Source organism: Rhinoderma darwinii, chromosome 11 (genome assembly GCF_050947455.1).
Source record: "Rhinoderma darwinii isolate aRhiDar2 chromosome 11, aRhiDar2.hap1, whole genome shotgun sequence".
Lineage (NCBI taxonomy): Eukaryota > Metazoa > Chordata > Amphibia > Anura > Rhinodermatidae > Rhinoderma > Rhinoderma darwinii.
The window spans coordinates 46491893-46552840 of NC_134697.1; the positions used below are offsets into that span (position 1 = coordinate 46491893).

General features: G+C 42.8%; 1 long non-coding RNA gene across 1 annotated transcript; it reads right to left on the minus strand.

The window, feature by feature from the left end:
- Window positions 1–21479: 21479 nt before the first annotated feature.
- Window positions 21480–60547, minus strand: LOC142663824 (uncharacterized). Its single transcript, XR_012851149.1, has 3 exons — window positions 60467–60547; window positions 37021–37068; window positions 21480–21645 (listed from the first exon to the last, which is right to left on the minus strand). It is a non-coding gene; the product is annotated as an uncharacterized LOC142663824 (long non-coding RNA).
- Window positions 60548–60948: the final 401 nt, after the last annotated feature.

The following is a 60948-nucleotide window of genomic DNA, read 5'->3' on the forward strand; positions in this document are numbered from 1 at the left end:
GGCAGTAACTGTTTCTGCACCCGGGACAGTGACTACCGATCTCAATATACATGTATCTGTAAAAAAAAATATAAGTTCATACTTACCGAGAACTCCCTGCGTCTGTCTCCAGTCCGGCCTCCCAGGATGACGTTTCAGTGTAAGTGACGGCTGCAGCCAATCACAGGCCAAGCACAGGCTGCAGCGGTCACATGGACTGGAGCGTCATCCAGGGAGGTCGGGCCGGATGCCGAAAGAGGGACGCGTCACCAAGACAACGGGCGGTAAGTATGAATTTCTTTGACTTTCACTAGGGAAAGTGCTGTCCCTTCTCTCTATCCTGCACTGAATAGGGAGAAGAGAAGCACTTTTCCTGCAGTCCGCAGCGGCCAGTCCGCATCAATTTTCTGCACATTTTGTGCAGATCCGCTGCAGAATCTGCAACGCAGATTCTGTGCGGCATTGATGCGGACAGTTGCGGAGGAATTCCGCCATGTGTGGTCATGCCCTAATACTTGCATTCCTGATAAAACCACAATTCTGGAGCATCTTTCACACTGCGTTTGTCGTGTACGTCGCTTCCGACGTATGCCACTGTATAGCCATGTACAGCCATGCACCAAATACTGATGACACATGGAACTGCAACGCGCAGAAAATGTTGCGTTTTTTTGCGCGCAAAACGCACACGTTCGTGTGAATTTCGCCTAAGTCAGTAGACAAGTAGGTAGAAGTGCAAGTGATTTCAGACCAGATCTGCTGCAAGGACAACAATTTCTCTACTGCTTCCCTACAGTGACTGGCAGCAGTATACAGGTGACAGATATAGCAGCCGGGATCCTATGGATGCACTCAACACATGACATCAGCCCTCAGAAATAAACATTTGTGAAATTAAATTTGTTTTCTTCCCAACTCTGATGTCTTATTATTGGAATCACTCCGTACAGAATGTGATAAAAGGGAATTGCTCATAATGCAATTCCTTAAAATAATAAAGTTGTTTGAAACCAGAACCCCGATGTAAAGAAATAGATTATTCCTCATAGATCATTAAGGTTTACTTATTGGCGCTGCATTTGTTCACAAGAGCGTGTATAACTAGAATATTGTAATATCTTTAGTTTTGATTGTGTGTGAAAGTTTTCAATTCAAGTTTAGTTGGCTATTGAATATATTTTTTTAATTCTTAATTTTTACAACTTTAAAAAAACAACAATGAAGCAGACAATATACAATTCAGTATTGAATGAATGAATTTGACTTTTCTTACTGTTGAGGGGTGAATAGTGAATTAGCTTGTCTGTATCTCTCTCTCTCTCTCTCTCTCTCTCTCTGCTCCTTCACCTGCTGGCCCGCAAACCCTTTGTCTCTGTCCACTATTATTTCTACTGACAAGCTGATTCAGCGTTCCCCTCTAAGGCCTGGTTTACACGAGCAAAAGGCACTTACCAGCTCCGTGTGTCAGCCCTGTATGATGCGCGGCTGCGTGATTTTCGCGCAGCCGCCATCATGATGACACTCCGTTTGGATGTTTGTAAACAGAAAAGCACGTGGTGCTTTTCTGTTTATATTCAGAGTTTGACAGCTGTTGCGCGAATCACACAGTTCGCATGGTTTTCACGCACCCATTGACTTCAATGGGTGCGTGATGTGCGAACAGCGCACAAAGATAGGACATGTCGTGAGTTTTTTTCAGCGGACTCACGCTGAGGAAAACTCACGGACTGTCTGCATGCCCCCATAGACTTATATAGGTCCATACGACACGCGTGAAAAGCACGCGTGTCGCACGGACGTATATCACGCTCGTGTAAATGATGCCTAACACTCAGCATTACCTGCATCTTACCTGTATGTGACTAAACCTGAATGGAGGGGGTGCTGGGTTTATATATCTTCCTTTTGTATGATTTGGTTATGTGTATAGAGATTGTAAACTCATTTTCATTTTAAAAGGAGACAGGAAGTATGGAATATGTATAATATATGGTTTATGTATAATATGTATGTTTTTGAAATTTAAACACAAATGTGTGTGTCCCTTTAAGACTGTAGAATTCTGGGAAATAGAATAATGTGTATTTAAGTGCACCCAGAGAAGGGTGGGACAGGTTCAGTTCAGAGCATATGAGCTGTGGATTGGGGTGCTGCTTGATATGAAGGTAGTGGCAATTTAACCCCTAATGTACCTGCTTTTTGTTGTTATTTTACTTTTGTTTTGTATTTGCTCAAAATAAATACGAGCATTGTTTGCTATATCCTGAGTAAGGACTGTATATGACGGCAAGAATACCCACACCCCAACACTTACCCTTAAACCTACCCCATCCAAGGAGCGAAGGAAGATTTTTTTGGCTGCCATAAAGGTGTGTGAGAACTCAACTGTACCTCTGTGTGCCTCTGAGGATTTTCTGTCTGATTCTGTACAAACCGGCCAGAAAAAAATTGGCATGTTCCATCGGACTCCCTTTCTCTAGGGGTGAACATCCCCATTTATATACTGCACCCGATAGGGCTTGTTTAGCAGCACACTAAGGAGCTATAAGGTCTCCATTCACTGCTGTATAGACTCTGTGCCCATGTGCATGAGCCCTCAAGGCCATTTACACGGGCCAATAATCAGCTGAACGAGCGTTCTTACAAAGGACCGTTCCCAATTATGGGCCCATGTAAACAGGGCAGTGTTCGTTGACTGACCACATCGTTTATGCAGCCTATGAAATTATTGTTGTTGGCAGCACATCTACCTGTGTAAACAGGGGATGTGCCGCCAACCTGTGGCTAGCACCGGGCTTTTTGGGGGCCCAAGCCCCGGATTTTGGGCCCGGTGCCCTGGATCTCCGGGCGACTGACACATAATGGCGTAGCTGTAAGGGTCACAGCGGTCACAATTACGAACCGGCCCCGAAGCCAGGGGTCCCGTGGCCCCTTGCACCATGTCCATAAAAAGTTACTATAATAAATTGGGCCTATGTAATAAAATACACGGGCCCCTGTTACTATAGTGATAACAATATACTTACCCTCCTCGATCCCGAGCGTAGCGGAGGTCCTGACGTCTTCCTGTGTCATGACGTCACGACGCTGTGCGCCGCACACAACGTGGCGACGCTGGATGGAGTCAGGACCTCTTCTGCACCCGGAGCCAAATACTGTATAAGATTACTGTGTGCTGGGGCCCTGTATCCAAGCTTAACATGTGGTAGACTTAGATACAGGGTCCAACGATATATCACACATGGGCCCTGTATCTAAGCCTACCACAATGGTTTTTTTTTTGTGTTTGTGCTTTTTTACAGGTTTGGATATTGGACTACGTCGGATTTGAGGACTACTTCAATGATGTTTTTTTTTATTTTCAATAAAATGGTTAACTAGGGTTGTTTTTTTTTTTTGTATTTCAATAAAATATTTTTTCTTTGTCTTTGTATTTCTTTTTAAACTTTATTACTACCGCGTTAGTAATTGCCGCTGGCTGATTGACAGCGTCTATCACAAGAGTCGGGTACGTTTCACTACCCGACCATCCGTAGTGAAGGTCAGACACTGGGGCGGCCGCAGGCTGGTACTATTAGCCTGGGAAAGCCCAAAAATCGTGGCCCTTCCCACCGTGGTAACACTAGCCTGCTGCTGCTATGTTGTAAAATGGAGGGGACCAGTGGTGGATTAAGTAGACCATAGCCACTTGGCTGTTTCACAAACTTGGGCCCCCATTCCCCACCGCCGCTCTGCCGTGTCTATAGTGAAAACCACATTTTTGTGTGAGCATTGACAAATAGGTGTTACGATTCCTCTTGTCAAAGTGCTGTGTCCCTACATACTGACAGTCTCTAACCATCGCTGACTGTATAACACTGTATAGGGACACATCCTCTTGACAATAGGAATGGTAACGCATTTGTCTATTAGTCCTGGGTACACTACACAAAGACTTTATGTGGAATACTAGGATTTCCTACAACAGACATGTCAGGAAAGGGGACAGATCCTCTATAGATCCAGTCACTCACAATTGACGTCTTCACTGATTTGAGTCGTTCTCTTTTTTTCTCCATCTGACACAGACCGGTATGGTGACTTCTCCTGATGAGACATCTTTGCTCATTCGCTTCTGCAGCCATTTCTAGCCTCTATAGAAACACAAAAATTCAGACAACCCCTTTTACTCAGACTAATAAGTTAGAATACATACAGATCCCAGATCTTCTAAACTATTGCCGTCCCCAGACCAGACCCCTCTAAACAAATACAGACCCCAGATCAAGCACCCTAAATACAGACCCCAGAACAAGCACCCTAAATACAGACCTCGGACCAGACCCCTAAATACAGACCCCACACTTGACCCCTTAAACTAATAAATACCCCAGACCTTCTAAACTATTACCATCCTCAGACCAGACCCCCCGTATACAAATACAGACCGCAGAACAAGCACCCTAAATACAGACCCCAGACCTGACTCCCTAAACTAATACAGACCCCCTAAACTAATACGAACCCAAGACCAGTCCCCCTAAATACAGACCCCAGACCAGACCCCTAAATACAGACCCCAGACCTGACCCCCTAAACTAATACAGACCCCAGATCAGGCCCCTTAAATACAGATCCTATAAACTAATACAGACCCCAGACCAGACCCCCTAAACTAATACAGACCCCAGACCAGGTCATCTAAATACAGACCCCATAAACTAATACAGACCCCAGACCTGACCCCCTAAACTAATACAGACCCCAGACCAGGCCCCCTAAATACAGAACCCATAAACTAATACAGATAACTAAATACAGACCCCAGACCTGACCCCCTAAACTAATAATGACCCCAGACCTGACTCCCTAAACTAATAGACCCCAGACCAATCCACCTAAATACAGACCTCCATAAATTAATAGACCCCAGACCAGACCCCTAAATACAGACCACAGACCTGACCCCATAAGCTAATACAGTCCCCAGACCAGACCCCTAAATACAGACCTAAAACCTGACCCCCTAAACTAATACAGACCCCAAACCACGCCCCTTGAATACCGACCCCAGACCAGACCCTTTGAATACAGACCCCAGACCAGACCCACTAGACTAATACAGACCCCCTAAATACAGACCCCAGACCTCCTAAATACAGACCCCATAAACTAATACAGACCCCCTAAATATAGACCCCTTAAACTAATACAGACCCCCTAAATACAGACCCCAGACCACCTGAATACAGAGCCCCTAAACACAAACCCCAGACCCCTTAAACTAATCCATGATCCCCTTATACTTACTTCACAGCTCACCTCACCGTCTTCTCTCTTGCTGCTGTTGTATGACCTGCGGTCATGTGACCTTTATGTCTTCAGGTCCTTTACAGGACATACACAATGCCGTTTTGACGCGTTTTTTGCGGACAGATCCTCTATACATCCAGTGACTCACAAGTGACGTCTTCTCTGATGAGAGTCGTACTCTTTTCTTCTCCATCTGACACAGACCGGTATAGCAACTCCTCCTGAGAAATTGTTGCTCCTCGCTTCTGCAGCCATTTCCAGCCTCTATAGAAACACAAAAATTCAGACACCAAGGCCCAGGACCATAAATTAAAGGGGTTGTCCGGGCACAGACCGTTTTTTCATACTCATGACCTATCGATGTGCCCGGACAACCCCTTTTACTCAGACTAATTAATTTTAATACATACAGACCCCAGACCTTCTAAACTATTGCCGTCTCCAGACCAGACCTCCCTAAGCAAATACAGACCCCAGATCACCCCAAACAAATACCCCAGAACAAGCACCCAAAATACAGACTTCAGACCAGACCCTTAAATACAGACGCCATACCTGACCCCCTAAACTAATACAGACCCCAGACCAGACCCCATAAACTAATACAGACCCCAGACCAGACCTCTAAATACAGACCTCATAAACTAATACAGTCCCCAGACCAGACCCCTAAATACAGACCCAATCAACTAATACAGACCCCAGACCTGACCCCTAAATACAGACCCCAGACCTGACCCCATAAACTAATGACCCCAGACCTGACTCCCTAAACTAATACAGACCACAGACCAGTCCCCCTAAATACAGACCCCATAAACTAATACAGAGCCCAGACCAGATCCCCTAAATATACAGACCTCAGACCAGACCCCCTAAATATACAGACCCCAGCCAGACCTCTAAATACAGACCCCAGACCAGGCCCCCTAAATATACAGACCCCAGACCTCTTGAATACAGACCCCAGACCAGACCCCTAAATACAGACCCCCTAAATACTGACCCAAGACCCCTTAAACTAATACAGAACCCCAGACCCCCTAAACTAATAGACTCCAGACCAGACCCCCTAAATACAGACCCCTTTTACTAATACAGACCCCAGACCACCTAAATGCAGACCCCTAAACACAGACCCCAGACCTCTTAAACAAATCTAGCTCATCTCACCTGACGGTTTTCTCTTGCTGCTGTTCTAGGAGCTGCGGTCATGTGATCTTTATGTCTGCAGGTCCTTTACAGGACATACACAATAACGTTTTGTCATGTTTTTTGCCACGATTCGCTGCAAAAACGCATTGTACTTGGGGCGGCCATGGGCCGGGAGCTCAAATCGCCCAATGATGATCCGCCATTGTCTGTAGTGTCTTCTAAGGTAATTCCTAATGAGTTCTCTGTAAGAAATATACATGGCAGAAACGGGATACATTGTAAAGAAGCAAAGTGGAGACCACTGCTATCCAAGTCCAAGTAATGTGAATGTTCATCTCATGGTTGCAAAAAAAAATACAAATAAAAATCACAGGATTATACCCACGCTGTTTGGAATAATTTTCTATGGGCAATTGTGGTAAAAGTGGATCACCAGTTCCATTATTTATAGCACAAAACAATTACTGAGTTCCACAGTAAAGACAATGCCAACAGTAACATATGGTCATTATAGATTTGCTGCCTGAGAACTTGGACAACTTATTGAGGAATCATCAATTCTGCATAGGTTTACCAAGAAACAACATTCTACACAATACATATAGATACAATGGGTCATTTTGCATTACTGATACTAATTTGTTAACCATTTTCATCTATGGCTGCATTTACAATTCTGCAGGCTGCCAAACTAAAATCTCCAACCACATCCTGCAGGCTCAATATACAGTGATTTGCATTCTGGTAGGTGAAGTTACACTGTACAGTAATCGAATGTAAAAAATTATAATACATACGGGGGGAGGTAATGATACAGTGACAAAAAAACACAAATAAAGGGCATTAAAAACTGAATGTAAATAAGTGCAACTTTTGCTGCAATTTTGCAGTGAGGGAAGAGAAACAGTTCTTGAAAAATTATCAGACATCTAGAATTGCCAGTATAAATAAATGTCCCCCAGTGCGCGTAACCATTTTGTATGGTGCCGTACTACAGCTGCCATATGAGGTCTCTACTACTCATGCAGAGGCAAAGAGTTATTCGTTCAGATTTATACAATTCCCCCCCAAAAATTTTGCATCGTTGTTTCTGGGGGAGAATATTGCCGTAAAGTCCGATAGCCTGTACAGTAGTGTTTGAGACGGTAGAGCTCCATACTAAGAATCCGTACAGGCTCCATTCACTGACCTTTAGGCTCCTTGAACAGGGCTCTGCCGAGCGCATGAGCTACGGATACTTTGACATGCTACTGTTTTTAAAGGAACCAGTTCTAGAAGCATTTTCTAAGACCTATGTCTATGAAAAATGCCTTTGCTGGGCTAAATGTAAAAACCGCTATCACAGTATTTACACACAGTTTACATTGAAGTTATTAGGAAAAACCAGGGCAATACCAGTATACCAAAACCAGTAGAGCAATAAAGCATGCCCTAAAACCTGTATATACCCATCAAAAAAGTATACAGTTGGCAAACCTTTGTATTATTTTTTTGCAGAATAATTTTTCTTTCTTTTTTTTGTGTGGTGTAGGACAAAGTGTTCTTGTGTCAATGGCAGAGATGACAAAATACACCTGTCTTTCCTGCCCCCTGCTAAGGGATTGGGACAACGGATTGGAGTGCCAGTAATTTCTTTTTTAACAGAGAAACCAGAGCAGTCATTGAGTAGTAAACAAGTAGGGTTATTAAAAGTTTCTTCCGTACCATCCATTAGCAGAACTATGGCTATGGCGGTTGCCTACTCTGCCTACCCCTTGTTCCCCTACAAATATGCTTTGAGTATAATGTACGAAGCTATAGCATCCTAAACTGCTGGCGGACAACCATCTTTTATATAGTTGCCTATAAATGCTCCATGAACATGAGTGCAAAATATCTTTACACACAAGACAGAATACAATGTGTGAATACAACGTGCTCATATTGCTTTAGCTGCTGGTAATAATAGCTTTTCTCCTGAAAGTTGAATGGATGTAATGGAATCTAATTCACTGAACCATAAAAGGAAAATCTTGGAGGTGCTAATAGATAACATAAGTAGTGAGTACCAGGCGATTCTGGGACTGGTTGAGTCATACAAGACAGGATAAAGCTACAACTATGCCATAACAAAGTACAAGTGCTGTAACTTTTTGGCAAGTAATATTAATTCTTGTTGAACCCGATTCAAGGTCAGAAATAATTAACTGTGTCTTCAGTGCAGATTAAAAGAGGTCCTGTTGACTTTATAACAAGGGGTGCAATGTCTATTTTGAATCCTTTTTTTCTCTGTATACTTGTGTAGCGCTGGTGGCCGCCGTTCGCCGCTATCTGGCTTTTCCTAGCAGCCGCCAGCATTTGTTACCTGTGTGCCGGCGTCCTCCTCCCCAAGGATGCACTGTACTGCTCCCGTCCACTGCTTGCTCCCATAGGGTGCGCACCCTGGTGTCCTCTTAAAGGGCCAGCGCACGCACCATTGGAATCTTCCCCAGCCTATCCCTGTGCACCCTGTCCTATATAAGGCTGTCCTGCCCTCCTTGCTGTGTCTGAGCATTGTTGTTGTCTTCCATGTTCGTTTAACCCCTTCCCGCCGCAGCCCTTTTTCAGATTTTCATTTTCGTTTTTTCCTCCCCACCTCCCAAAAGCCATAACGTCTTTATTATTCCGTCGATATAGTACTATGAGGGCTTGATTTTTGCGGGACGAGTAGTGTCGTTTTTCGTAGCATTTATTTTGCCATATAATGTACTAGGAAACGGAAAAAAAAATATTTGTGGGGTAAAAAATTTAAAAAACAGCGATTCCTCCATCGTTTTTTGTGTGCCGTTTTTACGGAATTCACTGTGCAATTAACACAACATGTTAACTTTATTCTGTGGGACAATACGATTACGGCGATACCAAATATATATAGTTTTTTCTATATTTTACTACTTTTACAAGTAAAAACCTAAGTGTAAAAAAGAGAATTTATTTTGTGTCGCCAAATTCCGAGAGCCATAACTTTTTTATTTTTCCGTCGATTAAGTGGGATGAGGACTTATTTATAAGCTTATAAGCTGTAGTTTTTATTAATATCATTTTGGTGTACATGTAACGGTTTGATCACTTTTTATTTCATTTTTTGTGGGAGATTAGGTGACCAAAAAATAGAGATTCTGGCGTTCACAATTTGTTTTTTTACGGCGTTCACCGTGCGGGTTAAATAATGATATATTGTAATAGTTCCGACTTTTACGGACGCGGCGATACCAATTATGTTTATTTATTTCTTTTTTTACCATGCTCTAGGGGGAAAATGGGAAAAGGTTTTTTTTTTTTACTTTTAATATATTTTATTTTTTTTACACAAAAAAATCTTTATTTAACTCATTTTTATTTTTTTATTAGTCCCCCCAGTGGACTTCAACCAGCGATCGTTAGATCGCTTGCACGATATACTGCAATGCTAATGTATTGCAGTATATCGTGATTCTGACAGGCATCTATTAAGCCCTGCTGGAGGCAGGGCTTAATAGGTGCACAAAGGTGGCGGACCTGGGGGACTTCATTAGGCCCCCAGGCAGCTATAGCAACCATCGCGCCCCCCCCCCGCGATTGTATTGCGGGGTGCGGGATGAGCTGTTAGAGTGGGTCGCCCCCCCCTTTCTAACGATTTAAATGCGTCGCTATTGACCGCAGCACTTAACGAGTTAACTGAGCGGGATCGGTCTCGAGCGCGATCTCGCTCGTTACTCTGAAGTGTCATCACCGGCATCGTATGGGGCGGGTTCACTCCGTGAGCCCGCTCCATATTTCCCCTGCCCGACTTTGGCGTATGGATACGTCAAATGTCGGGAAGGGGTTAAAGAGAACCTTTCACCTCCCCATACATGTGCAGCTCAGTGCATCGTGTAATGGGGAGGGCTGCACAAACCCTGGGGCACTTTACATTTTTTTTTTTACCTCCCACCGTTATTTAGATATCGGTGCCGTTATATTTGACGCCCGATATTTAAATAACCCTCTGAACAGTCAACGGGGCGTGTACTGTGGCTGTGACACTGTCCAATCAGCTATTTACAGTTCCACAGCATGAGAGAGTGTGCGATTGCAGTCTTTTCATCCGAACAGGCAAGGGGGCGTGTCAGTGTTACGGACAGAGCTGTGGAGAGGAGAGCTCGCATGCACGCTCTCATCTCTTCAGCTCTTATGAAAGATCAGTCTTGTCCTTAGGCCTCATGCACACGACCGTAAAAACTCCCGTTATTACGGGTCGTAATTACGACCTCTAATAACGGGCTCATAGACTTCTATTGGCGACGGGTGCCTTCCCGTTTTCTCACGGGAAGGTGCCCGTGCCGTTGAAAAAGATAGAACATGTCCTATTTCAGGCCGTAATAACGGCACGGACAGTCCATAGAAGTCTATGGAGCTCTCGTAATGACGGGTGGCTACATGTGTGCACCCGTCATTACGGCAGCGTTGCTAAGCGACGTCAGTAAATAGTCACTGTCCAGGGAGCTGAAAGAGTTAACTGATCGGCAGTAACTCTTTCAGCACCCTGGACAGTGACTACCGATCAGTATAAACCTGTAAAAAATAAAAATAAAAGACGTTCATACTTACCGACAACTTCCTGCTTCCTCCAGTCTGGTCTCCCGCCCGTTGCCTTGGTGACGCGTCCCTCTCGACATCCGGCCCGACATCCTGGATGACGTTTCAGGCCATGTGACCGCTGCAGCCAATCACAGGTCAATCACAGGCTGTAGCAGTCACATGGACTGCCGCGTCATCCAGGGATGTCGGGCTGGATGTAAAGAGAGGGACGCGTCACCAAGACAACGGCCGGGTAAGTATGAATTTCTTTAACTTTTATTACAGAAAAGGCTGTCCCTTCTCTCTATCCTGCACTGATAGAGAGAAGGGGCTGCCGATTAGTGCAGTGCTATTTTGCCGCCAAAAACGTGCTCGTAAATACGGGTGGAATACGTGTGACACCGGACCCATATTTACGAGCACGGGTTCGTAAATACTGGTGCAAAACGGGTGGAATACGTGTGACACCGGACCCGTATTTCCGCCAGTATTTACGGGTGGGAAAAAATACGGTCGTGTGCATGAGGCCTTAGTCTGACGAACTGGCAAGGGTATTAGAAAGAGAGCAAAAAAGGACCACAGGGCGCTGCTATTAATGTCAAGGCTAGACAAGCATATAGTTCAAATATTTAATGGTAGAAAGGACAGGCTACGCGTTTCAACGCCTGACCGGCGTCTTCATCAGGCCAATACAGACTGTCCGGTTCACACAGGTTTAAATACAGAAAAGGAATGGATAACAATTAGCTGCCAGAGTAAAAAAAACGCCAAAAAGGCGGGTCAAATGTCAAAGGACAATCAATGCTTTAAAACAAATAATGGACCAACGCATCATTAGTTAAATTACCTAAAAATTACTGTATAAAATTACTAACACACATAATAATAATAGCATAGAGCAATAAAAGAACATCAGCGAAAAAAATGAATAAAAACAGAAGCATGCAGCGGAGTCAATATAGACAATGATAATGATTAAAAGAAAAAAGGTAGCTCCCTTTTTATCTCACTTTTATTTGCACCATGTGGCGCCGTATCTCTTTTACTCTCTCCTAGAACTGGCAAGGGGGCGTGTCACTGCTACGGACAGTCAGAAATAAAAGGTCTATTTTAGGGTAAAACTATGTTATTACCAAAAAGAAAATAGCTGAAATGTAAAAAAGTTTATTTTTTTATTATTATTTTCAAACTTTACTAAAATAACAAAAAAAGTGTGTATAAAAACGATAAAAAATGAAACCTGCATTGTCTACGGAAAAAAACGTTGCAAAAATCACGTCGTTAGCCCAACAAATAAAAAAGTTATAGCCATTTAACTAACACGTGCTAAAAATGGCTAAACGGTGTCTGGTCCTGAAGGCGCAAAATAGAGCAAAAGACATGTATCCCCTCTCCACAGGACATGTATCCCCTCTCCACAGGACATACACAGGATAGGGGATACATGTGTGATCGCTGGCATTGATAGGGAGAACGGGGGACTGAAAGTCCCCTGAAGTTCTCCATCACAAACCTCGGACTTCCGGGGTCTGTGTCGGCAGCTCCGTAGAAATGAATGGAGCGCCGGTCACGCGTGTGCGCATGTGTGACCAGCGCTCCTTTCATTTTTATTGAGCTGCGCAGACGCCGGAAGTCAGAGGTTAGTCATGGAGAACTTCAGGGGACTTTCAGTCCCCCGTTCTCCCTATCGCTGCCAGCTATCACTCATGTATCCCCTATTCTGTGGAGATCCTGTGGAGAGGGGATACATGTATTTTGTAGGACACACTGTAGGTCGCATTTTTTTGGGAGGGGGTACGCTGTATGGCGTTCCTTACAGGGGGGTGGCTGTATGGCGTTCCCTACAGGGGGGGTGGCTGTATGGCGTTCCATACAGGGGGGGCTGTATGGCGTTCCCTACAGGGGGGGGGCTGTATGGCGTTCTCTACAGGGGGGGCTGTATGGCGTTCCCTACAGGGGTGGCTGTATGGCGTTCTCTACAGGGGGGGCTGTATGGCGTTCTCTGCAGGGGGGCTGTATGGCATTATCTACAGGGGGGCTGTATGGCATTATCTACAGGGGGCTGTATGGCGTTCTCTACAGGGGGATGTATGGCGCTATCTACAGAGGGGGGGCTGTATGGTGCTATCTACAGGGGGGGCTGTAAAAAAGGCCCTATCTACCCGGGGGGGGGTTGTGTGACACCCAGTGGAGGGGGGGCCCCAGTCAAAAGTTTGCTATGGGGCCCAGTCTTTCCTAGTTACGCCCCTGACTGTCCATATCTGATTGGACAGTGTCACAGCCATAGTAACACGCCCCCTTGACAGCACACGCCCCGTTGACTGTTCAGGGGGTTATTTAAATATCGGGCGCCAAATATAACGGCACCGATATATCTAAATAACGGAGGAAGGTAGAAAAAATATGTAAAGTACCCCAGGGTTTGTGCAGCCCTCCCCATTACATGCTGCACTCAGCTGCAAGTGTATGGGGAGGTGAAAGGTTCTCTTTAAGCAAATGGTCCCTTAGTTGTATCCTGTTCCCAGTGTTCCCGTATCCTGCTTCCTGTATCCAGTAACTGTGTTTGTTCCTGAGCTAAAGTCTAGTGTTGGAGTTTAGGTTTTTTCCATCCGCCACACCAAGCGTCATCTGTGCCACAAATCATCTGTGCCAAAGCGTCTGCTACATCTCGAGTCTGTCAGAACTCTCATGCAGGTACTCTTGTGCTAAAGACTTTTTTAATTGACTGTTGTTTGGCTAGATGCCACTCCGGCCTATTGGGTCCACATACCCCAGAATCGTGACAACTTGTATAAGTATACAATAGTGTAGCCATTATATAATGGAATAGAAGGGGTGGATTTCAACATGCTGAGCATTTGCTTCCACAGAACATAACTTTTTACAAGTTGTCTGGCTGTGGCTTATTTCCCTCCCCCATTGAAGTAAACATGCATTAATCGGTGAGCTGAGCGTTTATGTTTATAGGGGAGTCGGGAGAAATAGCTCTCAGGGATCCTAAAGTTGGCCATTGCTGATAGTTCTCTACTGCAATCCACTCATTAACATTCCCGTCTGATGCATGTCGCCGGCTGGCAAAACAGTAGAGGATCAGCTAAAAAAAAAATCCAACATGACCAATCCTTTTATACTTGGACAGCAGGGTTTTCCTGCACCCATAGACTTTATATTGTTATCAGTGGGATGTGTAAAAAAAATAACCACTGAGGCGTGGTCTTCCATAAAATAGTACAGTAATTGAACCGAATATATATGGGGGTGTAGAGGGATTCTCACCTTTCCAGGTTGTGGAATTCACAATATCAGATAAACCAGACTCCCCTATTGAGATAGTTGCGGACCAGGGAGAGCAGAGGGCCCCTGGAGTTTTGCTGCACAAACTGTGAGGCTAGCCTCTGTGGTGAGGTCCCCTCTCCCTTCGTGATTACGGAAGCGCAGCTGGGGTGGCAGTTTTAGCAGAAGGGATCATACATTATGTACAGGTCTTGACCCAGGTGCATCAATATCTCATATAGCAACAAAATGAACTCCTTTTATGCTAATTTTAGTGTTAGACTGGGCTCGGGGGAACCATGAATGAAACATTAAGCAATATTTTGGTCAGCTGCATGATCAGCTCCTGGCTATAAAGTTTCGGAACACACCACTAAATCATTAAATTCAGGCGTTTCATTTAGTCCCACTGCAACAGGTGTATAAAATCCAGCACCTCGCCATGCAGTCGCCGTTACAAACATTTGTGAAAGAATGGGACGTCCTTAAGAGCTCACTGAATTCCAGCGTGGTATTGTAATAAGACGCCACCATTGTAACAAGTCAGTTCATGAAATTCCTCCCCTCTTAAAGTAAAGATATAGAGCAGGATGATCAAGTGCTAAGGTGCATAGTGCATAAAATGTACCAAGAACAATGCCAAGCTTCGGGTTTTTTAAAGCTCCCGCCATTGGACTCTGGAGCAATGGAAATGGCAGGAGAATATTACCTGCCTAACTGTATTGTGCCAACTGTAAAGTTTGGTGGAGGAGGGATATGGAGTTGTTTTTCAGGGGTTGGCCTAGGCCTCTTAGTTGCAGTGAAGGGAAATATTAAAGCTTCAGCATACCATGACATTTTGGACAGTTGTATGCTTCCAACTTTGTGGGTACAATTTGGGGTTCGGCCCTTTTCTGTTCCAGTATGAATGTGCCCCAGTGCACAAAGCAAGGTCCATAAATGCATGGTTGGGTGAGTTAGGTGTGGAAGAACTTGAATGGCCTGACCTCAACCCCATCCAACACCTTTGGAATAAACTAGAACGGAGATAGCGAGCCAGGCCCTTCCGTCCAACATCAGTGTCTGACCTCACAAATGCTCTTCTGGATGGATGGGCAAAACTTCCCACAGGCAGTCTAACTGTGGTCAGGTATCAGTTCATTGGTGCTGTAAAGACACTTAGTTACCAATGATGGGAATCCCAGGTCTGAGTTTGGCAATATAATAATCCACTCCAGTCCTGTCCCGTCCACTTTGTTTTATCCTATGAAGTTATATTCAAATGACTCTAAACTGCATATTAAAATTTGCCTCAGCTTGTCCTTAAAGCCATTACAGTTTTTGATGACGTCATTTAATATATGCAGCAGTTGTTGAACCCAAGATTTTAATCTCATGACATTGCTGAGACGACACAACCATTCAAATACCCTGCTAATTCAGCATGTGCACAGTATTAGTAATATAAGTTACCATTGTTTACCAATATTTTATTTATTTCCTGTTACTTATTTAGCGCCAACATATTTCGCAGTGCCGTACATCAATCAGATCAATTTAAATTGGGCTCACAATTTAAATTCCTTAAAGGAATACACACTAGGATGAATTTCATAGAAAACCAATTAACCTATTAGTATAATTTATTTCAGGGGTATTTTTTTTTTGGAGTGTGGAAGAAAACTTACGCAAACACGGAGAGAATATATAAACACTAAGCAGATATCGCCCTTGGCCTGATCTAAACCTGGGACCCCAGCGCTGCAAAGCAAAATTGCTAAACACTTAGCACCCAAATTTGTATCGTTATCATTATTATTGTAGTATAATTATTTTTTACGAGTTTCGCTCATGTAAAGAGCAATTATAATTTGATTCTGTTGGTAACAAGGGACATTGCATTTCCAGACACCACATTCTTCGCTGCAGCCGATGTGCCAGGTATGCAAAACAGTATCTGTAAATAATTATGCCCTAAATTATGTAGACACTATGAAAGAAGTCACTGAGTAACCTTAGCGTTCTAATCCACAATCCCAGAAATGGTCACAAATGTTTGACTTCCAGCTCAGCCACCCATGTTATTTCAAGTTTAATATTTACCCAAGTCTAGATATAGGCATGTGGTCCAGTGTGAAATGCGTTTGAGAGGTTGCTCATGTATAGGTCAGTTGTTGGAGACGTATGTTGGAAGAATACAGCGCTTTGCTGGCACTCAGGGTACATGAAAACATTTCAGTTTACACAAATAAATGGTTCACATACCGCAACCAGAACTAAATTTATCACATACTTATTGCTACCGTATCCATCGCAATGTCAACAAGCAGAATTCTCAGCTATGGCCTGCTGTCTTATACACTTAGAAAAATATACTAATCATATTATCACTATGCATTTTTCTGTAGAATATGAATGTATAGCAATTATTAAACACATCAGGGGGTAGAACAGAAATTAGTAACAGAGGTGATAAAGTAATAAAATACTTTTGTATGTTCAGGGGTGTGCAACCTATGCAAAACCAAAACAAGAAAAACAACCAGTGCTTACAAGCCAATGAGTAGCAAAAATAAGAACAATGTTTATTTGGATATACATTAAAAAGTTTGATTAAAAAACATGAGTCCTGCAACAACAACGGGGATGCCAATGATTGGTGTGTGTGTGTGTGTGTGTATACAGTGAAGGAAATAAGTATTTGATCCCTTGCCGATTTTGTAAGTTTGCCCACTGTCAAAGACATGAACAGTCTAGAATTTTTAGGCTAGGTTAATTTTACCAGTGAGAGATAGATTATATTTAAAAAAAAAAAAAACAGAAAATCACATAGTCAAAATTATATATATTTATTTGCATTGTGCACTGAGAAATAAGTATTTGATCCCCTACCAACCATTAAGAGTTCAGCCTCCTCCAGACCAGTTACATGCTCCAAATCAACTTGGTGCCTGCATTAAAGACAGCTGTCTTACATGGTCACCTGTATAAAAGACTCCTGTCCACAGACTAAATTAATCAGTCTGACTCTAACCTCTACAACATGGGCAAGACCAAAGTGCTTTCTAAGGATGTCAGGGACAAGATCATAGACCTGCACAAGGCTGGAATGGGCTACAAAACCATAAGTAAGACGCTGGGTGAGAAGGAGACAACTGTTGGTGCAATAGTAAGAAAATGGAAGACATACAAAATGACTGTCAATCGACATCGATCTGGGGCTCCATGCAAAATCTCACCTCGTGGGGTATCCCTGATCCTGAGGAAGGTGAGAGCTCAGCCGAAAACTACACGGGGGGAACTTGTTAATGATCTCAAGGCAGCTGGGACCACAGTCACCAAGAAAACCATTGGTAACACATTACGCCGTAATGGATTAAAATCCTGCAGTGCCCGCAAGGTACCCCTGCTCAAGAAGGCACATGTACAGGCCCGTCTGAAGTTTGCAAATGAACATCTGGATGATTCTGAGAGTGATTGGGAGAAGGTGCTGTGGTCAGATGAGACTAAAATTGAGCTCTTTGGCATTAACTCAACTCGCCGTGTTTGGAGGAAGAGAAATGCTGCCTATGACCCAAAGAACACCGTCCCCACTGTCAAGCATGGAGGTGGAAACATTATGTTTTGGGGGTGTTTCTCTGCTAAGGGTACAGGACTACTTCACCGCATCAATGGGAGAATGGATGGAGCCATGTACCGTCAAATCCTGAGTGACAACCTCCTTCCCTCCACCAGGACATTAAAAATGTCTCGTGGCTGGGTCTTCCAGCACGACAATGACCCGAAACATACAGCCAAGGCAACAAAGGAGTGGCTCAAAAAGAAGCACATTAAGGTCATGGAGTGGCCTAGCCAGTCTCCAGACCTTAATCCCATCGAAAACTTATGGAGGGAGCTGAAGATCCGAGTTGCCAAGTGACAGCCTCGAAATCTTAATGATTTACAGATGATCTGCAAAGAGGAGTGGGCCAAAATTCCATCTAACATGTGTGCAAACCTCATCATCAACTACAAAAAAACGTCTGACTGCTGTGCTTGCCAACAGGGGTTTTGCCACCAAGTATTAAGTCTTGTTTGCCAAAGGGATCAAATACTTATTTCTCTGTGCACAATGCAAATAAATATATATAATTTTGACAATGTGATTTTCAGTTTTTTTTAAATATAATCTATCTCTCACTGGTAAAATTAACCTAGCCTAAAAATTCTAGACTGTTCATGACTTTGACAGTGGGCAAACTTACAAAATAAGCAAGGGATCAAATACTTATTTCCTTCACTGTATATACTGTATTACCAAAAACTGATGGAGTCTCTCATGTATAAAGTCTATTAGGTATTAATGGGGTTTTACTGTTAGGCTTGGTTCCCACAACCTATTTTCAGGCGTAAACGAGGCGTGTTATGCCTCGTTTTACGTCTGAAAATAGGGCTACAATACGTCGGCAAACATCTGCCCATTCATTTGAATGGGTTTGCCGACGTACTGTGCAGACGACCTGTCGTTTACGCATCGTCGTTTGACAGCTGTCAAACGACGACGCGTAAAAATACAGCCTCGTCAAAAGAAGTGCAGGACACTTCTTTCAGACGTAATTTGAGCCGTACTTCATTGAACACAATGAAGCAAAGCTCAAAATTTACGGCTGTCAGAGAAGCCTCGCAAAATGCGAGGAGGAGGAATTACGGCTGAAACGAGGCAGCTGTTTTCTCCTGAAAACAGTCTGTCATTTCAGCCGTAAAAGCCTCTCATCGTGTGCACATACCCTTAGGGACATTTATGACATCCAAAGGATATGCCATAAATGTCAGATAGATGTGGGTCCCACCTCTATCTCTAGAACAGGGCCTCCTAAACCCAGTTCTACCGCTCTGTGTTCCTGACACGTGGGATATCCGACCATGAAGAAGAAACAGCGTAGCTAGCTGAGCTACGCTGTTTCTGTTTTTTAAAACTTTATAACGCATCCTTGCCCTATCCGAACCTATTATTTTCTTTTACATGTGTCAATGTAAAGTGCGCAAGCACTAATGAATTATCTGTATAGATACAATATATTTATTTATATCTGTATTTTTTTAAAACAGTAAACCAAAAAGTACTTATATGGTACTACAGCAATGATAAAGATTCGTAGAATAGTATATGATTTATATCACACGGGGTGTGGCGTAAAAGAAAAGAAAACAAAATAAAAGTTAGCTGTTTTTGGTTTCTTTATTCCTCCCAAAAAAAAATTGTAAATGTTAGTCAATAAATTAACATGTCGACAGGAAAATAAAAATAAGTTATGGTTCTTGAAATGCGGTGACATAAAAATTACTTTTTTTTTTAACATAAGACATTCTTTTATTTTGCAATACAACTAAAACATAAAAAAAATACACTACCGTTCAAAAGTTTGGGGTCACCCAGACAATTTTGTATTTTCCATGAAAACTCACACTTATATTTATCAAATGAGTTGCAAAATGACTAGAAAATATAGTCAAGACATTGACAAGGTTAGAAATAATGATTTTTATTTGAAATAATAATTTCCTCCTTCAAACTTTGATTTCGTCAGACGTTTGGCATTCTAGCTGTTAATTTGCTGAGGTAATCGGGAGAAATTTCACCCCATGCTTCCAGAAGCCCCTCCCACAAGTTGGATTGGCTTGATGGGCACTTCTTGCGTACCATATGGTCAAGCTGCTCCCACAACAGCTCTATGGGGTTGAGATCTGGTGACTGCGCTGGCCACTCCATTACAGATAGAATACCAGCTGCCTGCTTCTTCCCTAAATAGTTCTTGCATAATTTGGAGGTGTGCTTTGTCCTCTTGTAGGATGAAATTGGCTCCTATCAAGCGCTGTCCACAGGGTATGGCATGGCGTTGCAAAATGGAGTGATAGCCTTCCTTATTCAAAATCCCTTTTACCTTGTACAAATCTCCCACTTTACCAGCACCAAAGCAACCCCAGACCATCACATTACCTCCACCATGCTTGACAGATGGCGTCAGGCACTCTTCCAGCATCTTTTTAGTTGTTCTGTGTCTCACAAATGTTCTTCTGTGTGATCCAAACACCTCAAACTTCGATTCGTCTGTCCATAACACTTTTTTCCAATCTTCCTCTGTCCAATGTCTGTGTGATTTTGCACATATTAATCTTTTCCTTTTATTAGCCAGTCTCAGATATGGCTTTTTCTTTGCCACTCTGCCCTGAAGGCCAGTATCCCGGAGTCGCCTCTTCACTGTAGACGTTGACACTGGCGTTTTGCGGGTACTATTTCATGAAGCTGCCAGTTGAGGACCTGTGAGGCGTCTATTTCTCAAACTAGAGACTCTAATGTACTTGTCTTGTTGCTCAGTTGTGCAGCGGGGCCTCCCACTTCTCTTTCTACTCTGGTTAGAGCCTGTTTGTGCTGTCCTCTGAAGGGAGTAGTACACACCGTTGTGGGAAATTATCCATTTCTTGGCAATTTCTCGCATGGAATAGCCTTCATTTCTAATAACAAGAATAGACTGTCGAGTTTCACATGAAAGCTCTTTTTTTCTTGCCATTTTGGGAGTTTAATCGAACCCACAAATGTAATGCTCAAGATTCTCAACTAGCACAAAGGAAGGTCAGTTTTATAGCTCCTCTAAACAGCAAAACTGTTTACAGCGGTGCTAACATAATTGCACAAGGGTTTTCAAGTGTTTTCTAATCATCCATCAGCCTTCTAACACAGTTAGCAAACACAATGTACCATTAGAACACTGGAGTGATGGTTGCTGGAAATGGGCCTCTATACACCTATGTAGATATTGCATTAAAAAACAGACGTTTGCCGCTAGAATAGTCATTTAGCACATTAACAATGTATAGAGTGTATTTCTGATTAATTTAATGTTATCATCATTGAAAAAAACTGTGCTTTTCTTGCAAAAATAAGGAAATTTCTAAGTGACCCTAAACTTTTGAACGGTAGTGTATATAGAAATGTGATCTAGCTGTAATTGTACTGACCCAAAAAATAAAGATAACATAATATTTATACCGCACGACAAACAACGTAAACAGTTTTTTAAAAACAGGTAAATCGCATTTTGTTTTTTGATTCTCACACTATTTTTTTTTAAATAAAAGTTACTCATAAAATTCTATGTACCCCAAAGTGAAGGAAAAAAAATGATAGCTCTTGGAATGCAGCGATGAGAAAAAGTAAAAAAAAAAATCCTACGATGTGAGGGCTCAAAATAGACCAGTCTAAGCAGTATGTTTAAACTTTGTTTACTTGCATTGCAACATGAAAGCATTTAGTATAGACAACATGAACCACACAACACAACATAACTGTTTTCTTCTGGGGTGCTTATTATGACTGTACTTCTTAATTCTTGGAAATATCCACCAAGAATCTGTTTGCTCCTTCTTTCAGGTCTGTGGGTAAAAATAAATTGTGTTTAATTGGCTTTGGAAAAAGTATAAAACGTATATGGCAAGACTTGGAAAAGTCAATTCCTGAAGGAAAACTGTCTATTCCTTGCCATCTGGAAAATTATATTCTGTTTGTTTTTTATTTAGTAACTAAATAGGTGTACTTTAAGGTGGATACATTTTCTCTGCAATGCACAATGATATATATACAACTTTTTTTCATTTTTTATAAGGCTTCCTGTCATCTTACCCTAAGTACTGTAATGTTACAGTGTTTTGTATCATTTTGTATCGCTAGCAAAATAAGTTTTGTCTTACCATTCTTACTGCTCCACCACTATCTTTATCTGTTATTTTCTCCTTCCCTCTGGTACCAATATGGCTGCTGCAGCGTGAAACTTGCGTCCCCACGTAAGTCTCTCCTTCCTACAACTCCCATAATGCTTTGTACAGAGGAGAGACAGCTAGAGGCGTGTCTAGCCGAGTTTCTCCTTCTGTTTTTCCAGGGCTGTGACTACAAGTCCTACATGACAGGGAGCCCATCAACCCCCGCCAGAAAATAGTAAGTGTCCCCCGTAGATAGTGCCCATATAATGCCACAGTTCGCATGTAGTTAGTTCCATACCCCACTGATGAACATAGCGACACACATTTCCCCCCCCCTGTAGATAACGCCACACAACCCCCTGTAAATAACGCCACACATCTCCCCTGTAGATAGCACCACACACACACCCAACCCTGTAGATAGCCACACACCCCCTGCAGATAGCGCTCCTCCCCTCCTGTAGTTACTGCCATTAGGGCTCCCTATGGGAGCGGAATCCCCAGACATTGAGTAGCCGGTGCTCTGGCTGTGGATTCCGCTCATAGACGGAGCCCCTGACATCCCTGTCCATATATGGACAGTGACATCAGGGCCTCCTCCTGGAGCGGAATCCCCAGCCAGAACGTTGCCGACGCTATGGCCGGGAATTTTGCTCTTAGAGGGAGACCCTCACGTCCCTGTCCATATATGTACAGTGACATAAGGGGCTCCTCCAGGAGCATCAGCAATGCTCTGACTGGGGATTCCGCTCGGATAGGGAGCCATAATGGCGGTAACTACAGGATAGGGGCGCTATATGCCGGGGGCATGTGTGTGGCTATCTACAGGGTGGGGTACGTGTGGTGCTATCTACAGGGGGTGTGTGGAGCTATCTACAGGGGGTGTGTGGCACTATCTACATGGACACTGGGGGCGGGCACGGGAGGAAAGCGGGCTCTGAGCGACGTCCCACTGTAGTTCAGATCTGCCTGACGTTTGCTCAGACTTGTTACCAGTCTGGCCATTACTTAAAAAACTGTTTAGTAAGTTTCATTGCAGTCACGTGGTGCTGGACACTGAATTATACGGGGCAATTACACAACAAAAAAGGACAAAGGGAAAAAATATAAAAGAAAGGGTGAACGATGAATGTGCTGTTCTATCTAATAATAGACAAAAAAAAGCTTGGGAGTGCTTCTTTAAAGCAGTTTCAAAACGTGCTTGCATTCTATATTATGGATATCGGTAGATTTATGTTTCAATTGAAAGTTTGAACCTGCATAAAATATAGTAGTTGAGACACTGCAAAAAAGGAATTAGGGCATGACCACACATGGCGGAATTCCTCCGCAACTGTCCGCATCAATGCCGCACCTAATCCGGGTTGCGGATTACGGCTGCGGATCTGCACAAAATGTGCAGAAAATTGATGCGGACTAGCTGCTGCGGACTGCGGGAAAAGTGCTTCCCTTCTCCCTATCAGTGCAGGATAGAGAGAAGGGACAGCACTTTCCCTAGTGAAAGTAAAAGAAATTCATACTTACCGCCCGTTGTCTTTATGACGCGTCCCTCCTTCGGCATCCAGCCCGACCTCCCTGGATGACGCGCCAGTCCATGTGACCGCTGCAGCCTGTGCTTGGCCTGTGATTGGCTGCAGCCGTCACTTACACTGAAACGTCATCCTGGGAGGCCGGACTGGAGACAGAAACCGGGAGTTCTCGGTAAGTACGAACTTCATTTTTTTTTACAGATACATGTATATTGGGATCGGTAGTCACTGTCCCGGGTGCAGAAACAGTTACTGCCGATCGCTTAACTCTTTCAGCACCCTGGACAGTGACTATTTACTGACGTCTCCTAGCAACGCTCCCGTCATTACGGGAGCCCCATTGACTTCCTCAGTCTGGCTGTAGACCTAGAAATACATAGGTCCAGCCAGAATGAAGAAATGTCAAGTAAAAAAAGCAAGACGCATCCGCAGCACACATGACATGTGCATGACAGCTGCGGACTTCATTGCGGAACTTTGAATCTCCATTGAAGTCAATGGAGAAATTCCGCCATGAGTCCGCCACTGCTCCGCAACAGACAGAGCATGCTGCGGACACCAAATTCCGCTCCGCAGCCTATGCTCCGCAGCGGAATTGTACGCATCGTGTAAACGAACACTGCTAAATTAAAGTGAAAGTCAATGTAGAAACGGCTCCGCTGCGGATTAACGCTGCGGAGTGTCCGCAGCGGAATTTAAGTGCAATTCCGCCATGTGTGAACCCGCCCTTACAGGTCACATCCTTTGAGCAATTATAGCTTTAGGCCTGGTTGTAAGGGTAGACAGTAAGTCCATAGAAATATTTGATTTGCTTTGTATACAGGGTCCCTTTAGACCCTCGTTTTCCCAGAAAAGCACTATACATATTGATCATATTGCTTCACAGACATGCAGAGAAGCATCTGTACTTGACAAAGTAGAGCTATGTGTCTCCATGGTTACAGGCTACAAACAAACCTTTTGTAGTCTGATTTTGCAATCAATATGTTCTAGATAACAAGTAATATAGTATGTTTGAAAAAAGACATAAGTCAATCTAGTTTTACCCCTCAGGCTGGGTTTACACGACCTATTTTCAGACGTAAACGAGGCGTATTATGCCTCGTTTTACGCCTGAAAATAGGGCTACAATACGTCGGCAAACATCTGCCCATTCATTTGAATGGGTTTGCCGACGTACTGTGCAGACGACCTGTCATTTACGCGTCGTCGTTTGACAGCTGTCAAACGACGACGCGTAAATGGACTGCCTCGGCAAAGAAGTGCAGGGCACTTCTTTGCCACGTAATTTGAGCTGTTCTTCATTGAACTCAATGAAGCACAGCTCAAGATTTACGAGCGTCTCAGACGGCTCGCAAAATGCAAGGAGGAGCATTTACGTGTGAAACGAGGCAGCTGTTAACAGTCTGTCTTTTCACACGTAAATGCCTCTCATCGTGTGAACATACCCTTAGTGACCAGCCTATTTTAAATCTTAATGACCAAGCTGTTTTTTACATTTTTCCATCGTCTCATTCAAAGAGCTCTAACTTTTTTATTTTTGTATCGATATAGCTGTATAAGGTCTTGGGTTTTGCAGGAAAAGTTTTATTTTTGAATAGCACCATTTTGGGGTACATAGAATTTATTGATTAACTTTTATTAAATTTTTTGGGGGGAATAGAAAAAAAATAGCAATTTCGCCACACTTTTTTGCGTCCTAAATTTACGCCGTTTACTGTGTGGTATAAATAACACAATAACTTTATTCAGCGGGTTGTTATGATTGCAACAATACCAAATTTGTATAGTTTTTGTATTACTACTTTTGCACAGTGAAAACACTTTTTTTTCAAAATTATTTGTTTTTGTGTCTCCATATTTGAAGAACCATACCTTTTTTATTTTTTCGCCAATGCAGCTGATGAGGGCTTTTTTTGTTTGTTTGCAGGATGACTTGTACTTTTTATTGGTACCATGTTGGTGTAGGTGTGACTTTTTGATCACTTTTTATAAAAAAAAAATTTAAGGCACAATTCACAGAAAACAGCAATTTCTGCATGTTTTTTATTTTATTTTTACGGCGTTCACTGTGCGAGTTAAATAATGTAATAACTTTATAGATGGGGTCGTTACGGATGCGGCGATATCAAATATCTGTAACTTTTTTACTTTATTTTGTTTTTTTTAATAATAAAGCATTTTGTAAGGGGAAAAAGTGGGTTTTTCATTTTTTTTGCTTTGCAAAAATCAAGATATATGACATCCAATCCAGTCTAAAACTTACATCCACATAGAAGCTGATCAGATTAGTTTGGCGGGACTGATCCCTCATAAACCCATGTCGATATCAAATTACACTTTTATTTGTATTGAGATACAGATGTGTTCTTCCTTACTTTTCCTCCTATTTCGACATATCCTGAGATCTGTGGCATGAGATGACCAGTTTTGAAAAAAAACACATGATTTTGCAATGCTCTGTCATGATATGTTTATGTTATACATGTCTATGTGTGGCCACCCAGTGGTTGTGCTATTAATTGCAGCCTTTTATGGGTTTTATTAGCATGTGGTGATGTTGTATTAAATTTGTTCTATGGAGTCAATTACCAAATTCAAGGAAAGGTAAGGGCTGACACACTGGTATGGCATCGTTACATTTTACCCAAAATGAAGGGTAAAACACACAGGCCTATAGTTTAGCGACTCACTTATTGACACCTTTCTTAAATATTGATAAGTAATACGATAATAATAATAATGTACAATTATACGATAATAATGTACAATTATTGTTCCCTCTGCTTACCATCTTCTCTAAAGTTCAAAGACCAAAAAAATACTTAAAAGTTCTTTTAATAAAGTACTATAGAAATACTGTACTGAATAATGTACCTGCCAAATAGTAACTGAAGTAAGATAAATGTTTAGAGCAAATAGTAAGAGGGAAAATGTTGAGGGCGCAGGAAATTGTGATTTATCGGAAGATAAATTTAAACTCTTAAAGTAATTGATAACACCCTTGGCAAAATGGCGGGTCGTATGGAATGGCTGATCCTTTTTCACTGCTGAAAGTATTAAATCAGGCATAATTCAGAAAGGGAGATATTGAATAAAGTTACACCCGCAGCTTCCATATTTCCTTTAAGACTCCCACTAACAAGAGATCACTTTACAGGAGGGAGGAAGAGAGACATTACTTATACCATAACTGTAATTATCAAGTTAGAACCCCTGCCAGTAACCCCTTAACAGGACTCTCATAAAAGATCAAAATCAATGCAGGATTTTAGAACAATCGATGCATCCGCTCTTCTTCAGATAACTAAACGCAATTGTATTTTATTGTGACAGGAGTTGCTTAATAGGATCTACCTACGTATTTGGCCCAATGATGGACATTTCAAGCAGAAGCTAACGTAATATATATCATTTACATTGTTCTCTGCTGGAAAAATAAGAACAATGAATTAAGAATACGTAAGACGACATATTATTGAGGAAAAAAAGATGCATTGTTATTGTTGTTATTATTATTATTATTTTTATATATGGAGGCATACATAGTTTTTCTGTCAAATTTATCAAGAAAATCAAGAGAAAAAAAACCGGCCATGTTTCATCAAATGCTTTTTTACAGAAATGATCTTGTTATACAAATATCCTGCCAGTATTATGTAACGGTATATGGTGGTATCATTTGAGAATTAGTTTGTAGTATTATGTGGGTTCTATTAAGAGAGTATTTTTTTAATACTGCCTACTATTTGGGCACTATATGGTAATATTATGTGGGTTGTATATGGTAATATTGCATTGGCACTACATGGGGGTATTATTGTATAATTTTCTATAAAAGCTGCCCTGATTATAGGGGTGCGCTGGTTAGGACCAATTGATTATTGTAAACATTGGCACCAATGACAAAGTTTAAGTTAGTTGGAAGGTCCTTGAAGATGATTTTGGGAATACAGAACATAAACTAAGAGCAAAGACTTCAAAGATAGTCTTTTCTGAATTATTTACTACTTTGTTCAGGCTCTAAAGTTGGTATAGCCTACATCTATATGGCGAGAAGGGTGTAGTTGTGCTAGGGATGCTTAGAAGGTTGGAAAAATTTGTAATCTAGGGACCAGGTGGAAGGTCAATAATGAAAACAGTCAGCAAGATAGTGAACAGTTAATATGGATAAACAAAGTTATTGATCGTAAACACATTATAGATGTTGTAACTTTAAAGAGAACATGTCACCTGCCCAAAAAAACTGCAGCTGACATCCCAGTTAAATTGCAGGCGTCTCACAGATGTTGCCGCTTTTTATTTTTCTCTTCGAGCCCCAACCGTTGCTGAGATATCGGGGCCGTTAGTTTTGGTGCACGATATGCAAACGAGGCCTTTGACTGTCAAGTGGGCAGGTAACACCTGCCACTTGATAAGGGGTAACCGCCCACTTGACAGTCAAAGGCCTCATTTGCATATCAGACACCAGAAATAACGGCACCGATATCTCAGGAACGGTGGGGGCTAGAAAAAAATAAATAAAAAGTATCAGAATCTGTGAGGCGCCTGCGATCTTAGGCTTCGTTCACATCTGCGCTAGGGCTCTGTTCCGACGTTCCATCTGAGCTTTCTGTCAGAATGGAGCCCTGACAGACACTAACGGAAACCATAGGTTTCCGTTTTCAAGACCATTGATTTCAATGGTGACGGATGCAGTGCCAATGGTTTCCGTTTGTCTCAGTTGTGCAAGGGTTCCGTCGTTTTGACGGAATCAATTGCGTAGTCGAATAGAGCCCTGACGCAGATGTGAACGAAGCCTAACTGAGATGTCAACTGCAGTTTTTTGGGCAGGTGAAAGGTCCTCTTTAAGAAGGCAAAATCTGATCTGGTCGGAGACACAATTAAGTTTATAAACTAGATCAATGTTCTAAAAATAAATAATTGCAGAAGATAAAATAGAGATTTATAAAAAAAAAAGTAACCCCTTGAAGACCAAACCAATTTTGGCCTTGAGGACAGGACAATTAATTTTATTTTTTTTAACCTTTTGCTTCACGGCGCTCATAATTTATTTTTTTTTTATTCAACGTGGGTGTATGAGACTTGATTTTTGTCAGGACAAGTTGTACTTTATGTAGGTGCCATTTTTTGGTACATTTGCATTATCATTTAACTTATATAAAATGTTATTTTGGCAAAAACTACAGTTTTGCTGTAGTTTTAATATTTCAATTTTTTTTACAGCATACACCAATCATCATGGCAAGGCTTAACAGGAGCAGAAAAATTTCAGACCTGGGGGCTTTATTAGGCACTTCCCAATCGCGTCACCAGGGGGTTGATGAGCTGTCGTAACTCTACGTCAAATGTCGGCAAGGGGTTAATCATTTATCATTTGGACATACATGTACATTAATGGGAGTCATTTCACACATTTCAACCTTCTACTAATGTTCCTATTGAAAGCAGTAATCTCAAGAGAATCTCCAACCCTCCTCAAAGATGGTGCTGACCCATCATTTCCTTCATCTAACGTACCATGTCTGTGGATTGTACTACCAAGTTTTATATTTAAAATGAATGAAAATGAGTCAAATTCTTGTTAACACAGATACATTTGCACTGTTTATACCCAAATACTATCAAACAATGCCCACACAATACGGCCACTCTAAATAATACCTTCATACAGTATACAAATCATACTACCATATAGTACCCACATAGCAAGCACTGAGATATATTTCCCAGACAATACTGTCAATTAAAATAACCATTTACTGTCCAAATAATACCACCATATAATACTAAATAATTCTCCCATATAGTGTCCACATAATACGGCATACACCATACATTATACCTCCATATACAGCCAACTAGCTTTTATACCCGGCGTTGCTCGAAAGGTTGACTTACGGTATAGATAGAGTATGAGTGTAAATAATGTTATTGGAAGCATAAAATAAATGAAATGAAGCAATATATTTATTACAGATTTAGGCCTCATGCACACGAACGTAAAAACGAACGTAATTACGGGCCCATAGACTTCTATTGGCCACGGGTACCTTCCCTTTTGCTTACGTGAAGGTGCCCAGGCCGTTGAAAAATATAGAACATGTCCCATTTCAGGCCATAATTACGGCACGGGCAGGCCCATATTCATGCACTCTTCAGTATTTTTCTTCAGGGTGCTAGCCGTTTTTCAGACGGCTAGCACCCTGACCCATTCATTTCAATGGGGCCATGCACACTTCAGTTTTTTTGACGGTCCCGTTGCTCCGTTCGGACAAAAGTAGAGCATGTCCTACTTTGGTCCAAGATTCCGTGACCGTGAGGCCAATGCAAGTCAATGGGGCCGTCAAAAAAACTGAAGGCACACGGAAGGCATCCGTGTGCCGTCCGTGTGTGACGGAGCCGTTGCCTAGCAACGGCCGGGCGGGCAGAGATACACATACAGACAGATACTGCACTGCACTTATCGGCAGCCCCTTCTCTCTGTCAGCACTGATAGAGAGAAGAGGCTGCTGATCAGTGCTGGAACGTAGCGATATTAAGAAAAATAAGTTCATACGTACCCTGGGCGTTGTCTTGGTGACGCGTCCCTCTTCTGACATCCAGTCCGACCTCCCTGGATGACGCGGCAGTCCATTTGACTGCTTCAGCCTGTGATTGGCTGCAGCGGTCAGATGGTCTGAAACGTCATCTCAGGAGGTCGGATTTGAGGAAGAAGCAGGCGAGCAGGGAGTTCTGGGTAAGTAGTAACTTTTTTTTTGTTGCAGGTTTTTTTTAATGAACCAATAATCTATATTGTGAGCGCCGCACATGGTATTCCCTGTCCAGCAGTAGTCTCTGTCCAGGGTGCTGAAAGAGTTAAGGGGCTGCACTGATCGGCAATAGCTCTTTCAGCCCCCTGGACAGTGAGTACCACTGGACAGGGAATAGCATGTGCGGCGCTCACAATATCGTGTACATAGTGTGAAGGGGAACAGTTTCCTCTCGGAAACTGAAACACGGAAGTGTACACGGTGTACACGTGTACACACGGGGAGCACATGGTTCCAAAATTGTGATGGAAGTGTGCATGAGGCCTTAGGCTATGGGGCTCCCGTAATTACAGGTGGCTACGTGTGTGCACCCATAATTACGGGAGCGTTGCTAGGCGACATCAGGGGAAAGTCACTGTCCAGGGTGCTGAAAGAGTAAACTGATCGGCAGTAACTCTTTCAGCACCCGGGACAGTGACTACCGCCGGAGTTAATAGTATTAAAAGTTAACTTACCTGCTTCTTCCTCCAGTCCGACCTCCCAGGATGACGTTTCATCCCATGTGACCGCTGCAGCCAATCACAAGCCAATCACAGGCTGCAGCGGTCACATGGACTACTTTTAAACCAATGAAAAATCGGGCTTCAAACAAACTTTCCAAAATATATATTAGATATGATACCAACCTATAGTGTCCAAATAATATGCAGTATCCAAATAATTCTGCCATATACTTCCAACATGAAACTATATTTTTAAGCTTAATTGTAAATGACAGGGCACTCTGACTACTGGAACTGACAGTGGAGCGAAATGTTTTTCTAATCTCAGCTTTCTCCTGGGGCTCCAGTCCTTAGTGACCCCCAGGAAAACAGGGACCATAGGCAATTGCCAAGTTTGCTACCCCCTAAAACTAGTCCTTCTAATATGCTTGCAACATATTTATTGGCATTTCATCTGGAACATGAAGGTTGCTATAGTTGCCCTTGGTGGTTATAGTGTTAGTGGGGATCAAAGAACAATGTCATGGCCAAACAGAAGACATTTTAATGGTGCATACCTCTAGTTTTAATGAGATCAACGTTAATGCATTAAATCACAACTGTGAAGACTATAAAATCTAAAAATATTTGCCGCTTTTATACATTGTATCTTACATTTGGTAATGGAAAATCTTCACTTCATTTAATTAGACCTGCAAGTTCAGTCAGGGCAAGTCAAACAGCCCTTAATAGCTCAGTGCACAAATACAGGAACCAAGACTTTTTACTATTAAACATTTATGTAGAAATATATTGAACATACTGCAGACACTTCACATGCAAGGATCACTTCCAAGCTCTCCTCTGCTGGGAAGAAGGCAAAATCTTGAATGGAGATGTATGAGGGTTCATTAATATTAATTCCATGTTTTTAATTGATATGTTAGAGATGCAGCCTCACTTAAAAGTGCTACAGTCAAGGATTTTATTTTTATCTAGTCAATAGTATTAACTGCTGAGTTCACATAGTCGAAGAAGAGGATGTTACCTGTCCAATCAATCACCACGGTTTCAAGTAAATAAAATACCCAAAAAGTTTCAAAAACGTTTAATGCAAACTGAATCAATATTTAAATAACACTTATTAAGGATGTGAAATAACTAGTCATCGATTACAAATCTAAAACTAAGTGCACTCTACCATGTTACAGGTCCATGTTGTATGGATCTGTAATATGAAGCCCATAGCCTCTGTGTGCCTCCAATGTTAAAACAAAAGGGTTGCTGGAGGTATTGTCCCCTTAAATCTTTGGGTCTAGGCTAATTCTAATGCCGGACTGTATAATGCTGCACATGGAGTGCCTACTGGTCTGTGATGCGGACCCTTAGGCACTCTGAATGCTTTGCTATGCGCATGAACCCTAACATAGAGTTGTTCAACATGTTCACATTGGTAGAGGCCAGAGCCCAGGATTCTTGTGCAAATATTTCTTATATTTTGGAACCAGGATTTTCTGCTGCAGTTAGGAAAGGTTTGAACAGGGCCGCCTTCAGAAATTCCTGGGCCCCACACAGCCAAAAAGTCTGGGCTCCAGGGGGAAGATTTTGCCACAGATTTCACCCCTAGTATATCAAGGGGTGGAATCCGCAGATGATGTAAGTTCATATCAGTAGAAATGCAGGGCGTCCAGGTCCTGTAATAGGGGCTCCAAAATGGTGGCTGCATTACAGCCATCTGAAACTAGCCTTAATGTGAGCACAGTAGCTTCAGCAGTGATGGTGGGCAGAAAGACAATATCTGTGTGACCTGCTCTTCACTTACCTCTATCTTCTGCTGTGCTGTGACAACACTGGGACCTTCCTAGGCTTTTCCTCCCCCTACTTCTGTCTGGAACTCTGACGCTCCTTTTTTGGGACTTGTACCAGTCAATGGTGTGTAACTGAGAGAAGGGGTGGGAGCAACGTCATCCTCCTCAATCGGCGCCCATCCAGTTTCCGTGGGTTGAAAAGAACAGGGTGTATGCTTTGCGGACTGCAAGTTTATGAGGCCTGTTTCTTTCATATAAGGGCTCCTTTTCTTAAAATGCATCCAATCCCCTCACAGCAGTACTATTTTTTCTGCGCTGATGATGGACCTGGGTTTAAACTCCAATTTTTCCTAATATTTAGTGTTGAGAATTCCAAATTTTTTCTTTCGCAAATTGAATGGCGTCTGCTTCTTATTTCCAATAGGCTACTGACTACTACAGTGCTGACAAAAAGTATTTGCTAATTTTCCCATTTCTTCTATTTTTGCATATTTGTCACATTTGAATGTTTCAGATCATCAAACTAATTTTAATATTAGACAGTATAACCCAAGTAAACAGAAATGGTTAAAAAGCCATTGTTAAGGCTCTGAGACTCCCTCGAACCACAGGGAGAGCCATTATCCACATATGGAGAAAACTCGGGAACAGTGGTAAACCTTACCAAAATTTCATCGATGACTCATTAAAAGGTCAAATAAAGAACCATGAATTTTGCTCTTTATCAGAAAATCCTGTAGGAAAATGTCCACTGATGAGTTTGTGACCTAAACTCAAGCGCAGGTGGGTCATACAGCAGGACAATGATCTCAAAACACACAAGCAAGTCCACCTCTGAATGGCTCAAAAGTAACTAAATTTAGGTTTTGGCCGAGTCAAAGTCCTGACTTGAATGCCATTAAGATGCTGTGACCTTAAACGCGCAGTTCATGCTGGAAAACCTTCCAATTCTAGCCGAATGAAAACAATTCTGCAAAGAGAGCGGACCAAAATTCCTCCTCAGCGATGCATAAGACTCAAACGTTTCATTGCAAATGTTATTGCCATGGGTGGCACAACCAGTTATTATGTTTAGGGGGGCAATTACTTTTTCATATACGTGATATAGGATTGAATAAATCTTTATCCTCTATAAATGGACAGGTAATTTAAAAGCTGCATATGTTTATTCTTGTTATCTTTATCTTATATTAAAATTAATTGGATGATCTGAAATATATAAATGTAAAGGGAAAAAGAGAAACTGGAAAATCCTATTGGTGACGGCGGCAGATGGAGTGGGCCCACTCTCTCCCACTGCGTCACAGGGGCCCACGCCATCTGCCACCTTCACCAATATACCAGCTTCTTATTCCCCCTCCAAACACGGTGGCCACACTGCCTGCCAACAACTACTCAACTTGGGCAGTGTGGCCAGCATTTGTTTAGGGGGAAGGAGAAAGTGACTATTAGGGACTATGGAAGATGCAGCGGTCCCCCACTCTTCTCTATATATTGAGAGGTGAACAATGGCAGTGCCCATTGGACAGGGAAGACGCGCATAGGGGCACTGTGGTCACATACACTATTTGTTGCATCTGAGTGGGCTCCCCTCCTCCTTGGCTGAATCGGCTGAACCGGCTACACAGGTCGTATGTCCGTCCCTAATACTCAATCTATTCCTCAATGGTGCAATTGGCATATTTATTCAATTATGTTTCCAATGCATCAGAGAAAGAAAAGTAAATTCTTATTTCAACAATTCATTTTATTTTCAGTTCGTCTCTAGTAGGGTTAGAATTACTTTTATCTGAACTTCTTTGCCATTGTACCTTTGACTAACATTGGATCTATAATAACCAACTGGGAAATGAAGAATCTTACTATTATACAGTATATATTCATGTGTTCACAAGCTGAGATGCAAAGAAAGCAAAGAAACAGTATTCATAAGTGCAAGTAAATCCATAAATAAAAATGTGTAGAGTAAAAATTAAAGCCATAAAAGAACATATCATCTGCAGGTAGCCTGCTTGTTTACAGCTTCCAGATAGCATCAAATATTTTCTACATGGGAACAAATAAAAATAAACTGCATCTAAAGGTGACATTCAGGATCACAGGTCCACAAAGACTAGGAAGGAATGCGGGCTATCATGAGTGTTGCGGATGTAACTTTTTATCTTAAGTCGATTTATTATTAGCTTTCGTTCACACCTGCGTTAGTGTGTTCCGTTGTTCTGCTCCGTCAGAGGAGCAGAACAAGGGAATAACTGAAACAACAGTTCCGTTGCACAATAGACACCGCCGGCGGTCCGGGGAACCCATTGACTTTAATGGGTTTCGTCGGCTTTCCGTCGGGGTGTCTGTGATTTTACCGGAGACAACAGTGCAGCATGATGATGATCGGCGCTCGTTTTTACGGCCCATATCAGGCCATGTAAGAGGACCTTAACTATTTATTTATTCACTGTGATAATTCTCAGGTAATAAAAGAGTTAATATAATGCAGTAGGTTTACGTGCGGTCAAGTTAGAGCCATTTCTACCTATTGGCAGGCCTGGGGAAGGATGCCTGCTAAATCAAAAACTAAAGGTGGCCATACATAAGATGTATGTTGGCTGAATCCGCCGATTTCGGCAGGACAGGCTAACTATTTAATGTGTATGGCGGTGTTCCAACTCTCCCCCGACAGTAGATATTAGGGGAGAGAAGGGTCGGGCATGTTGCATTTCAACCCACCTGATAATTTTGCTTGCAGGGAGATAAGCCGCGGCCAGAGAAGTCTGCCAGAGGCTTTACAACTTCTCCCTACTGAAAATGCAGGCCTAGCGTGCATGTATATGGGGGTGTCGGGAGGACTAGCTGTCGGCCGAACAAGTATTTGACTGACAGCTATCTAAACTGTATGGCCAGCTACAACTAAAATGAACAGTGTGAGTTCATACTGTATGGAAATAATGGCTTTTTATATGTTAAAAATATATGTAAAAGGCACAGTGATATGAGAGTAAGAGAAGGATGCCAAAGGAGAAAGGCTGCAGGAGGTGCTACATGTTTTCAGGAGCGCACTGTAAAGTTCTGCTTTATTTTGGGAAAGCAGACAAACATACACGACTTTACATATGGCCTACTTGATGGCAACATAATCTTTGCACTTATCGTTGCATACTCAGGTTATATCATCAAAAGGTCAAATGGGTTATTTGTGAAGCAACCCACAAGAAATAGGCACTAGCGCCGGCATGTGATTGACTCCAAAGTCATCTACAAAAGGGTTGTCTTGTGCTGGGCCTTTGGGGCCCATTGTTGTTTTAGATCCTGTAGTCAATTATGACCCTGCGTGTAGTCTGCCATCATCACCATCGAGAGGGGATTGGTTTCTCCATTCTTTGCAGCAGAGACACTTCTGCAATCGACTCCTCTAGTGTAGGGGAATTCCTGCTCTTCCGATGCCTTGGGAATGATGGGTAATGTATTTTATATTACTTTTTACCTGTTTTATGAAGTTACATTTGTATTTATTACTCTGCTTTTGTTTCTTGTCTCTATGTACTTTTTTTTACACCTTTTGAAATGCTGCGTTAACATACTGAATAAAACACACAGTCTCTCTTTCTATTGTATCCTAGTCAGGAAGCTCACAAAGCATGTCTTTTTTTAATCGAATACATTATTCCGAACAGTGCATAAATAATATATAATTCACGCCACATGCCCTGAAAACATGATTTTGTAAATACAGAAACAGCATAGAAAAGACCTTGTGTGCCTGTCAAGGGCTTGATAAGTGGCTGCACTGCTATCAAAAACGACTCGTGGTGAAACTATTTTTAGAACAGTTCCGGTTATATAAATTGATTATTGAGGGGGCAGCCAAGTCCTAGGTGGTTTGCATTTGTAAACATTTTTGCTGTCTTGTCATTGCACTTCCAACTTTTACTATTAGTTTTACTATTAGTTTATAAAAGTTGTCAGAAACAGATTACAATTATAAAAACATTATTGCTTAATATACAGTATTAAGACAACTGTCATCTTTCAGGGGCAAATTCAGGATTTTTAAAGTTGGGTTTCCAGGCGTGTTGGTGCCAATGTTGGAGAATATACTTTGCCAACTTTCTACTTAACACAGTTTTGTATAGGGTAATTTAGGGGGTAGTGATAGTTTTGCTATAATATTCCTGGTGTTCTTAGAGTGGTTTAGCAGGTATTACTTAATGTGGGAGATTTACTAAGCTAAATACACCAAATTCTGGCTGAATTTGCACCAAAAAACTTGTAAAAATGGTGCCAGATTTATTGTGTTTATATGTGCTTGAGACACTTTTTGCACCTCACTAGACAGTTTTGCAAAGTGTCTAGGGAAAGGTCTGCCATCTTTGTACACTTATTTAGATTAGTATGGCAGTATATCATGTATGCCATCCAATGATTGCTGGTTCAAGTCCCCTAGGGGAACTAATAAAAAAAATATAAACACAGTTAAATAAAGTTTTACCTGCACGGTAAATGCCAGAATCACGATTTTTTTCGGTCACCTCATGTCCTACAAAAAATGGAATAAAAAGTGATCAAAAAGTCTTATGTAACCCCAATAGCCCTCATATTGCTCAATCGACAGAAAAATAAGAGTTATGGCTCTCCGAATATGGCGAGACAATACAAATTATAAATTTTGTATGCCGTAATTGTATATACCTGCAGAATAAAGTCAACGTGTCATTTCTGCTGCACAATTAACTAAAAAACAAAGAAACCCAAAAAACAATGGCGGAATCGTTGTTTTTTTTGCCATTCCACAACACAAACAAATTTTTTTGCCGTTTCCCAGTACATTATAAATTAGAATAAATAATGGCCTCAAAAACTACCATTCCTCCCAGAAAAGAATCCCTCATATGGCTATATCGATGGAAAAAATGAATGAGTTATGGCTTTTGGAACGTGGAGAAGAAAAAACTAAAGTGAAAATCCGAAAAATGGCTGCAGCAGGAAGAGGTTAATCATTTATCTACAATCCTGATAAGCATGAAACTGTGACTGCTTACACACACATTAAACAGCAGGCCTTATGTGTCTGCATAGCAGAATGTGAATAAACAGTTAAATGATAAGATGTGATTAACACTGCACAACAAGTGAAAGGGGGACTACACTGGCCCAACAGATCAGAGAACTGGTCATATATGTGCAGATATCACATGGGCAGTAAGACATCTGTCTAGACTTTGACCTATTGGAGAACATTATATAGCTGCACGTTTTCTGTAAGTTAAAACTTTCCTTCACTAGATAATGGGAGGATTATTGCAATTGCATGAGATTGTCGGAAAATATCTGTCTGCAATAATATTTAACCGTGAGGTCAGGGTGTGTATAAAGAACAAGCTGTTCAAGTAGTTGGAAGCCCTTGCTAACACCCTCGAAGAAAGAATTACAAAACTACATCAAAGACCTGGACGCCATCATATTAGGGCTGGAGATGAGATTTTGTTGGGGATGCTGAAATCAGAATTAAAAGAATGAGAAGGATGAAGATCAGATAAAGTTTGCTAGCCATATATATATATTTGGCAAGGACGTGGTGTCCGAAGTACAGTTAGCTCCGCCCACAGCCAAACCTGCAAGAAGCCTGTGAGGAAGGAGATGTGAGTGCTCAGTCCATCTGTTGTTTGTGCCTCTATTTGTCTGTGTCTCTGTGTTTGTGTGTGTATAAGTTCCAATATGTGTGTGTGTGTGTGTGTGTGTGTGTGTGTGTGTGTGTGTGTGTGTGTGTGTGTGTGTGTGTGTGTGTGTGTGTTACATAGGACTGCAGGAAACATCTACTACATTATCTGTACTCAGAGAGTTATCACTGTGTGTTAGCTGTGGTGTTATATAGGACGGCAGGTAACATCTACTACAGTACCTGTACCAAGAGAGTTATCACTGTATTATCTGTGGTGTTACATAGGACTGCAGGTAACATCTACTACATTATAGGGTAACAAACGGAAGGAGGTCCACGTCCTTTACCCTGGGTGAATAATTTATTATTCAGCAAATGCTTCCGCATTTTTCTTAGGTTTCAAATTTTGGTAATTAAGTATTAAAATACACTTTTTTTTATAATATTTTTACAAATACTTATCATCATTCCTTTTTCTAGTAAACCCGTTGTAAAGGGAAGTGTCCATATATGTGTATGGCCATATATATATGTGTATGTATAGTACATATAATGTATCATGAGCCAGGGCTGTAACTACAACAGCCCTGGTCATGAATACGGTTGGAAACAGAGCAGGACAATTAGCATGTCCCTGCTTTGTTAGGAAACCATGGAGACAAGGGATAGTTATCCCCTGTCTCCATTTCAAGACTCCCGCGCACGGACTGTCTCGTACAGGCTCTCATGAGTCGGCTGGTGATACATTATCACCATGCCGACCCATGCTAGCCTGGGGCAAGCGCCACACTCCCCGCTGCGAGCGTACCGACAGGGTTAAATAGCCCTGCATCGGTACGCTCAGGAGCCGAGCTCAGGAGCCGAAGCTGAAGAAGATCAGCTGAGAGCTGCCTGCCGATTCTCACACACACACCACCGACGGCTCAACTCTTTCTCTCTCCTCCAAAGACCTGGGTTCCTGCTGCTGTCTCTGCTGCTCCACAAAGTCAGCTAAGTATCAAGTGTAGCAGCAGCTACACTTAACCCTGTCTCTCCCTGTCTCCTGCTGTAACCCTTGCTTCCCTGAGTTAACCCCTTGATCTCCCTGAGTACTGTCCCTACTGTCCCTGAGTTAACCCTTGCTTCCCTGAGTTAACCCCTTGCTCTCCCTGAGTCCCTACTGTCCCAGAGTTAACCCTTGCTTCCCTGAGTTAACCTCTTGCTCTCCCTGAGTAAGTTAATCCCTTGCTCTCCCTAAGTTAACCCTTGCGTCCCTGAGTTAACCCTTGTTGTCCCAGAGTCCCTGAGTTAACCCTTGTTGTCCCAGAGTCCCTGAGTTAACCCTTGCTGTCCCAGAGTCAACACTCGCTGTCCTACAGTCCCTGAGTTAACCCTTGCTGTTCCCTGAGTTAACCCTTGCTGTCTGTTTTACACAGTAACCCATTCCCCTTGTTCCTCCTTATCCCGTATTAACCCTTAGTGTATAGGGAAAGTTATATTAGGAGGGAGTGGGATAGAGAGCGTGTGAGAATCACAAGTAACTTATGTTTATTGTGTTGTAACGTAACTGTATTCTGTGTATGTTTATGTAAGTGGGTGGCGGTATAATATCTTGATACCGTGTTTATACTGTACGGTGATTAGTTACTGTATTATACATATGAGAGTGATTACTGTATGTTAATAAATATTACCTTTATTTACTATACGGTCTTATTCCCTTGAGTAGCCGCTAAAGCAATTAGATCGACGTTAGTATAAGGAAAAGGTAGGGGAACTAGGCATAACCCTAGTGACCCTAATTATAAAGGCGGTAGTAATAGTGGGTGCCACTAACCAGTGAATCCCGTTATTACTCCACCCCCTTTAACATTGGCGAGCCAGCCAGGAGGCTATATGTGTATATATATATATATATATATATATATATATATATATATATATATATATGTATATGTATGTATATATATATATATATGTAACCGCCTTTAACATTGGCGAGCCAGCCCATACTGCTTTCAATTTATTTTTGTCTTTTGTACAATAAAGTTGTGTTAAAACGTGAACTGCAGATAGGCGGCGAGGCGTGGACAGGTAACGTACATACACGGTGTAGTGTTGGGTTATACTGTGCGTCTAGACCTTTTTGAAGTTCAGACGAGTAACACAATTTTATTTAAGGCTTGATACAGGATACAATTGATCAGCGAACCTATTGTTTTTTGTTTTATTTTCTGAGGTATTAACGTCTTTTATTTTGCTTTGCGGCGTGCTGCTCTACGGCGACGAATCGTCGGGCGAGCGAGCAACTTATACAAAAGAGTTTGCAGAAGTATCAACGTCGGTGTTCCTCCGGTGAAGTCCAGCTGATCGGGAAAAGGCGTTCCGGAAGAAAAGGACCTTTTTCAAAACAGCGGGTGACAAGGAGGACAACGCAGACGGAGATGACTTCTGGAACAGTGAGTATGGACTTCTCCACACTTAAACACCTCGCCAAAAACAGTAAATTTAATCCAGTAACACCTAAGACATACAAGTCAGCAGGAATGCTGTGGTCCACTCTGCTGGACGAGGCTTATGCACATGATAAGTTGTGTATTAGCAAGAGGAGTGTTCTTAACAAAACCTCCAAACGTCTCCACATGCTCGCTAAACTTATCTGTGTGTATGAGGAGACGTGGAAGCCTGATCACTCAGAAATGAAGAGTGATTCCCCAAATCTTCACTGCCATTGTTGTGTCAACAATGTGAAGCAGGTTTGTGATTTGCAGACACAACTGGCAGAGAATGCCCAATGTAGAGATCAGCAAATTTGCATGCTGAAATCGCAGGTGATAGATTTGAGAAATCACGGTGATGATATTGATGCACGGCTGACTGGGTCTTATGCTGTGATCAATGCGTTTAAGGTTAAGGCAGCATCTACGGATGCAATCATTGCCAAGTTGAATGATGAGCTTGCTGCTAGGTCACAATTGGTTGCCAGTATGCAAAACATCATAAAAGATTTCTCAAAAATGTTACCGGCCTTGTCTTTTTCAAGGCCTGATTCCGCTGTAAGTTTGCCCTCTACAGGGCAAAAAGGGGGGAGTAGTAAGAGTGATGGATCAGATGTCACAAATCATGATCCCATCCGGAATCCTGAAGGTAACATTGTTACGAAAGTGTTACGCAGATGTAAGCGTACAATAATCAGAAGTGCGTCCCTAGCCATGCAGAACTTTAAGAGATCATGCACTGCTGACTGCCCTAAGTCCAGCAGAGCATGTGCTGTTAAATGTTTTGCATGTGCCGGATCAGGCCATATTGCGAAGTACTGCGAGTCTTTGAGTACTAAGAAATGTGGTCCTGTTAAATGCTTTAAATGTGGTCAGATGGGACATATTGCGAGGAACTGCCATGGTATGAGCAACCGTGGAAAGCCCAGTGAAATGGCAATAGAAAATGGCCACGTCACAACAAAACGTGGGTTTAGACAAAATGGCTGCACAAGAGTCTCCTTACAGCCTTATGTGCTCCGCCACATGCTCAAGTGTCTAAATGACCAACCACAACTAGGGAGGAGTTTAGGAAGTTGGCCATAAATTGCATGTTCAGTCTGGTGTTACGTCTGTAATGGTTGTTTATGGTCAGTTGTGTTTGTCCCCAGTTGTCCGTTTGTTTTCATTTGTGTTTTTTATTTTGTGTTTCTTTCACATATTCTTTTGTGGTATATCCCTGGTTATGAGTAATATGTATTTATACTATATGGGTGTTGCCTGTATTTATAATGTATAATTAGAAAACCCCTCCAGGAAAACAACTGGAGAATCAACCATTGGATAGTGGTGTATTTGCGCCCAATGTTTTAATTGCTCTCTATTAGGATAACGTTGAAGTTGTTATTATACTGTGAACTCAGGTTGGGCGGTGCGGACAGGTAACATAAGTTCACGGTGTAGTGTTTATGTTATTCTGTGCACCTAGACCTGGGGGGTTCAGACAGGTAACACAAATTCATCTGAGGCCTAATGCAAGTGCAATTAAATACAGCGAATTACAGTATGGCTGATTCTTTTGTGTTTAACTGGAGTTAGGAAACTTTGGACAGGGGGAGGTAACCCTGGCATTACACCCATATCTTGATTTTAAGATAATGGGTTTGGTAAGACAGGAATATAGCTCCACAAACCTGAGAATTGTGAGGAACCACAAAAACAGTGCTTCAGCCACAGCTCCCCTCAGATATCCTGACCTACACCAGTGTTGGGATGCCGAGGGGTCCTGTGAAATGAAGGCCAACCCAATACCCTCTTCAAACTTAAAATACATAGGTCAAGGATATTGGTGCTGGTATCAAATACAGAACGTTTCATATACTATCCACGTGACTAACTGCACCGAAAGAGGCATACTCCTCCCCGGAGCATACTGTACCCTTAATCCCGTATTAGGCGTTGATGTGGCGGATCAGAAGGGAAGAACTCCAGTGACACCTGAAAAAAGGCTCGACATCCGTCCAGACACCCCTGTGAGACTCCAGACGATTCCTCTTGGGTTTGGCATCGAACTAAGAAATCTCCTTCTAGACTTCACCGAGGAAGAGGATATCGTGGAGAAACTGAAAGATTCCCAACACCAAGCCACTATTCAGTTGGAACATGACACTAAAAAGATCACAGGAATTGTGAACAACCTTGACGCGGACGCGGAAGTGTCTTGGTGGGAGAGCTTGTTCGGATATAGTCCCAAGGCCACTTCCTTCTTCAACTTGCTCATCCACCCAGTGATAATCCTTCTCACTCTTGTGGCGATTATGTACGTTGGACTGTTCTGCGTGTACCGACGAATGAAAGGACTGATTGAGCAAATACAACGAGGTCAAGCATAAAGCCACGAATACATTCGTAGACAGGGTCTAAGGACATAGTGATACAGTCCTGCGACCCAGAATTGTTTATTATTGTATGTGTATATATATATTTGTAAAGTGTAAATCTTAATCAATGGGTCGTACAAAATTTTCAAGGTGTACATATAGACATTCTAGGTGTTGATATGTGTCCGCAACATAGGCATACTCTGTGAGGACGCGCCCGTCCCACAGCGAGTGTGTGTACGTGTAGGCGGGCATATATTTACAGCCTGTTGTCACCCCATTTGCATGTGTACCTTGCACGTGTTTATGGAGGAGTAGTGTGAGATGCTGTTTGAGCATGAATCTCTATATGTACATATACCTATGGTTGGTGGGGGAATATTTTTGTATGTTTGGTTATTTTTCACTTTGTTTGTATGATTGGGTAGTGTGTAGGTACCCTTAGGGACAGGTAAGGTATTCACACACCCTTGTAGGTATTTGCCACCTCAACCTGAGAACTGGTATGGTCAATATGATGATGGATTGAATGTCAGAGGGGAAATGGAAGGCGATGCTCCACCCCACAGTAGATTCCTGGGTACCAAGACCTCACCTCCTCCTCGGGGTTGATAACCTGCCATGATGAAGACCTGGATATCTGCCCACAAAGATTGTTTCGTCTTCAATCAAGATGCTGGGAAAAGTTGGAAAAGTAATGGATCACGTACAAAAGGTTGTTGAAAGTCGGACTAAGCCATTCCAAGGCTGACCATATGAGGGCACAAGTAGCCTTACACGGGTCGGCATGCTAAAATTGGATCGGCCACTGGAAAGACCTGCTGACGCCACTTAAGAGGAAGAAACTCCAAGCAAGAAAGAACAAGAAATCTGCGGTTCATGGACTTTGAGGTTTTCAAATGAACTTTGTTCGTTTGATGAGCTTTGAGGCTTCCTTCTATGGACTGTGAGTTTATTTCAACCCCGTTCTATGGACTATGAAGGTTTCTTCGTTCTATGGACTATGAAGGTTTCTTCGTTCTATGGACTATGAAGGTTTCATTTCAACTTCGTCTGATGAGCTTCGAGGCTTTGTTCTATGGACTAGGAGATTTAATTTCATCTTCATTCTGTGAACTTTGAGGTTTCGTTTCTTTGGACACTAGACTCCAGAGTCAGAGGACTGGCGGGAAGGTGTCCTTGAGGAGATAGCTGATGTCGAATATCTAGGTCTAATAGTATACTTCCTTCCATCTCAGACCATTACCAGTAACCGGGGAGGTTGAGGGGGTAAATAGAACCCCACAAACACTTCCCCAAATTGCATTGTCGAGTCCCCGACAACAGGGGGATTGTAAAGGGAAGTGTCCATATATGTGTATGGCCATATATATATATATGTGTATATATATATATATATATATATATATATATATATATATATATATATAGTATGTATGTATACAGTGTGTGTGTGTATATATGTATATATACACATATATATAATATATATGTGTATGTATAGTACATATAATGTATCATGAGCCAGGGCTGTAACTACAACAGCCCTGGTCATGAATACGGTTGGAAACAGAGCATGACAATTAGCATGTCCCTGCTTTGTTAGGAAACCATGGAGACAAGGGATAGTTATGCCCTGTCTCCATTTCAAGTCTCCCGCGCGCACGGACTGTCTCGTGCAGGCTCTCATGAGTCGGCTGGTGATACATTATCACCATGCCGACCCATGCTAGCCTGGGGCAAGCGCCACACTCCCCGCTGCGAGCGTACCGACAGGGTTAAATAGCCCTGCATCGGTACGCTCAGGAGCCGAGCTCAGGAGCCGAAGCTGAAGAAGATCAGCTGAGAGCTGCCTGCCGATTCTCACACACACACCACCGACGGCTCAACTCTTTCTCTCTCCTCCAAAGACCTGGGTTCCTGCTGCTGTCTCTGCTGCTCCACAAAGTCACGCTAAGTATCAAGTGTAGCAGCAGCTACACTTAACCCTGTCTCTCCCTGTCTCCTGCTGTAACCCTTGCTTCCCTGAGTTAACCCCTTGATCTCCCTGAGTACTGTCCCTACTGTCCCTGAGTTAACCCTTGCTTCCCTGAGTTAACCCCTTGCTCTCCCTGAGTCCCTACTGTCCCAGAGTTAACCCTTGCTTCCCTGAGTTAACCTCTTGCTCTCCCTGAGTAAGTTAATCCCTTGCTCTCCCTAAGTTAACCCTTGCGTCCCTGAGTTAACCCTTGTTGTCCCAGAGTCCCTGAGTTAACCCTTGTTGTCCCAGAGTCCCTGAGTTAACCCTTGCTGTCCCAGAGTCAACACTCGCTGTCCTACAGTCCCTGAGTTAACCCTTGCTGTTCCCTGAGTTAACCCTTGCTGTCTGTTTTACATAGTAACCCATTCCCCTTGTTCCTCCTTATCCCGTATTAACCCTTAGTGTATAGGGAAAGTTATATTAGGAGGGAGTGGGATAGAGATAGAGAGCGTGTGAGAATCACAAGTAACTTATGTTTATTGTGTTGTAACGTAACTGTATTCTGTGTATGTTTATGTAAGTGGGTGGCGGTATAATATCTTGATACCGTGTTTATACTGTACGGTGATTAGTTACTGTATTATACATATGAGAGTGATTACTGTATGTTAATAAATATTACCTTTATTTACTATACGGTCTTATTCCCTTGAGTAGCCGCTAAAGCAATTAGATCGACGTTAGTATAAGGGAAAGGTAGGGGAACTAGGCATAACCCTAGTGACCCTAATTATAAAGGCGGTAGTAATAGTGGGTGCCACTAACCAGTGAATCCCGTTATTACTCCACCCCCTTTAACACCCGTGTAACGGGTTTTCTATACTAGTCTAATATACTGTATATTTGGCAAGGACGTGGTGTCCGATGCACAGTTAGCTCCGCCCACAGCCCGACCTGCAAGAAGCCTGTGAGGAAGGAGATGTGAGTGCTCAGTCTGTCCGTTGTTTGTGCCTCTATTTGTCTGTGTGTCTCTGTTTTTGTGTGTGTATAAGTTCCAGTATGCGTGTCTTTGTGTGTTTGTATTTATGTGTCTAAGTGCCTATATATGTATCAGTATGTGTATATATTTCTGTGTGCATCTACTACATTATCTGTACTCAGAGTTATCACTCTGTGTTATCTGTGGTGTTAAGGCCCTATTCAGATGACAGGGATTCTCGGCAGTGTGACAGCCGTTCTTACAATGGCTGCATGCACACTTCCCTCGGCCATTATACGGCCGCTAATGATGGTTCCGTGAAACATGGCCCGCTTATGGATGGCTTCCGTGTGCAGTCCGTTGTTTCACAGACCAAATCAATGACTGTGAAGGCAGAGACTGTTCCATCAAAAACAGACAGGAGTAGGACCTGTCCTATATTTGACGGAATGGCCGCACGGGTCTGTTAAAACAACTGAAGTGTGCATGGCCCCGTTGAAATGAATGCGTCAGGGTGCTATCAGTTAAAAAAAACGGATAGCACCCTGACGGAAAAAACTCAAGTGGGCATGAGGCCTTAGTGTATGTGTGTGGTGTGATGTATGTGCAGGGGCGTAGCTAGGAAGGGGGGCCACCAGGGTTTTTCTCCCCGAGTGCTGGGTATCATGGGAGGTGCCAACAAGCCATTTTTCCTTAGACATAGTATTTAGATACATGGCTGCAAACTAAACCATCGCCCTGGGTAAAGAAAAACCTAGCTACAGCTCTGTGTACTGTGCATCTTGTGGGTACATTTTACTTCTACCAGAGGCAGGGTCCAATGTGAAAGACTAAATAAAGGATTATAACAAAAAATCTTGAGTCTCACTTTCTGTCATCACAAATAATGAACCAAGTTGGTGACCAGGCAAGTTGCATCCTCTATTTATGACAGGAGCATTCAATAAATGTGATTCAGAAGTGAAGATGGCAATAATATGATGGTCTTTTTTTTTTTTATTAAAAAGCATTTTGTAAAGGGAAGTGTCCCCTTTCAATGGAGATGGAGGGTAGGTATGTGTAGTGTGTGTATGTATATATATATATATATATATAAATATATATATATATATATATATATATATATATATATATATATATATATATATATATATATATATCTTTAAGGTTACCATAAACAATAGATGCAAGTGAGTTAAAGGTTGAATAATCGTTGAACGAATAATCGTCTCGCAAACGATCGATACGGAGATGCAGCCATACAGTGAAGGAAATAAGTATTTGATCCCTTGCTGATTTTGTAAGTTTGCCCACTGTCAAAGACATGAACAGTCTAGAATTTTTAGGCTAGGTTAATTTTACCAGTGAGAGATAGATTATATATAAAAAAAAAAAAAGAAAATCACATTGTCAAAATTATATATATTTATTTGCATTGTGCACAGAGAAATAAGTATTTGATCCCTTTGGCAAACAAGACTTAATACTTGGTGGCAAAACCCTTGTTGGCAAGCACAGCAGTCAGACGTTTTGTGTAGTTGATGATGAGGTTTGCACACATGTTAGATGGAATTTTGGCCCACTCCTCTTTGCAGATCATCTGTAAATCATTAAGATTTCGAGGCTATCGCTTGGCAACTCGGATCTTCAGCTCCCTCCATAAGTTTTCGATGGGATTAAGGTCTGGAGACTGGCTAGGCCACTCCATGACCTTAATGTGCTTCTTTTTGAGCCACTCCTTTGTTGCCTTGGCTGTATGTTTCGGGTCATTGTCGTGCTGGAAGACACAGCCACGAGCTATTTTTAATGTCCTGGTGGAGGGAAGGAGGTTGTCACTCAGGATTTGACGGTACATGGCTCCATCCATTCTCCCATTGATGCGGTGAAGTAGTCCTGTGCCCTTAGCGGAGAAACACCCCCAAAACATAATGTTTCCACCTCCATGCTTGACAGTGGGGACGGTGTTCTTTGGGTCATAGGCAGCATTTCTCTTCCTCCAAACACAGCGAGTTGAGTTAATGCCAAAGAGCTCAATTTTAGTCTCATCTGACCTCAGCACCTTCTCCCAATCACTCTCAGAATCATCCAGATGTTCATTTGCAAACTTCAGACGGGCCTGTACATGTGCCTTCTTGAGCAGGGGGACCTTGCGGGCACTGCAGGATTTTAATCCATTACGGCGTAATGTGTTACCAATGGTTTTCTTGGTGACTGTGGTCCCAGCTGCCTTGAGATCATTAACAAGTTCCCCCCGTGTAGTTTTCGGCTGAGCTCTCACCTTCCTCAGGATCAAGGATACCCCACGAGGTGAGATTTTGCATGGAGCCCCAGATCGATGTCGATTGACAGTCATTTTGTATGTCTTCCATTTTCTTACTATTGCACCAACAGTTGTCTCCTTCTCACCCAGCGTCTTACTTATGGTTTTGTAGCCCATTCCAGCCTTGTGCAGGTCTATGATCTTGTCCCTGACATCCTTAGAAAGCTCTTTGGTCTTGCCCATGTTGTAGAGGTTTGAGTCAGACTGATTAATTGAGTCTGTGGACAGGAGTCTTTTATACAGGTGACCATGTAAGACAGCTGTCTTTAATGCAGGCACCAAGTTGATTTGGAGCGTGTAACTGGTCTGGAGGAGGCTGAACTCTTAATGGTTGGTAGGGGATCAAATACTTATTTCTCTGTGCACAATGCAAATAAATATATATAATTTTGACAATGTGACTTTCTTTTTTTTTTTTTTATATAATCTATCTCTCACTGGTAAAATTAACCTAGCCTAAAAATTCTAGACTGTTCATGACTTTGACAGTGGGCAAACTTACAAAATCAGCAAGGGATCAAATACTTATTTCCTCCACTGTATATTTATTTGCATTGTGCACAGGGAAATAAGTATTTGATCCCCTACCAACCATTAAGAGTTCAGCCTCCTCCAGGCCAGTTACACGCTCCTAATCAACTTGGTGCCTGCATTAAAGACAGCTGTCTTAAATGGTCACCTGTATAAAAGACTCCTGTCCACAGACTCAATTAATCAGTCTAACTCTAACCTCTACAACATGGGCAAGACCAAAGAGCTTTCTAAGGATGTCAGGGACAAGATCATAGACCTGTACAAGGCTGGAATGGCCTACAAAACCATGAGTAAGACGCTGGGTGAGAAGGAGACAACTGTTGGTGCAATAGTAAGAAAATGGAAGACATACAAAATGACTGTCAATCGACATCGATCTGGGGCTCCATGCAAAATCTCACCTCGTGGGGTATCCTTGATCCTGAAGAAGGTGAGAGCTCAGCCGAAAACTACACGGGGGGAACTTGTTAATGATCTCAAGGCAGCTGGGACCACAGTCACCAAGAAAACCATTGGTAACACATTACGCCGTAATGGATTAAAATCCTGCAGTGCCCGCAAGGTCCCCCTGCTCAAGAAGGCACATGTACAGGCCCGTCTGAAGTTTGCAAATGAACATCTGGATGATTCTGAGAGTGATTGGGAGAAGGGGCTGTGGTCAGATGAGACTAAAATTGAGCTCTTTGGCATTAACTCAACTCGCCGTGTTTGGAGGAAGAGAAATGCTGCCTATGACCCAAAGAACACCGTCCCCACTGTCAAGCATGGAGGTGGAAACATTATGTTTTGGGGGTGTTTCTCTGCTAAGGGCACAGGACTACTTCACCGCATCAATGGGAGAATGGATGGAGCCATGTACCGTCAAATCCTGAGTGACAACCTCCTTCCCTCCACCAGGACATTAAAAATGGCTCGTGGCTGGGTCTTCCAGCTCGACAATGACCCGAAACATACAGCCAAGGCAACAAAGGAGTGGCTCAAAAAGAAGCACATTAAGGTCATGGAGTGACCTAGCCAGTCTCCAGACCTTAATCCCATCGAAACTTTATGGGAGCTGAAGATCCGAGTTGCCAAGCGACAGCCTCGAAATCTTAATGATTTACAGATGATCTGCAAAGAGGAGTGGGCCAAAATTCCATCTAACATGTGTGCAAACCTCATCATCAACTACAAAAAACATCTGACTGCTGTGCTTGCCAACAAGGGTTTTGCCACCAAGTATTAAGTCTTGTTTGCCAAAGGGATCAAATACTTATTTCTCTGTGCACAATGCAAATAAATATATATAATTTTGACAATGTGATTTTCTGTTTTTTTCTAAATATAATCTATCTCTCACTGGTAAAATTAACCTAGCCTAAAAATTCTAGACTGTTCATGTCTTTGACAGTGGGCAAACTTACAAAATCAGCAAGGGATCAAATACTTATTTCCTTCACTGTATATATTTGTGTATATATAATATGTATATCTTGATGTCCCAGGAGCCAGGTCTGTAGAATCACAGACTCGGTCGTAGGATTAGCAGAGAGTGAGATGCAAGAGAAGCCTGTCTCCTTACTCTGCAGGGGACCAGAGAGGTAATTGGGGATGTATCTTGTGATACACTCATGTACCACAGGACAAACTTACCTTTCCTCCCCCTCGAGATTCTGGGGGGGAAGCAGGAAGTTCCAACTGCTTCCATCCCCCTCACTAGGTAATGAGATTCCATGAGGTAGCCCTCCCACTTGCACGTGCATGAGCATGTGATGTCACACAGATGTGCACAAGAGGTTTTAAAAGGACAAACGGTCCCACACTTCTGTCTCATGTTTCCTGTTCCCCAGTTCCACCTACGGACTTCCCTTCCCTCCTGGTCTTCTCTTGCTTCATGGCTCTCCCCTCCTGAGACCACATCAACCTTGGACCAGATGTACCGCTAAGTATCCACGTGTTGCAGCAGCTACACGCAACTTCTCCCCCCTAACACAACACTTCCCTGTTCAACCCTTTCCCACCTGCCTGACCTGCATATCCCCTGGTACCTGTTTAATCCCTGGTACCTGTTTAACCCTTTCCCACCATTTACATGCTATCCCCTGGCATTCAGCAACCCATTCCCCTTGTTAACCCTTTCCCTGTTAACCCTTGCTTACCTGCATATCCCCTGGTAACCCTTTTACCTGATTAACCCTTAGTGTACAGGGACAGTTATATTAGGAGGGAGTGGGACAGTGTTAGTGAGCATGTGAGAATTACAAGTAACTTATGGGTATTGTGTTGTAACGTAACTTCTATGTATGTTTAGGTAAGTGGGTGGCGGTATAATTAGGATTGTGATACCGTGTTTATACTGTACTACGTATAGTGAGAGTATACTCCGTATATATTAACTTGTTATATAGACAAATCAAGGGTAGGAGCAGCACTGTTATTCCTTGCCTGTTAAGGCTGGTGCTCAGCTTTCAAACAAGGGGTGACCTCTCCCTGCACAAACGTGTATCCAAAAAAGAGAGAAAGAAGCAGCACTCAAAACAACTATGGTTTATTCATCCAGCATCCACTGCAACGTTCCACCTTCTCTATGAAGGCTTTTTCAAGTCCACGGGATGTCTATTCACAATCTCTGCACTTTGTTACTGTTTCTATGGTAGTTACAGCAGAGGATGCGTGATCTCGTTTTAACCTGTCATCTACAGCGTGATCTCGTGAGATCGCGCGTCCTCTGCTGTAACTACCACAGACAGAGTAACGAAGTGCAGGAATTGTGAATAGACATCCCGTGGAATGTCTATTCACTCTCTAAACACTTCAGTATTGTTAATGTGTAAATATAAGACAGTGCATAGCGATCTAAAAGAATCCCTATGCGCTGCCTAAATGAATGGAGAGGAGTGCATGATGCTGATTGGTCAGCGTCATACACTCCTCTGTACAACGCCCCCTTGGTCTAAAGTAAAAATACGCCCACTTGGGCATTAAGCAACTCATTAGCATAAATCTAAAAATGCTAATAAAGTGGTGAAAATAGATCGTTTTTTTAATTAAAAAGCATTACTGTCACCTACATTATAGTGCCGATCTCCTTATGTAGGAGACAGGGCACTTATAATGTGCTAACAGAGCCTCTTTAAACAAACATGGCTTCTTTTTTCCAAAAACAGCACCAATCTTGTCCATGGTTGGGTGTGGTATTGCAGATCAGCCTTTTCAAGTGAATGGGACTGAGCTGCAATACCAGACAAAGCCAATGGCCAAGAGTGGCACTGTTTCTGGAATAAATCAGTAATGTTTCTTTAACCTTATACATGCCCCTTTAACATATGAGCTGTGTTGGGATGCAATGATGCTATAAGCCTTCATATGTCACTGTCTAGCTTAAGCCTCAAAGTAAAAATAGATTTTATTATGTGAGAAAGTAAAATGAAGTGAATATATTCCTGCAGGAAAGTATTAATACCAGTTGGTACTGGGTTCTACAGTATACGGATGAAGTAACATTCCAGTCAATTCAGTCCATCTACAGTGGAAGTAACAATGCTCTGCTAGATTCGACGCACGTCGACTGAAATCCGTATCAGGCTTAACATCTTTCCACTTGAGGGTGCCAGTCAGGTCTCAGAATGCCTGTATGTCTTAGGACGTGAATCTCGTCTGTGTCCTGTGCATTGAAACTACGCACAGCACACGGCCCCATTGATTTCACGCAGCGAGTGTCCGTTGCTTGAAACTCACTGCATGTCCTGTATTGGTGTGTTTTCATCCACCTAGCCGCCCATTGAAGTCAATGGGTGCGTGAAAACCACAGACAGCATAGGCATGCACATCCGTGTGCTGTCCGTGTTTTACGCATCAATTACATTTAAAAAAAAAGAAAAAAAGAAGTGCTTGCGGGAGAGTGAAAAACGCATTCCACTCGCAAAGCACACTGGTGCATAATGCAACGCACACGGACAGATTTACGCGCGTAAATCTGTCACGCTCATGTGAATGTAGCCTTACTGCCTTTCAGTCCATTAACAAAATGAGACCAAGAGGTTGCCGTAGGTTGAGCACATCAGTGTTTTAGTCTTTATCCTAAGACAATGCTGCCCCCATCTGGTAGTAAAATAATTGACATACTATTTGAGGATTGTTGTGTTTTCCGGCATTTGATTTTGCAGTATATTTTGTACAACTAGTAAAATAAATAGTATTATAAGTACATTTACTATTTAGATTGAAGATTCTACTGTGAAAAAAAATCTTATCATTTGGTGGTAAATGGTAAATTTAAACAAATATTTTTCATTGCAAAATAAAACATAAAAACCTACATGCATAATTGTCATATCTAGATATATAGGAGATTGTGGAATACAATAATAAGTTAGTCACATGATTACTTCATATAAGAATATATAATAAGATTTTATTTTACAGGACCAGGTATGTGTATAATATTTATTTAGTGACGTGGACGTGGTCACTGCTGGATGGAGGAGAAAATGTAATGTTTTTCCTTTTACAGCAGCCAGGATGTGTGTGTGACCAGGGAACAGTCGATTTCCCCAGTGTTGATCTTCTAGAAGACCTAGAACAAGGGTCTGGTTGCTGGAGTAAGGAGAGAAGGGTGCACCCCCACTCCACCAGTACAAGCCTGGTCTTTACTATCAGGTGGGGAAAATTAAGCACCAACTCTGCAATCCCTTAGTGAAGGGTGTGAGGCAGTCAGAAGGCAAAGCTGTCAGCCTGGGGAGGGGGAGAAGGCGAAGCTGTCAGCCTTGGGGGGGAAAAGGCGAAGCTGTCAGCCTGGGGGGGGAGAAGGCGAAGCTGTCAGCCTGGGGGGGGGGGGAGAAGGCGAAGCTGTCAGCCTGGGGAGGGGGAGAAGGCAAAGCTGTCAGCCTGGGGAGGGGGAGAAGGCAAAGCTGTCAGCCTGGGGGGGGGAGAAGGCGAAGCTGTCAGCCTGGGGGGGGGAGAAGGCAAAGCTGTCAGCCTGGGGAGGGGGAGAAGGCGAAGCTGTCAGCCTGGGGAGGGGGAGAAGGCGAAGCTGTCAGCCTGGGGAGGGGGAGAAGGCGAAGCTGTCAGTCTGGGGAGTGGGAGAAGGCGAAGCTGTTAGCCTGGGGAGGGGGAGAAGGCGAAGCTGTCAGCCTGGGGAGGGGGAGAAGGCGAAGCTGTCAGCCTGGGGAGGGGGAGAATGCGAAGCTGTCAGCCTGGGGAGGGGGAGAAGGCAAAGCTGTTAGCCTGGGGAGGGGGAGAAGGCAAAGCCGTCAGCCTGGGGAGGGGGAGAAGGCGAAGCTGTCAGTCTGGGGAGTGGGAGAAGGCAAAGCTGTCAGCGAGGGAAGGGGGAGAAGGCAAAGCTGTCAGCCTGGGGAAGTTCTGGTAAAGAACAAAAGTCCGTTTGGAGGTGCTGGGCAGTAGGCCTAGAGCCTAATAGCGAGGGAAGCTGTATGTTTAGTTAGCAGCATATTACAGTAGCAGCAGTGTGGGTGAGATGCTGCCGAAAATACGCACATAAATTGACCTGCGGTGAGGTTTCTTCGACCGCAGCAAGTCAATTAATGCTGCGGAATTACTGCTCTTCTATTGCGGGTTTGCCCGTTGAATTCAATGGGGTGCTTAAACCCGCAACAAAGTAGTGTGTGTTGCAACATTTGTGGTGGAATCACAGCGATTCCTTCTCAAAAATTGCAAGTAAGAAAAATAAAAATAAAGTTATAGTTAGGGTAAGTATGTGCAATAATTTACGCAGTGGAATTTACGCCCGAAAAACCGCACCTAAAGGCTCATTCACACGAGCATGAATCTCGTCCGTGTGCTGTGCGTTGAAACAACGAACATCATACGGCCCCATTGATAACAATGGGGCTATTCACACATGCGTGAGTTTTCACGCAGCAAGTGTCCGTTGCGTGAAACTCCCTGCATGTCCTATACTGGTGCGTTTTCACACTTAGTCGCCCATTGAAGTCAATGGGTGCGTGAAAACTACGGACAGCACGCGGATGCCCCTCCGTGTGCTGTCCGTGTTTTACGCATCAATTACATTGAAAAAAAAAGTGCTTGTGAGTGCGTAAAAAACACATGCCACATGCAAAGCACACTGTCACGCTTGTGTGAATGTAGCCTTACTAATATATATACTAGTCCTTCTCAATGAATTAGAATATCATCAAAACTTTAATTTATTTCTGTAATTCAATTCAAAAAGTGAAACTCCTATTTTATATAGATTCTTTACACACAGAGTGATCTATTTCCAGCATTTTTTTTCTTTTAATGTTGATGATTATGGTAACAGTTAATGAAAACCCAAAATGTTGTGTCTCAGAAAATTAGAATATTATATAAGCCCAATTTTAAAAATGCTTTTTAATACCAAAATGTTGTCCTACTGAAAAGTATGTACATTATATGCACTCAATACTTGGTCGGGGCTCCTTTTGAATGAATTACTGCATCAATGCGGCGTGGCATGGAGGCGATCAGCCTGTGGCATGCTGAGGTGGTATCAATGCTGCGTGGTATGGAGGCGATCAGCCTGTGGCACTGCTGAGGTGGTATCAATGCCGCGTGGCATGGAGGCGATCAGCCTGTGGCACTGCTGAGTTGTTATCAATGCGGCGTGGCATGGAGGCGATCAGCCTGTGGCACTGCTGAGGTGTTATCAATGCGGCGTGGCATGGAGACGATCAGCCTGTGGCACTGCTGAGGTGTGATCAATGCGGCGTGGCATGGAGGTGATAAGCCTGTGGCACTGCTGATGTGTTATCAATGCGGCGTGGCATGGAGGCGATCAGCCTGTGGCACTGCTGAGGTGTTATCAATGCGGCGTGGCATGGAGGTGATCAGCCTGTGGCACTGCTGATGTGTTATCAATGCGACGTGGCATGGAGGTGATCAGCCTGTGGCACTGCTGAGGTGTTATCAATGCGGCGTGGCATGGAGGCGATCAGCCTGTGGCACTGCTGAGGTGTTACCAATGCGGGGTGGCATGGAGGTGATCAGCCTGTGTCACTGCTGAGGTGTTACCAATGTGGCGTGGCATGAAGGCGATCAGCCTGTGGCACTGCTGAGGTGTTATTAATGCGGCGTGGCATGGAGGCGATCAGCCTGTGGCACTGCTGAGGTGTTATGGAAGCCCAGGTTGCTTTGATAGCGGCCTTCTGCTCGTCTGCATTGTTGGGTCTGGTGTCTCATCTTCCTCTTGACAATACCCCATAGATTCTCTATGGGGTTTAGGTCAGGCGAGTTTGGTGGCCAATCAAGCACAGTGATACTGTGGTAATTACACCAGGTATTGGTACTTTTGGCAGTGTGGGCAGGTGCCAAGTCCTGCTGGAAAATGATATCAGCATCTCCATAAAGCTTGTCTGCAGAGGGAAGCATGAAGTGCCCGAAAATGTACTGTAGACAGCTGCGCTGACTCTGGACTTGATATAACACAGTGGACCAACACCAGCAGATGACATGACCCCCCAAACTATCACTGACTGTGGAAACTTCACACTGGACCGCAAGCAACTTGGATTGATGCCTCTCCACTCTTCCTCCAGACTCTGGGACCTTGATTTCCAAATGAAATGCAAAATTTACTTTCATCTGAAAACAGGACTTTGGACCACTGAGCAGCAGTGTTGGTCCACTGTGTTATATCAAGTCCAGAGTTAGCGCAGCGTCTACCAGGAAATATTAGAGCACTTCATGCTTCCCTCTGCTGACAAGCTTTATGGAGACGCTGATTTCATTTTCGCCCGCAAAGAGAGTGGAGGCAGGTCAAAATCTGTCTCAAAATTCCTGAAAAAACTCTGTGTGAACGTACCCTAATGGTTCAGAAGCACATGTTGTAGCAACATTTTCAGATATAAGCCCCTCCCTTTATTACACTGGCCACACCTCCAAAACAAACCTGTTTGTAATCTCAAGACAATCATGTTTTCTAAGCGCTTAGACCTCGTGACACAAGTTATAAACCAATGTCACAAACCGCAGTGCTCACTGCCAACTTTCTCCGCAATTGGACCACAGACACCTACACAGAGATGCCACCCTGCATGTATTCTGCAGTGTCCATACAGTTATATAGGAAAAATAATAGTGCCAACACAGTATAAACATAAACATGGATGTCAGTATTGGGCTACATGCTTGAGAAAGCTCCTGTTGGACTGAAACATGGCATTTGTGGGTAAAGAAATTCCTGTTATTTTGGATGTGCTGCCTTGTCTTTTGAATTTTGTGGTCTCCATTCACGAGACCTTGGATCAGGTTCCTGTAAGCCCTTATTCACACGACAGGGTTTCCTGGCCGGGTGACGGCCGTTCATAAATCGGCCGTCACCCGGCTGCTGTAGGAACGATAGACCCCTAATGGGGCTATTCACACGACCGATTTTTTGACGGCCCGGGAAACCTGGCCGTCAAAAAATGGGACATGTCCTATTTTTGGCCGTTTACCCAGCCGCCCGGCTCCCATAGAAGTCTATGGGGCCGGGTAATACACGGCCAACACCGGAATGTGTCCCGAGTGATGGCCATGTATTCCGTCGCTCGCTCCCACCTCACAGCGCAGAGTGCATGTGAGGAGGAGGAGTTGATGCCATTCGGCTGGAGATACATTGTGTGGCAGGGCCGGGGTGTACAGCAGGTGGAAGGGAGCACTGCGCTGGCTCCCTTCCCCTGCTTGTTTTAAAAGCGCCCTGGCCCGGCGACACCTTCAATGGTGCCGCTAGCAGCTGCTGCTGCGGCTGCTACTGCTGTAGCGACGCCACTATAGCAGAGCAGGGAGGTATCTCCCTGCTCTGCTATGTGCTAGCCCCACTTTAGCTTCCTGAAGGAGCGGAATCCCCATGTGTTCGGGGATTCCGCTCCTGCACAGAGCGCTTGATGTCTCTGTCCATATCTGGGCAGTGACATCAGGGGAAACTCCTGAAGCGGAATCCCCGAACACATGGGGATTCTCCGTCGGGAGTTGCTCCTGATGTCACTGTCCAGATTTGCCCGGCCCGGAACGGATGCAAAACTAATGCACACGGGCCGGGAAAAATGGCTGATTTTATCGTCCGACACTCGGGCTTGGGCGGGACCCTGTCGTGTGAAAAAGGCATAAGGCTTGCACCCATTATACTACATTATAGTTTTCTCAGGTGCTGTGATCTCTTTTCAGTGTTGGGCTACAAAAATGCGTGAAAAATGCGCGTGAATCTGGACCATTATTCATCAGTGTGCTTTGCAAGGGGCATGCGTTATTCACGCACTCGCAAAGCACATTTTTTTTTTGTTATTGTCAATTGATGCGTAAATCACGCACAGCACACGGATGTGCATCCTCGTGCTATGTGTGATTTTTCACGCACCCATTGACTTCAATGAGCGATAGGTGAAAAACGCACCAATATAGGACATGCAGTGAGTTTTACACAACGAACACTCGCTGCGTGAAAACTCCTACATGTGTGAATAGCCCCATTGAAATCAATGGGTCAGTGTGCTGTGCGGGATTTTCATGCACAGCACACGGACGAGTTTTAGGCTCGTCTGAATGAGCCCGAGGATGCCCCCTTCCCCAATCCTTTGTAAATAAGTTACATGGCCCTTTAAAAAGTCTGTCCAGGCAGTAGAACGTAATAAACTGTATATATATTGCTGTTATGATGTTTTGTCTTGCTATAATGTTCTTCTTGATCTTTTAAGTTATGGAATACCCCCTTAGGCTGTGTTATTCAGAGGTGCAGATGTTTTCCGGATTTTATTGTAGATTTATCCCTTGGTCATCTAATTGCAGTAATGTGAGATTTGTTACTACAGTATTTGACCCTCTTTTGTTTTTGCTCTACCATAAAGCTACATGTAACCTTTAATATCACATTGATGACCTGTATTGCTCTTGTCAATGTTGCAGATTGTATCTTTTGTTCTGTCACCTGAGTGTCTTTGTACTCTATTGTTTGTATATTACTAAAGAGCATAAATAAACAGTTTTTTTTAAAGAATCTATGATTGATCTCTTCCTTTAGATGTGGTAAGGATTTTGAGACTGTCACTGAGTCCAATGCCACTGCAACACATCACCTGTAGGGGAACAGCATCCCCACTGCCAGGAGAAGAAATGTATCATTCAATAGCCACACCACTGGGCCCTGTCACTTTACGACCGCATCCACAAGTTACAGAAATGCTGTGGAATTTCCGGGCAGAATTGTGCAAGGAAAAATCCAGAGCAAATTACAGTCGTATCAAATCTCATCCATAGGCTGCAAAATTTGTCTGTTCAGAAATTTACCTGCGGTGCAGATTTTAAGATCCGCAACATGTCAATTTCTCCTGTGGATTTTATATATAATTTTCATCTGCCGGATATTAAACCTGTGAAATCTAAAATTCATTATAAGATAAGTGATTATTTTTAGCCAATCTACCCATTGATCATTGGCCAGCCGGCTACAATGATATAATACTGTGCAGCATGTTTTAAACCACAAAATGTGTCTTCTGTTGCCATCCACTCCTGCTCCAATCCTAATATGCCCTTCTAGGGGCACATGGCATTGCACGCAGGGCATAGTTTTACCATGAAGAGACACATTGCCTATTAATTATGATACATACTCCACATTTCTTGTTAATGACCTCTATTGCACAATCCAGTCGTTTGTTTCTGTACACACAGTTTATACCACTAAAGTCCAAGAATTGTTGCAGCAACAAAAAGTAATTGCCAAAACAACCACATCAATGCCTTAAAGTGAATACAAAAATCTTTGCCAAATAGTGTGAAATTTTGAGTATTAAAATCAAAATCGAGATATTTTCTATTAAGTTCAACCAGTTCAAACGTCTTGATTAATAGAAAATTACATTTCCTTTTCATCATTGCAGAAGAATCGCCTGAACTGAATGGACTTTGTGTCTTTTTTCAGCCTTACATATTATGTTGCTATCACTGGGTTTATGTTCCATACAATATCAGTCCCGCGTTGTGTTGAAACTTACAAGATGCTATTTCTTGGCTGAATAAAGTATAATACTGATTCCAAATGTCTTGGCTATGGATAACCAATTAATGGATGGAAGGTCTGCCATACGTTAGCATTGACCATTTGCTTTGTTTGCTTGTAATATAATGTTTTGTTATAGCAATTCCCAAAAGTAGTGTTTGGACCCAGCAGTAGAATCCAGATGAGTCATTGTGCTAAATCTAACAACACATGAATTACAATGCCTTCTTCAGCAGCCAGTATTAATAAACAAGAACTCCATGCTGATTAGTAATGTACTACTGCAAGGAGATCGGACAAGAGATCTGTTAATACATCTGGGATACTCAAACTATTATCTGTGGGCCTCGCGCTGCGTTGATCCCAAGTGATACAACATTAAATTGCAATCATATGTCTCTGTTGTTTTTGTATGGAACTGACATTGTAAAGGCTAAGTAAAAAAAAAATACAAGTTGTCCAAATCTCGTAGCCGGACAACAACCTCCACCCATCCCTATGGGACAGTGTTGTTCTTTCTGCTAAACTGTAACTGCTGCATAGCTCAAAGCTTTGGCAGTTGAAACCAACATCATGTATAGCCAAAAACAATTAAAAACACGTTTATCTCATCTAAACATGACATATTATTATTTTTTTAAGACCAGATTAACATCTACATTCTAGTGAAGCTTAGCTGGGATTCTGACCATATTGATGACCGGCTGTTTTCAGACAAAGCTTTCATGCAACATGTACGTTGATCATGGTTCAACATGATAGAAGGTGGAAAATTCAACACATATCAAAAAGTAATACTTGCCTCTATATATTGTAGAATGCTGCCTGTATGACATAGCGGAATATTCACTAACAACACAACATAGTGGGGGGGAAAAAACTATGCTGCATTCATTTGTTTGGATTTATAATACACTATATGGACAATAGTATTGGGAGACCTGCACATTACACCTACAGGAGCTTTTCTGACATCCCATTCTAAATCCACAGGCATTAATATCGAGTTGGTTCCCCTTTTGCAGCTTAAACAGCTTCCGCTCTTCTAGGAAGGCTTTCTACAAGGTGTGTGCGTGCGTGCGTGCATGCGCATGTGTCCATTTACGCAAAAGACCATGATGTTGGAGGAGAAGGCCTGGCTCACGGTCTCCATTCTAGTTTATCCCAAAGG